We start from the raw sequence: 72089 nt of genomic DNA, 5'->3' as shown, positions 1-72089 counted from the left end.
TCAACATCTCACTGTTGTTACATGCATGAAACTGTTTTTCGAGAATGGTCGCCAATTTGGCGACTCGCCTCACCGACATGCATGTTTTTCCATTTTCTGAATATGTTATTCACCATTTGCATGCATGATCATTCACTTATGCTTACACTCAATATCAGCATGCATTCACATTCACATTTGCGTTCAGTTCCCCGTCGGTGATTCTGGCCAACCTTGCCTTGGACTCTGCGTCACTAGACAAAATTGCGGAATCCTGAGAGGGGAGGCTCTGCCTTCCTCTCCAGAAATGTGCATTTCTTCCTAGAAACTATTCCCCATACCTGCTTTGCACATTCTCAAGGGACAGTGATTGCTGACCAAAAAAATTGCGCAATGCAGTCATTGAACCTGCAGCGATTTCTCATTTAGATTGCGCATTGTGCAATTCTAGCAGTCAACAGCCAGACTGGATTGTTCATTGTGAAATTCCAACAATCAGTCAATCTCCCAACAGCCCAGACTGTGCCTCGTGCAGTCTTAGCAGTCAGTTTCCTGACCTCCCGGCCGAAATTGCGCAACCTTCATGATCAGTCACACAGGTTTGTTGCAAGTGAGTTCTCAAGTTTAGTTTGGTTTTCAACTGATAGATTGCTTGCCATGAGCATTTGCATGTCCCCAGGTATTGCAAGTGTTCATCTGCCTCTCAGGAGTGCAAGTACAATGGTTTCCAAGAGGGCAGAGTCGAAGACACCATTCCGAGCATGCCTGGATATGCAGTCGCTCAAATGTCTATGAGCTTGCCTACTTGCGAAGGTATCAAGCTGTTCGTAGACAAGAACATCAAGATATCATAGCAAGCAACATCATGAACAACAATTGAAGGTATCATACTGAACGCAATGAATATAGTTAACACAACAAATGCACTGAATGCAGTGAATACAATGAACACCATGAATGCAGCGAACGCAACGAATGTAGCAAACGCAGTGAATGCAAAGAATGCAAGAAGAAGGTTGTTGAAAACATAGAGGTGGAACTAAGTTTCAAGATCAATTAGATCTATTGATAATGAAAGCAACTTTTGAGACTTAGGCTATGAGGTGATGACGCGACATGAATATCATGCAAAGACAGAGAATGGAACAAAGAAGGAGTTGCATGTGCTGAAGTAGCAACTCAAGGAAGAACGTGGAGTTGCACAGACAGACGAATGAGTTGCTGTATGAACAAGAATAGTAGTGGGCGCAACATGAACTCATGGATGAAACTATGCTTGTACAAGTTAAAGATCCATCCAAACAACTGGCACAGAGTAGGTGTGGTAAGTAGTTTTGTTGATCACATGCAAGGGATTCAGCAACATGCATGTCATTGTGCATACACATGCAATCCAACCCATTCAGCACACTCACCAAGGCAAAGACAAGAAGCAAGTCCAACTAGAGCTGAACATGTATTTCGGCAAGTTGATGCACATGACCACTAGCACACACTTGAATATCAACACGGACATTATGCATCAATGTGTTTCCATTCAGCCACACCAAAGAAGACCATGTGCATGTTAGCAGACGAGTTGGATGATGTAGCCGAAACAATGCACAGGTTGCAACAGGGGCAAAAGTTCACTTCAACAAGATGTCACCATGAGATGCATGCACACCATCACGGACGACCAAACTTGGGATCAGCTCACCACCTTCGCCATCACAAGCATGCCAAAGAGTTGGTCTCATCACAATGGACCAAGTGTAAGTGATGTCTTGCATGGCTTGCTCAAGTCATGTTGTCTCACATGAGTACATGTGCATTGTAATGTAATTTCATGTCAAGTGTAATTCAAGTGTCAATAGCTGGTTGTAACATTCATAGAGTAGATGAAGAGCCATGAGGGTAGATGAACTGTCACAAAGAGGAATGTCAAGGGTCACCCCACCCTTTGCTATAAATAGTCCCTCATAACTCATTGTAGTGACTTTTAGTCAGCCAAGCTTTTGATAAGACTATCTTGGAGAAAGCTTGGATAGTATTGTAATGCGCCTTGGATTCTCCACTGCATGGAGCTAGTTCATCTCTTTGGAGGAGCAGGTTGATGTGGCTGTAACCTTCTAGTATTAGGGCTAGTAGGTTCACAAGGATGTATTATATGATTGGGACTTACACTTCTTTATATAATAAGAGCCAACACATTTGATTTTCAACTTATAGATTTCTTGCCATGAGCGTTTCCATGTCCCCAGATATTGCATGTGTTCATCTGCCTCTCAGCATTGTAGGTACAATGGTTTCCAAGAGGGTAGAGTCGAAGACGTCGTTCATGTTGTGTTGTGTTATATTCTTTCCATGACTAGCCCACGTAGTTAACCGAGGGGTTAGAGGGGGGGCAGAGCCCCCCCTTTGTTGCACCGATTGTATAGTGGGGGGGTCATAGGGGGTTTGAGGGATGTAGGTAACCCCACTTTATGGGGTTTGTAAAATTTTGCTTTTGGAACCTATGTTAGGTTGGGCAAACCCACCTATGGTTTTGTGCATGATTTTCGCACATGTGTTTTTGGACGTGATGGTTTTCGGTCCATGGTATTAGATGCTTCGGCATGTATAAATATGTGTTATAAAATTGAAAGGATAATAATGAAAAATCAAGCTGGTAGTCCCAGTTTTGGGATCCAGGGGAAAATCTCTGTGTATATGTGTTTTATGTGTTATGCTCTCACATTGTTTATTTTATGTGTTTTAGAATTCGTATGTACATAATTTCTGTACAGGGTTAAAACCCACATTTGGTATCAGAGTTGTTTTGGCATCAAGGGGATGCCTTTTTTGCTGAGGGGTTTCACTCGGGCCTGTGGTAGACCCTATTAAGTGGGAGATCTGCAAGATCGGTTTTAGTGGTGAAAGAAGATGGCAAGCAGTGGACAGATAGAGATCAAGAAATTTAATGGTCAGAGTTTTGAGTTGTGGAAACTCAAGATGGAGGATCTGTTGGTGGATAAAGATCAGTGGATTGTGGTAGATCCAGGTACTAAACCAACGGGAGTATTCGATGAAATATGGAAGAAGTTGGATTTGAAGGAAAAGAGCACAATACGATTGTGTGTCTCCAATTCAGTATTGTTGAATGTATCAGGGGAAGCTACGGTGAAGGCTTTGTGGGACAAGTTACGGAATTTGTACCAATCTTAATCTCTGGTGAATAAACTGTTCCTATGGAAAAAACTGTATAACCTGAGGATGAAAGATGGAGACTCAGTGATAGAGCATCTGAACGCATTTAATACTGTGGTAAGTCAGTTAGCATCTGTTGATATTAAAATTTCAAATGAAGATAAGTGCATCAGTTTGTTGTGTTCTCTACCAGATTCGTGGGATAGTCTGGTTATTGCAATAGGTAGCAATGTAGCTACCTTGCAGTTTGATGAAATAGTCTCATCCTTGCTGATGGAGGAGATGAGACAGAAAAATATGGAGAACTAGAATGGTGATGCCTTTTCTCTATGAGGATGGTCCCAGAACAGAAACAAAAATAAGTCATCAAGTGTGAGGTCTAAATCTAGAGGGAGATCTAAATATCTAAGAAAACCTGTAAAGGTGGTGTGCTGGAAATGCGGGAAAGAAGGGCACTACAAAAGGGACTGTAAATCTAAAGCTCCTGATAAAGGAAAGGGATCTAATGATGCTCCTTCTGTAGAGGCGAAAACCACCTTAGATGAAGGTGGGGATGTGTACTTGGCTTCTTCAAGTACACATGTAGATCATGAGGCATGGTTGATTGACTCAGGTGCATCCTTTCACTTCACTCCCCATAGAGAGTGGTTCTGTGAGTATGAGAAATACGATGGTGGTGATGTCTTCTTTGGAGATAATTGGAAGGTTAGAATCGTTGGTCCTGGAAAAGTAAAGTTGAAGTTGCAAGGTGGAAGGGTTAGAACACTTCCGAGTGTTTTGCATATTCCTACATTAGCTAGAAATCTGATCTCTATAAGCATGCTGGATGATGTAAGTATAAAAACAATGTTCGAGAAGGATACATGCAAGATGGTTTAGAGGGCACTGGTATTGATGTGGGGAAATTTGAACTCTGTACAAGCTTCATGGTAGCACTATTGTTAATGGGTGCAGTAGTTCCATGGTTCCTGAAAGTGGAGCAAAAAATCTAGTGGTCGCTAGAGAGAAGACCATGTTGTGGCATAAAAGGCTTAGACATATTAGAGAGAAGGGCCTTCAAATACTTCATGGTAAAGGTATGGTAGAAGGTATGAGTAATAGCTCTCTGGATTTTGATTTCTATGAAAATTGTGTATATGGGAAGCAGAATCGGGTGAGTTTCCCCTCTAGCAGTAAGAGAGTGAAACATATATTAGAGCTTGTGCATAGTGATGTGTTTGGACCTGTGAAGCTTCCATCATTGAGTAAGTCTGTGTACTATGTATCATATATATTTCCTTAAGAAGAAATCTGAAGTATTTGATAGGTTTAAAGAATTCAAGGCTCTCGTGGAAAACCAGACAGAGAAGAAGATAAAGGTGCTGAGGACAGATAACAGTGGAGAGTTTTGCAGTAAGGAATTTGAAGAATTCTGTAAGAAGTGTGGTATAGCACGACAGAAGACTACTCCATATACACCTCAACAAAATGGAGTTGTAGAAAGAATGAACAGGACGTTGATGGAAAGGGCAAGAAGCATGCCCAGTGGTGCTGGGTTAGGATAGGAATTCTAGGTAGAGGTGGTGGAGACATGTTACTTGGTCAATAGATCACCTTAATCAGCGTTGGAGGATAAAACTCCACAAGAGGTATGGACTGGTAAGAAACCCTCTCTTTCACATCTGAGGGTATTTGAATGTGATGCATATGTACATGTTCCAAAGGACAAACGAACCAAATTAGATAGTAAATTTGAAAAGTGCATCTTTATTGGGTATAAGGATGGTTTAAAGGGTTATAAGCTTTGGAACCCAGTAACAAGGAAGGTTGTGTACAACTGATATGTGGTGTTTAGAGAGGTAAAAGATTTTATTAAACATGAAATCCAACCAAAGGAACCTGAGAAGATAGAGTTTGAGCTAAAGGAGGAAGAATCATACTCTACAGCAGAGGAGGAATCAGAAGATGAAGAGCCACAAACTCCAAGTGTGAGAATATTAGTTCGAGAAAGAAGGCAGCTAGAAAGGTATAGTCCATCTGCTTTCTGTTCAAATTTTGCTTTATCTATTACTGATGATAATCCCAGAACAGTGAAGGAAGTAGTCGATTTAGAGGATGGAAAACTCTGAAAAGAGGCCATGGTTGATGAAATGGCATCTTTGCACAAAAATGAGGCTTGGGATCTGGTGGAGTTGCCAGCTGGAAGGAAACCCATTGGCAGCAAATGGGTGTTCAAGAAGAAGAAAAATGAAGAAGGAAAGGTGGAGAAATACAAAGCTTAGTTGGTAGCAAAAGGTTATTCCCAGGTGCCAGGAATTGATTTTGGTGATATTTTTTCTCTTGTTGCCAAGGTAACCTCTATTAGATTACTTTTATCTGTTGCTGCTACTTTTGATTTTGAGGTAGAATAGATGGATGTGAAGACAACATTTCTTCACGGGGATCTGGAAGAGGAGATCTACATGAAACAACCTGAAGGCTTTGCGGTGAAGGATAAGAAAGAACTGGTATGCAAGTTGAAGAAGTCTCTGTATGGGTTAAAACAATCACCAAGGATGTGGTATCAGAAATTTGATACATTTATACAGGGACTTGGCTTCACCAAAAGAAAAGCAGATCACTGTGTGTATTTTAAATTAATTGATGACCGTGTTACTTATTTGGTCTTGTATGTGGATGATACGTTGCTGGTTGGAAATGACAAAGAAATTATCCAGGATTTGAAGACCCAATTATCCTCCAAATTCGGCATGAAAGATATTGGTGCTACAAACTATATTTTGGGCATGGAAATTAAAAGAGATTGGGCAAAGAAGAAGCTCTGGTTAAATTAGAGGAAGTATGTGGAGACAATATTGCAGAGATTTAATATGCAGGATATTAAATTGGTGAAGGTTCCTATTCCTGTAGGTGTAAATTTATCTATTGAACAATGTCCCAAGACACAACAAGAGGAAGAGGACATGTCCTATGTTCCATATGCAAGTATAGTCGGTAGCCTGATATATGCGATGGTCTGTACTAGACTAGACATTACACATCTAGTGGGAGTATTGAGCAGGTTTATGTCAAAACTAGGGAAGGAACACTAGACAGCAGTGAAGCAGGTTTTCAGGTATTTGCGTGGCACTAGTGATTATGGTTTGTGCTACCAAGGAAGACCAGGATTGGACAGAGTGTTGGATATTCGTAGCTTTATTGATGCACTAGAAAAGGAGACTGGGCTTGATTTGGAGCACACAAAAGAAACATTTATGGAAGCAAAGAAAAGCTTCACTGAGGCCTCTACCTCAAGATATCAGGAGAAACCAGTTGAAGAAATGGACCCATCCATGATTACCATGTTGTTAGAGACCTGCATGAAAATGCTTCATGATACTAATGTTGTGAAGGGACTGCAGGAACTGATCAATCGGTGCGCTGGAAAGGAAAATGCTATTGGCGAACCACGCGTAGTCAAAAAGCTTGGTAAACACAAGGAAAGGACTAGACGTGAGATGAGACTCACCGCACAGATAGGGGAATACGAAATGGACCAAGTTATCTTGGATGTGGGGTCTGACGTGAATGTTTTTCCAAAAAAGACATGGGAAAGAATGGATGAGGCCTATGCTTCAGTGGTCCTCGATCCAGTTAAGTATGGCGAATCAACAAAAAATCATCCCAATGGGGATGTTGGGTTGTGTTATATTCTTTCCATGACTAGCTGATGTAGTGAACTAAGGAGTTAGAGGGGGGGCCAGAGCCCCCCATTCATTGCACCGATTGCATAACGGGGGGTTCACAGGGGGGCACGGAAGCCCCCCTATCCGGGGGGTTTGAGGGGGGTGGGTAGCCCCCCTCTATGGGGTCTGGGGCAGCGCCCCGGGTAATTTTTTTTGGACCCTATATGAGGTTGGGCGAACCTACCTATGGTTTTTGGTCCATGGTATTGGATGCTTTAGCCTGTATAAATATGTATTATAACATTGAAAGGATAATAATGAAAAATCAAGCTGGTAGTCCTGGTTTTGGTATCCAGGGGAAATCTCTATGTATATGTGTTTTATGTGATATGCTCTTGCATTGTTTATTTTTCGTGTTTTAGAATTTGTATGGAGGTAATTTCTGTACAGGGTTAAAACCTACAGTTCAAAGCATGCCTGGATATGCAATCGATCAAATATCTATGAGCTTGCCCACTCACAAAGATATCAAGCTGTTCGTAGACAAGAACATAAAGATATCACAGCAAGTAGCATCATGAACAGTAGCTGAAGGCAACACCTCCACTGCACGAAGCTAGTTCATCTCTTTGGAGGAGCAGGCAGATGTGGTTGTAACGTTCCACTATTAGGGCTAGCAGGTTTACATGGATGTATTGTATGATTGGGACTTACACTTCTTTATATAATAAAAGCCAACACATTTTCATGCATATGTTATTATTGTAGTTGGACTTCTCCAGTTTCCTAACAATATATGTTGTTTAACTTACGTAGTTGTGTATGAAATGCTTCATATGCGATTATATGAATCTTATTGCAGATGCGTTGTTGGTTTAACCACCACTTTGCATTTCCTACTGATCTGCTTTCTAGCTTGTGATGCATCTTCACTCGTGTGTTCCCTTCTCAGCTGAGTACTGCTACAGGTTGCCAAGGGGCACACTCATCTAACCCCCTATGTGATAGAAACTCTCATTCACCTTCCTTGATTCACTGCAGTGGTCACATGCTTGCTACTGACAGAGTTATCTTACTTTCCTTTGTGCGACATCGCAGTCAAGGCATTGCTTTACGATCCGTTGCTAGGAATCCTACACTAAATGGTCTAAGGTCTAATTGGGACTTCTTCCCGGGGAGATCCCTTGACATGTTGGCTGGTCCAACACCGTCAACATTTCTGGTGATAGAAGGAGGGCCAGATGAAAAGCTATGTCCTCTCATCTAGTTTTGAACCTCTGCATACCTTTCATGGATTCTTGCACTCTTCTCCCTCCACGATGTTTTTTGAATCATCAAGATGTCTCCATCATGGGGTATTTTTTCGATCTCTTGTCCACTTTCATGTATGATGGTGAAGGAAAAGTGGCTTGGCCTGAGTACTTACATGAATTTCTTTCCATGCTTCATGAGGAAGATGGGTGTTTTGACGAACAGGCTAGCTTGTTGCTTGCACACACACTTTGCGAATCTCCACTTCGTTGCTTGCTCAGCCTACCGGCTGACAGCATGCACTCACTTGAGCATTTTTGTGATCTTACTAAAGACACTTTCTATCATTTTGATCCAGATCATCCTGATCGAAAACTGTTGCAACAATGGAAGGCTCTGCTTGAATCAGTTATTGATTTTTGGCAACGCTTCTGTGACTTGCACTTTCAACCTTCAAGGAGCTAGTTGAAATTTTCTTATCTTTGGGACCAGTTTGAGTATTTCCTTAAGAAATCTTCCCATCCCAAGAATAAGCTTGAGATCAAGCCTCGCTCAACATTCTTCACTGATGGAGCTGCGCAATCTCATGGGGATGCAGTCACTGTCTCGACTGACTTGTTAACACCCAGGTTGTTCCCTATGACTCCCAAGGGAATACGGCCGGGGTAACCACTAACCAATCTTTGGATCACAGTTTCTAGCCAAACTGTAATCAGAGAGGGCTCTCTCTTTATGATTTATCTATGTTTTGATAGTGTTTTTAGGCTAGTTTTTATGCTCAGGTTTTGGTTTATGTTTTGGTTGAAGGACTTCTTTCAGTGCTTAAGATGTAGTGTTCAGAGAGTAGTATATCATTGGGCAATGGAGTCTAGAGCTGTGAAATGCTTTGAAATGCTGGAGTGATGATGTTCAGACTGCAGGGCCTATTGTGTATCTCAAACAAACAAATTTAAACCTAAGTGGTGATGCATGGTCAGCCAACAGAGAGCAATTAAGAATTCTCTATTAGGCTGGTGATGTGAAAGTGAAACATGTTGCACAGGAGCAAACTTGAATTCCTGAAGCAAAGGTCACTGTGAAAGATATATTCTGAAAGTGCAGCAATTAAGAATTACACTTATCAAGATTATAGCTGAAGAAAAACATTCATTAACAACGCAGATTGAACTCAGGGTATTGCATGAATAAGTCCTGAAAGTTATTCTTTTTCTTTGTTGTCAAACACTTAAAGATTAGAAACATATATGGATTTTAATAGATCGAAAATACATAACAAAGAGAGTTACGGAAACTTATTGTATTGTGAAATACACAGGAATCCAGCAGTTTTCAACAGACACCAGAACGCATTCAACACTTCAGAACTCCGAGAAATTCCATCACTTTCTTTATTGAACTCTGAAAGGATTACAGCTTAAGAAATTCTTCAAGAGAAATCAACAACAACCCCCCAAGCTTGTGCGAGGGGCGAATATATACAAACAGTATTACAAAATATCTCAGGCATTGAGTCATCTGAGAAATGAAATATCTTCACCAACTTTTCAAGATATTTAGATAAGAAAGTTATTACATCATTGAATACGAAGTAAATGCATCTTTATGCTTGTCAGAAGATATTTTGGCCTTTAGAGGCCACTGAGTCGGTTGGAGTGATCTGCATAAATGCTGTGAAATGCGCTTTTGGAGCTGCTCTGCTGTAGCTTCTCAGCCTGGACACCTGTAGCTTCCTACTTTGCTTCGTTGGCCGAAATTTCTGCTGAGTTGGCTCAGCTTTAATCTTTAATGCATGCTGATTCCTTTTAAACTGTCCTGTGTATGACAATTTTGCCTTTTCGATGATCAAAATTTGTTGAATGGCTTCCTGTTTATAAATTTTTTTGTATGGCCTTAGTCCACCAGTCTAGTGTAGGTAGTTGATGCCTGAGAATTGCATCCATAGTCTCCTCTGCCTCTGTATACTTATAAAAATTGGGAGGTGCCTCAAACAGGTGTTTGATTTCATCCATTATAAAAAATAAAATTTCTACTATGTTGTAGAGAGTCTGTCCTGTGGCTGGCCCTGTTTCCTCTGAGGTGCTGGGCTTCTCATTGATCTGACTTGTGGCAAATGCATTCACCCTTTTGGCATACTGTTCATGTGTGAATAGTCTCCCTGAGCTGTTTAGTAAGCTAGGAAGCCCTCTGTTTTGTAGCACCTGAAACTTCTCCATAAACCTGTTCACCTCAGTCTGCATGTCCTGGGTTCTTCTTTCCAATGTCTGCACTAAGTTTCTCAGTGTGAGAACCCTCTTGATTAACTGAATGTGCTCAGTTCTGTTTGAGATCCCCATGGCAGCCAACTGGGTACTTGTTCTATTGTTAAGCACATTAATCATCCTGGTGGCTATTTCAGGCATGTTGCTTAGGGCAGCTCTTGATCTTTGAATCTCAGTCTGTGCTTTTGGAATGAGCTCTAACTGCTCATGGATTGTTTCAATATACTGCCATTGCTCATTTATAGATTGGCCAATGTTAGCCCACAACACTATTTTAAGCTCAGCCACCACCTTATCTAATTTGAGCTCATTTTCTAGCTCTTTGATTCTATCTTTAAGGGCTTTTATCTCCCTGCCCTTTTCTTCCACAGACTGCTTGGATTTGTCATATCTGTCATTCACTTTGGCCAATTTATCCCTGGTCTCATTCAGCTCTGTCATTTGAGCTTCCAGGGCCTGGATCTCATTCCTCAGCTTTTGCTTGTCCAGGCTTGGGGCCTGCTCTGTTGCTGGTGGTGCTGATGAAGTAGATGTTGCTGCCTGTTCTGCTTGTTGAGGAGGAGGAACAGTGATTGGAGCAGTTTCCTCAAGGTTTATTACTTCAGGAGGAGGCTGGGAGGTTTGACCTTCTTCTCTTTGCTTCAAAGCTTCCTGTAGTGCTGCCTGTGCAGCCTCTGATTCTCCCAGCTTTTCTTGTGCCTGGATAAGCTGCTTGTAGAGAGACACCAACAAATCTGTGGCTTCTTTATCATGCCTCTGCTGGGCAACCTCATATGTTTGAGGGTGAATTGTGGCTGGCATTTTTATCTTTTTCTTCAAAGCAGCCATGTCTGCATCCCTTAACTTCAATATCTCCTGGATGCCCTTGATATCTTTGGGATCATGCCCAATCTCAATAATTATATCTTCTAAGGACCTAATTCTGTTGTCCTTAGCCTGTGATGATGCCCTTTCCAACTCAAGTTGGGCAGCTGTATTATTAAGGCTATTTTCCAGCCTATAATTGTCCAATGTTTTGTCAGCCAAGGAGGCATAGACCATCTCACCTGTTTGCTTATGCAAGTCAATTTTATCCATTGGATGGATGTCTTTGGCAAGGACCTCAAGATTGGTCCTTATATAATCTGCATGAGTTTGGGGCTGTGCTACAGCTGGTAAGAAATGACTCATGATCATCTTGCCTTCACTGACATCAAAAGCAGACATCAGTCTTTGCTGGTTAGTGGGAGCCATCTTCAGCAAATGATTATAGAGTTGTATTTTTATGGGCTCACATCTTTTCTTTATGTCTATGAACTGCTGTTTGATGCTCAGTTCACCCTCCCTCTGCTGGCTAGAGGAGCTGACCTCTCCTCCCACAGTTCTGTTCTGTTCCTCTTGGAAGGAACTTGCAGATGCTTCCCTGCTAGGTGGGCCCATGCCCAGAGACTGCCCTGTTGGCATTTCCTCATCAGAGAAAGGGTTCAATCTCTGTCTTTTCTCACCATGACTTTCTGATGTGGTCAAGGGAGTCTCTCTGTCCATTTTTCTGCTAGTATCCTCCTTTTGTGGAGTTTGGAGGATTGATGCATCAACTGATGTTTCTTGCCTAGGAGGCACCGTATTTTGTGCCTGTTGTTCTGTGGAAATTGGGGCCTCAACTGCCCCTTCTTGCTGTGGGGGCTGCTCTTTACTATGCTGCCCTTCTTCTTGTTGCAATTCCTGTTGTTGTTGTTGTTGTACCTGTTGCTGCTGTTGCTGCACCTTCTCATGCGCTGGCTGTTCAGTATCCATCTCTTTTTCCTTGCCCTTGCTAGATATATCTTCAGTGGCTTTGGGTGCTTGCTTATTTACAGTCGAGGAGGATGCAATTGCTCCCACTTGTGTGCTTGGCAGTGAAAACACCTGTGAACAAAGTTCAAGGTCAGCCATCTTTGTAAGATTCCTCACCGCTCTTTGATTCAGCTCTTCTTGTGTAACTGGCTCTTCTAGGGTTCCTCTCCTCCATTTTGCTTGGTTTGCATGTTTTCCAATGTGAGGGATCTTTACATGATCATAGCCAGAGAGCCTATATCTGAGCCTTCTCAAAGTGATGAAGTGGTTGGGGTCATAAGGTTTCCAGAGGAAACTGGTTTGAAGGCCAAGGGACTCAAGCATCCTGTCTGCTTCTCTCCAACCTTCCTCCCTTTGGTTATAGACAAAGTGGCCAAGTTGGTTCCTGACTTTTAACTGTGCTTTCTTGCCTTTGCCTGAAAAGTGAAGCACATCAACATTGCCAAACTGCCTGAAGTATTCTAGGGCAAATAACCTCATAGGCACATATCTGGGTAGTTTGTAGGGAGGCAGTTCACACCCATACATCCTGATGACGGTGTGGTGCTGGTTAAAGTACCAGTCCCCAATGCTGTATGATTTGGATAACTGCAGGATCCTTTGCATTTCATCTGTGAGCCTCGGAGGAGGTGAGCCCATCATCATTGACATAGCTGGGTGGATGAACTGATCTATGAACTCACAATAAGTATAAGGAGTTTCAAATCTACAGTGGAAAACAGATGACCAATAGACCACTGATCTTGGATTGCCTTGGGCATCCTCTCTTTTGATTGGGAAAGAGAATTTCTGATGTTGATGATATAAGATCAAGTGGTAAATGTAGGAGGTATACCTGAACACTCTTTCTCTTGCCAGGTTCATTAGTTGCTCATGTATTTTGTCTGCTATATAGGTGGCATAGTCATAGCAGATAGGAGACTTGCCAGGAGCAAACATGAGCATGATTACCAGCACAGTTTGATCAACAAACTCAATGGAGTTGTAGCCCAAAATGGGACTAATCATGTCTGCCAGATCTCTGCCTAGTTGGTTGAGGTACACTTGATTGATAGGAGGATACTTCACAGAGTCAGAGCCAATGTATAGCTGGTTTAGTTTGGTGACCTGAGCATCTGTCATTCTGGCTCCTTGATTTATCAGGTCTACAAGTGATAGAGGGACCAGTTTCTTCTCAGTCCTGAAGCAGAGCATATCCTTGATAGCTTCTGGGGTGACATAAAACACAGCTGATCCTGAAGGGTCAAGAACTGCCCTCTGAGTGGGGTCATAGTTTTCAGCACACAGATGGATCAAATCAGGGAATTGGTGAACTTGAGGGAGCTTAAAAATAGGGAGGAATGAGTCCCATATGCCCAGCACATCTGTTCCAACCTCATGCTTGGCCTTCAATTCATTGAGCAGATGGATGTGGAACTTGGTACCCATCAGCATTTCCTCTGAAATCTGATAGTCCATGTTTGCCAGAGACTGCCATTCCAATTGTCTCTGAGGGGCATTTAATGGAGCAATGTTCAATGCTATTGGAGCCACTGGTGGGTCCATGATTTCACCTAAGATTATGGATGGAGTTGCTATGCAGAGCAGCACAAAGAGTTTTCTTCAACGAAAAATGTGAATTGTATGGCACAGAGGGTGAGTGAGACAGCTGCAGCAATTGAAATACTGCTTGAAGTGCCAATAAGACCAATGTATGGTCTCAGTCTGTCCTTTTTAACAGGTAGGTACAGTTTGAGTAAGCTGCTTCGCGATTGCGCGAACAAAGTACAGTTTTTTGTGAAAATATGGGCAAACAAGGCTCAGCTGGTGTTTTTCGAGCTCACAGTTGTAAATGGGGGCTAGGCACCAAGATTTCGCCGGTGAATTTTGCAAGTTTTTTGTCGTTTAAGCTCTTTTGAGGGAATTCACAGACAAAGTAGGCATATGAAGAATTTGTAATGGAGAATACCTGGTAAAGAGCGAGCAATGGTCACGGATGACTGTGGAAATAGCGCGCTGGACGTCTCCGAGTCGATTTCAGCAAAGGTGGTATAATTTGGACATAAACTCATGTAGAGAAAGCAATAGCTCTTGCGGCAAAAAGTATGAAAAAACACGAAAATTGGCCTAAATATGGATTTTTGGCATATTGGCGCATTTTTTTGGATGACGTCAGCATGACGTCATCAGGTGGGGTCAAGGTCGGATGACGTCAACATGACGTCATCGGGTGAGGTGGCAGGCTCTGATTGGTCCACGGATATGATGAGGTGACGGACATATCAGCGCGGGGGCGGACGCGACGGCGGGGTGGCACTGACGTGGGTATGACGTGGTGGTGACGCTGGCTGGGCGGATTGACCAAAACCGGAAATGGTTAGCGGTTTCTCATCACACCGCTTATGCTACGGATGGGGGATTTGTCAGGCGTACCTTCGATGAGCTGTGGGGACGACGGGTGGCGGAGGCCTGACGTCACCTTCTGACAGATATCGGAAGGTATCTGTTGGACGTCGGGGCCGGTCCGATATGGATTAGGGCCGTCCGATCAAAAGCACCTGATCGGACGGTTGACGGGTCGCTGAGTTGATCGGACGATACGGACGGGGATGAGGATTAAAATAATATATTTTTGGGGCGCGTGCTCAGCGGAAACTTTCGGGATATAGCGTTTGTAATGTTTTCCAATGAAAAATAATGCGGCCCCGACACTTTGGATAATTGGCAAAAGTGGGTTTTTTGTTTATTTTTGCAAATTAAAGCGGGTATAGGTAGAACAAGGTTTTTTATAAGGTTTTCTTTGACAAATGAGGGTTTTTAAGGGGCCAAATGGATTCAGAGGAGGGGAGGGGGTTAGACTTAGGTTCAACAAAGTGACCAGATGCCAATTTGATCCCTGACAGAGGATTTATTGGCTATAATGCCAAGGGGAGGGATATTTATACAATGATTGGGGTTTATACACCATGGTGTTATAATACTAGGGGAAAGGGAATCATAGGGGAATTATATAATAGAGTTAGGGTTAAAATGGATGAAAGGAGTGGATGAGGGGAGATAACACTAAGTTTATTTGAAAATAACTTAGCTTAAGGAGTAGATCAAAATGAAAAGAGTTTTAGACAAGAAATGTGGCTTCTAATAGGACTAAGAACCACTAAAAACCACCAATTCTTTCATGAATATCAACTGATGAGGGGATGTCAGTAATGAATGGAGAGGGGAAAATTGGGAAGTTAGACATGCTTCTTTGCTTGCTGCAACCTGATGGAGAAGAAAGACTTCCCAATCCATTGACTTTGCTTTGTGAAATAGGTTAGCATACCTTCAATTGTAAGGAATGATACTTCTGCAACCCCAACTGCCTACCCATCTACTTGCCTAGCATTTTTTGTTTCTTCTTGGAGGGTGCACTTAGGCTTGCAGACCCTTACTTGCCTTTTCTTTTCTTTGGCTTTTTCTTTTGTTTTTCTATCTACTTCTACCCTTATTTCTTCCAAGGTCCCAGATTAAGCTGTTGGGAGCCTTTCTTCTCTACCTAAACTACTTGTCTGCCAAGATTAAACAGTTTGGACAGACTTCTTTCTCTATTCTACAACTGAAAATTCAAAACATGGCATGATCCAGATTAGGCTGTTGGACCATCCATCAAAATTTGAGTCCACATCAAGCTATAAGCACAAATTATATTCTCTTGGAAATATGTGATCTTTGCATCATCAAAGCAGAGCATATTTGGATCTTTTCAATGCCAATCATGAAATATGAAACCTATTGGTATAGGTAGCTAACAGTGGCTCCACATGGGGATGGTTTTTCATTTGAAAGACCAAGAACAACAGGTCAGATTGCCTTGCCCCTTGACTGCTCTTGCCAATCTTGAAGTTTGCTGCTTTGAAATGCCAAAATTGTGTGCTTCTCTTCTTGGTAGACCTCTGATTCTATTTACCTTTTGCTGGCAGTTTAAGAAAACTTTGAGAAATTGCATCTTTACATGTTGACAGAAAATAATATATACATCTGGATATGTACAAGGGAAAACTCAGGTTGCACTTATGGGTGATATTCAAAAATAGTGCTTCAGCATCCTGCCATTCACAGGACCTTCATCCAAATCAGTTTCATTAAGACCTTTAAGGAAATAAGTGTTGTTTCCTTGTACTGCTTGGACAACAAATGGTCCTCTCCAAAGGGAATCAAATTTTCCATGTTTTCCCTTATCCTCTCTTCTTGAATCCCACTTGAGGACTTTGTCACCAATGTTGAAATCTTCTGCCTTAGTTCTCCTATCAAGGCCTTCTTTAATTTTTCTTGTAGAACTTGAACTCTGCTGAAAACTTGGTCTCTAGTTTGTTGTAAACATATGATTTGATTGATTCTTCTTTGCATATCATTTGGTTCAGCTTGGCTTTCTTGAAGAAGTTTCATAACAGGTACCCCTAGTGATGAGGGAAATTTGGCTTCCAATCCATAAACCAACTCATATGGGCTGGTCCCAATTGATCTCTTGGTTGTTAGTCTATCTGCCCATAGAGCATTCACAAGCTTCTTATGCCAATTCTTTTTTTTCTCTTCTAGCACTTTCTTTATGATGTTTACCAGGCTTTTGTTTGATGACTCAGCAAGGCCATTACCTTGGGGATAGTATGCAGTAGAATGGCCTAAGGTAATGTGAAATTTGTGGCAGAAATTCACCATTTTCTTGGATCTGAAAGCAGCAGCATTGTCTGTTATTATTTTATCAGGACAGCCAAATCTAGCCAATATGTTGTTCTCCAAGAACTGAATGATAGTGGAATCATTTGCTTGTCTGCATGGAACAGCTTCAATCCACTTGGTGAAGTAGTCTGTGGCTGTTAAGATCCATCTATGTTGGCCTGAAGATGAGGGATGAATTTCCCAATGAAATCCAAGCCCCATTGTTGAAAAGGTCTCTCTGTTGCAATAGGCCTTAAGGGAAGTGGCAGCAACTGTCTCTTTCCCTCAAACACTTGACATTTATGACATGAGGTTGTGAATTTCTTGACATCAGAGAACATGGTGGGCCAGTAGTAACCAGCCCTTAGTATTTTATCCACAGTGGACTTCCAGTACAAGTGTCCACCACAGTCACCTGCATGAAATTCCTTTATGATATTGTCAGTTTCATTCTCAATTAGGCAGTTTAGCAATATTCCTTCATGGTTTTTCCACAATAAATTTCCATCCATAACACAGAATTTAGAAGCTTTCATTTTTAAGAACCTACATTTAGTTCTGGACAATCCTGGGGGAGCACACAGGTTTTGCAATACATAACATATATCAGAGTACCAAGGGGATTGTTCAAAGGCTACATTGATCTTTGGAGTCACCAGCTCCGGTTCACTGTCCAGCTGGTTGATGTTTAAGGCTTGGAAATTTGCTTCTGTCATTAGTTTGGCCAAACCTTGCCCTTTTATTAGTTTTGTAGTTTTTATCTCAATATCAAATTCCAAGATGTTGGCAATCCACTTTCCTCTTCTGCCCTCTAAATTTTCTTGGGTGAGAATGTCTTTGACAATAGGACTTGGCACATATGCTATAACATGGGAATAAAGGATATAAATCCTAAAGTCTTTAATGGCTTTGACCAAAGCATAAGCTTGCTTTTCCATGATTTGATACTTCAAAGGCGCATCTCTAAGAGCTCTGCTAAAGAAAGCAATTGGCTTCTCATTTCCTTGGTCATCTTTCTGTAACAAAACAGCAGCAATTGTATGCTGGGAGGCAAAAGAGAAGATGATAAATTCTCTGTCAAATTGAGGATTGGTCAAGACTGGGGTTTGGGTAAGGGCCAACTTTATACCTTCAAAGGCTTGATTGGCTTCAACAGTCCATTTTACTTTTGAATCCTTCTTTAGCATGTTATTTAATAATCTTATTAGTTCTGCTAAGTTGGGGATAAACCTTCTCAAGAAATTGATTTTTCCCAAGAATCCTTGCAATTCTTTGATATTTCTTGGGTGGGGCATTTGTAGGATAGCTTGTATCCTATCTGGGTCAATCCTAATGCCATCCTTTGAAATGATGTGTCCTAACAGCTTACCTTCTTCCAAACCAAATAGAGACTTCTTGGGATTCAAGGAAATTCCATATTTTCTGCATTTTAGGAAGATCTGTCTCAAATGTTTTATATGTTCTTGGTCTGATTTTGAAAAAGGTGTGAGGTCATCTAAGTAAATGACCAAAAAGTCATGAATCTCCTTGGCAAAAGCAATATCCATTGCTCTTTGGAAAGTGGCCCCTGCATTTTTCAATCCAAAAGGCATTTTTACATATTTGAAAGCTCCCCATGGGGTTGTGAATGCTGTTTTGTCTTGATCATCAGGGTGCACCAGGATTTGCTTGAAGCCTGAAAATCCATCCAGTAATGAAATCCTTGAGGCCCCTACCACTTTTTGGAGAATGTGATCCATCTTAGGTAAGGGATAGTTGTCTTTGAGGGATACTTGGTTCAGATTTCTTAAGTCCACACACAGCCTTATTTCACCAGTTTTCTTTCTTGTAGGGACTAAGTTGGAGATCCATTCAGAGAATCTGATTGGTGCTATGATGCCTGCCTTGAACATTTTCTGTACCTCTTGTTCCATTGCTGGGAGAAGCATTGGATTGATTCTCCTCAGTTTTTGTTTAAAGGGTTTTTGATCCGGCTTGAGAGGGATAGTATGCTGGATTACAGAGGTATCATAGGACTTTAGCTCCTCATAACTCCATGCAAAAACATCCTGGAACTCTTTAAAGAGGTCAATGTATTTAGGTTTTTGGTCAGGAGGTAGTGAAGCAGACAATTTAATTATTTTGGGCTTGTCAATGGTACCAATGTTGCATTCTTCAATGGCTGCATTTAAGGGCTGCATTTTTGGTTTTCTGGGAATATCATTTGAATCAAAGATGTCCTCTAGTGGAGTTAGGCCTGTTGGTAGAAAATTGTCTTTCAGTTCTATGATGTCAGTTTCAGCATTGGCCACTTCTTCACAACTGATTGGTTGAATTTGCTGAATGTTTTCCTTGTTGAAAATAGTTGGATTTAGCATTTGTTTTGCTGTTCTAGGTGATATTGGGTGAGTAATCTTTTGAAACTGTATTTGTGATTGACTTGCTTTGTCAAGTATTTGTGATTGACTTGCTTTTTCAAGTATTTGTGATTGACTTGCTTTGTCAATGTCAATATTTAATCCTGCAAACTCTTGTTGCAGCGTTAAAAAATTGTTTATTTGCACATCATCCTCAAATACTTGCCAGTCTATAACATTATTTGGAATGGAGGGTCTGTGTTTTATCTCAGCTGTGAGGCAATTGTTAGGTTCCAATGGTAATTTGCAAGTACTAGCAAATGTGGCCAAACTATGAGCATGTAGATTATGGGTTCTAGGAATTTTAGTGATTTGGAATTCAGAGAACAAGTTTAGTACTTCAGCAACAGCAGACCTATAAGACCTTAGTCTTTTGTCATTTGTGACAAAATTTCCCTTCACTTGTTGAATAACTAAATCTGAATCACCCATGATTGAAACCCTGGCAGCTTGTAAGAACTTTACTAACTTGAGGCCTAGCAAAAGGGCTTCATACTCTGCCATGTTATTAGTACATCTGAAGTTTAATCTATAGGCTCTGCCTTCTGCATGACTGTTTTCTTTATTGTGTACCCAAACTCCAGCTCCTGCCCCTAATTTGTTGACTGAGCCATCAAATTCAAGGAACCATAGAATATCTTGTTGTGAAGGAGATTTAATGAACTGTTCATGGGCTGGCAATGTAAGTTGAAGTTGTGGTTTTTCATCTGGCTTGTCTTTTAGGACAGTCTCATCATTTAATTGGATATGTTTGACAACTAGGGCAGCAGCAGTGTCTAGTGTTTGATTGACCATTGTTTCATGGGTGGTAATTCTTTCATTAGAGTCTTCCTCCTGCATGAGTATTTTGGTTTCAACATCATTTTTTGAGAGAATTGTGCTGTTATTGAAGAGAATGTATGAGTCTATGTCTGAATGGACAGCATATATGGGAAATTTTTGAGGCTTTTCTTCACTGCTGACCATGTATTTCATGAGTGTTTCTCTGTACAGTCTTTTTGGTTGCCCAAAAACAGAGATGGTGGCATATGACATGTCTAATTGTAGGGAACCTTGGAGTTTAGCTCCCCATGATCTTGATAACAGCATCCCATACTTAGGTGGGATATCAGCAACTACCACATCCATTAGGATTGTTTTGTTTGGGTACTAAACCAGAGACACACATAAATCTTTTATGAGACCTAAGCACTTGACTTGGCTGGAATCAAAGGAAAACAGGTCCTTGTATGGTCTTGTTATATCTAGATTTAATCTCTCCATGATTGCTTTTGGCATGAGATTGTGAGAGGCACCTGAGCCAAACATTGCATTATGTAATATTTTATCATGAATATGTAAGCTGACATAGAAAGGTAATACCCCTGTGACTACTGTTTTTCCATCCACTTCTGGGCCAAACAGTAATTCTGGGGTATCATCCAACACATTAACATCATCTTTGTTTTCAGTGAGTTGAAGGGACTTCTTGATCTGTAGTTTATAAATGTCATGCTTGGCTAGTTCTGAGAGAGGAATTGCTATCTTTAGTTTGCCAATTTCGGTTTCTAAGTCAAAGGGTTTTTCAGATTGGGTCTTAGGGCTGTGGATTACAGTTCTTTCCTTGTTCACTAGATCTTCTTCTTGATTTTAGAACTTGTCCTTTTTACTCATCTCTTGAGGAGTAACATTTAAATTAGGTTGAGAGGATGAAGTGGCTATAGGCTGCTGTTTTAAGGACAGTGGTTCAGTGATTTCTTCAATAATCACTTCTTTTGCAGGTGAATTTGTTTTGTCATTAGGCTCTGTGGCTATGACTCTTTTAGGCTGCTGATTATCCTTTATCTTTTCAGGCTGATTTACATTCACAGTTCTGCTCCTCAGCTTGTATTGTTTATGGACTTCATAGACAGCAGTGTCATAGCCTTGTTTAAAGTCAAAGGATTCACCTGATTTGGTTTGGAACAGTTTGATTTCCTCATCCTCATGGTCTTCTTGTGTTAAGAAAACTTGACTTTCACCATCTAGACCCATTAAATTAATCTCGGGATCTTCATTGGGTTCAGTTGATGTGGAAGTTTCTGCATAATTTTCTTGGAAAGGGGGTCTTATGTCTTGATCAGCACTGGCTTTGCCAATGCCTGGGTTTTGAGTTCTCCTAAAATTTGGATTCCTAGGAGGGTTGTTTTGTGGTGCTTCCCATGATGATTTTCTTTCAACCGATTCCACTCTATCACCCAATCTTTTCATTCCATTGAGTATTGCATCCAGCTTTTGATCAAAGGCAGAGGGTTCCTCTTTGAAAACAGTCCTCTTTTCCAACCTTGCTCTGTTTCTTTTGGCAATCAGGTTGGCTTCCACTGTGACAGCAACCCTTTGGGCCTCTGCAAGGGATTGAGGATCTCTTTCCTTTAACTGATAGGCCATGTCAGGGTCAAAACCATCAGGGAATTTGTACAAAGCTAGATCAGGAGGGGGTCTTAAATTTTGTGGGATTGCGTTATATACATTGTTAAATCTTGCACAATACTCCAAAACAGTCTCTTGGGGACCTCTTTTGATAGTGTCATATTCCCCAAGTATGTGCAGAGGATCCTTCTTCTTCTCCCATCTGCTAGTAAAGGCTTGATAAAGCTCATCAGGAGTTGTGATGGAGTTTGCATTCAGGGATCTAAACCAAGTTCTAACATCCCCAGTTAGGCTTTGAACAAACATCCTCATTCTGACACTGTCATCATCTATTTCATAGGTCTCAAAATGGTCTTGCATCCTCTTAGCATGCTGGACAGCTGTCAGAGGGCCATTGGAGTCAAAGTATGAGATTTTGGTTTGGTAATCTTGCGGTAGAGCTGCAGCATTAGCTGGTATTTGCAAGGGTGCATATCTGTTAGCCATATTTACAGGGTTTAGAGGATTAACAGGGGTAGCTGAGATAATAGGAACAGTGGGTACCACAGGGGTAATAGGTAAGGGTGAACCTAGAGTGTTGGTCAAGGGGATATGTGCAGTAGATGAAGGTGTGAGAGGAGGACTTTGAGATGTGGATGGTGAACTAGGGGAAGTAGGGGTGGACCGGAAAAGGACCTTGCATGGGGTAGAGATAAGGCTGGGATGATCTGAATCTGAGGTTGGATCAGCAGGCTGCTCCTGCCTTTGCTGCCTCCTTATGTTTCTAGGGATGGTATTTGGATTATAAACAATGATGGGTGGATTAGGGTCAGGATTTGCCCTAGTATGCCGTGGATTTTTCTTGGGAGCCAGCTTCTAACTGTTTTTTAGGATTTTATAGGAAGTTTATATATCTGCAAGGACTGGATAAAGATTTTGGAATGGCTATATATATTTCAAAGCTGAGATGAAGACTTACTAAAAAAGCTCTTCCCTAAAGCTGTCAATGTGACACAGAAATAGCTTTGAGGCCTCCTCACTGAATTCAGGCTTGATTTGCAGTTTTGAGAGATGTATAGAAATTAGAAAATCCTAAGAAGTCCCCAGTGGAGTCGCCATTTATGTTAACACCCAGGTTGTTCCCTATGACTCCCAAGGGAATACGGCCGGGGTAACCACTAACCAATCTTTGGATCATAGTTTCTAGCCAAACTGTAATAACAGAGGGCTCTCTCTTTATGATTTATCTCTGTTTTGATAGTGTTTTTAGGCTAGTTATTATGCTCAGGTTTTGGTTTATGTTTTGGTTGAAGGAATTCTTTCAGTGCTTAAGATGTAGTGTTCAGAGAGTAGTATATCATTGGGCAATGGAGTCTAGAGCTATGAAATGCTGGAGTGATGATGTTCAGACTGCAGGGCCTATTGTGTATCTCAAACAAACAAATTTAAACTTAAGTGGTGATGCATGGTCAGCCAACAGAGAGCAATTAAGAATTCTCTATTAGGCTGGTGATGTGAAAGTGAAACATGTTGCACAGGAGCAAACTTGAATTCCTGAAGCAAAGGTCACTGTGAAAGATATATTCTGAAAGTGCAGCAATTAAGAATTACACTTATCAAGATTATAGCTGAAGAAAAACATTCATTAACAACGCAGATTGAACTCAGGGTATTGCATGAATAAGTCCTGAAAGTTATTCTTTTTCTTTGTTGTCAAACACTTAAAGATTAGAAACATATATGGATTTTAATAGATCGAAAATACATAACAAAGAGAGTTACGGAAACTTATTGTATTGTGAAATACACAGGAATCCAGCAGTTTTCAACAGACACCAGAACGCATTCAACACTTCAGAACTCCGAGAAATTCCATCACTTTCTTTATTGAACTCTGAAAGGATTACAGCTTAAGAAATTCTTCAAGAGAAATCAACAACAACCCCCCAAGCTTGTGCGAGGGGCGAATATATACAAACAGTATTACAAAATATCTCAGGCGTTGAGTCATCTGAGAAATGAAATATCTTCACCAACTTTTCAAGATATTTAGATAAGAAAGTTATTACATCATTGAATACGAAGTAAATGCATCTTTATGCTTGTCAGAAGATATTTTGGCCTTTAGAGGCCACTGAGTCGGTTGGAGTGATCTGCATAAATGCTGTGAAATGCGCTTTTGGAGCTGCTCTGCTGTAGCTTCTCGGCCTGGACACCTGTAGCTTCCTACTTTTCTTCGTTCGCCGAAATTTCTGCTGAGTTGGCTCAGCTTTAATCTTTAATGCATGCTGATTCCTTTTAAACTGTCCTGTGTATGACAATTTTGCCTTTTCGATGATCAAAATTTGTTGAATGGCTTCCTGTTTATAAAATTTTCTGTATGGCCTTAGTCCACCAGTCTAGTGTAGGTAGTTGATGCCTGAGAATTGCATCCATAGTCTCCCTGCCTCTGTATACTTATAAAAATTGGGAGGTGCCTCAAACAGGTGTTTGATTTCATCCATTATAAAAAATAAATTTTCTACTCTGTTGTAGAGAGTCTGTCCTGTGGCTGGCCCTGTTTCCTCTGAGGTGCTGGGCTTCTCATTGGTCTGACTTGTGGCAAATGCATTCACCCTTTTGGCATACTGTTCATGTGTGAATATTCTCCCTGAGCTGTTCAGTAAGCTAGGAAGCCCTCTGTTTTGCAGCACCTGAAACTTCTCCATAAACCTGTTCACCTCAGTCTGCATGTCCTGGGTTCTTCTTTCCAATGTTTGCACTAAGTTTCTCAGTGTGAGAACCCTCTTGATTAACTGAATGTGCTCAGTTCTGTTTGAGATCCCCATGGCAGCCAACTGAGTACTTGTTCTATTGTTAAGGACATTAATCATCCTGGTGGCTATTTCAGGCATGTTGCTTAGGGCAGCTCTTGATCTTTGAATCTCAGTCTGTGCTTTTGGAATGAGCTCTAACTGCTCATGGATTGTTTCAATATACTGCCATTGCTCATTTATAGATTGGCCAATGTTAGCCCACAGCACTATTTTAAGCTCAGCCACCACGTTATCTAATTTGTGCTCATTTTCTAGCTCTTTGATTCTATCTTTAAGGGCTTTTATCTCCCTGCCCTTTTCTGCCACAGACTGCTTGGATTTGTCATATCTGTCATTCACTTTGGCCAATTTATCCCTAGTCTCATTCAGCTCTGTCATTTGAGCTTCCAGGGCCTGGATCTCATTCCTCAGCTTTTGCATGTCCAGGCTTGGGGCCTGCTCTGTTGCTGGTGGTGCTGCTGAAGTGGATGTTGCTGCCTGTTCTGCTTGTTGAGGAGGAGGAACAGTGATTGGAGCAGTTTCCTCAAGGTTTATTACTTCAGGAGGAGGCTGGGAGGTTTGACCTTCTTCTCTTTGCTTCAAAGCTGCCTGTAGTGCTGCCTGTGCAGCCTCTGATTCTCCCAGCTTTTCTTGTGTCTGGATAAGCTGCTTGTAGAGAGACACCAGCAAATCTGTGGCTTCTTTATCATGCCTCTGCTGGGCAACCTCATCTATTTGAGGGTGAATTGTGGCTGGCATTTTTATCTTTTTCTTCAAAGCAGCCATGTCTGCATCCCTTAACTTCAATATCTCCTGGATGCCCTTGATATCTTTGGGATCATGCCCAATCTCAATAATTATATCTTCTAAGGACCTAATTCTGTTGTCCTTAGCCTGTGATGATGCCCTTTCCAACTCAAGTTGGGCAGCTGTATTATTAAGGCTATTTTCCAGCCTATAATTGTCCAATGTTTTGTCAGCCAAGGAGGCATAGACCATCTCACCTGTTTGCTTATGCAACTCAATTTTATCCATTGGGTGGATGTCTTTGGCAAGGACCTCAAGATTGGTCCTTATATAATCTGCATGAGTTTGGGGCTGTGCTACAGCTGGTAAGAAATGACTCATGATCATCTTGCCTTCACTGACATCAAAAGCAGACATCAGTCTTTGCTGGTTAGTGGGAGCCATCTTCAGCAAATGATTATAGAGCTGTATTTTTATGGGCTCACTTCTTTTCTTTATGTCTATGAACTGCTGTTTGATGCTCAGTTCACCCTCCCTCTGCTGGCTAGAGGAGCTGACCTCTCCTCCCACAGTTCTGTTCTGTTCCTCTTGGAAGGAACTTGCAGATGCTTCCCTGCTAGGTGGGCCCATGCCCAGAGACTGCCCTGTTGGCATTTCCTCATCAGAGAAAGGGTTCAATCTCTGTCTTTTCTCACCATGACTTTCTGATGTGGTCAAGGGAGTCTCTCTGTCCCTTTTTCTGCTAGTATCCTCCTTTTGTGGAGTTTGGAGGATTGATGCATCAACTGATGTTTCTTGCCTAGGAGGCACCGTATTTTGTGCCTGCTGTTCTGTGGAAATTGGGGCCTCAACTGCCCCTTCTTGCTGTGGGGGCTGCTCTTTACTATGCTGCCCTTCTTCTTGCTGCAATTCCTGTTGTTGTTGTTGTTGTTGTTGTACCTGTTGCTACTGTTGCTGCACCATCTCATGCGGTGGCTGTTCAGTATCCATCTCTTTTTCCTTGCCCTTGCTAGATATATCTTCAGTGGCTTTGGGTGCTTGCTGATTTACAGTCAAGGAGGATGCAACTGCTCCCACTTGTGTGCTTGGCAGTGAAAACACCTGTGAACAAAGTTCAAGGTCAACCATCTTTTTAAGATTCCTCACCGCTCTTTGATTCAGCTCTTCTTGTGTAACCGACTCTTCTAGGGTTCCTCTCCTCCATTTTGCTTGGTTTGCATGTTTTTCAATGTGAGGGATCTTTACATGATCATAGCCAGAGAGCCTATATCTGAGCCTTCTCAAAGTGATGAAGTGGTTGGGGTCATAAGGTTTCCAGAGGAAACTGGTTTGAAGGCCAAGGGACTCAAGCATCCTGTCTACTTCTCTCCAACCTTCCTCCCTTTGGTTATAGACAAAGTGGCCAAGTTGGTTCCTGACTTTTAACTGTGCTTTCTTGCCTTTGCCTGAAAAGTGAAGCACATCAACATTGCCAAACTGCCTGAAGTATTCTAGGGCAAATAACCTCATAGGCACATATCTGGGTAGTCTGTAGGGAGGTAGTTCACACCCATACATCCTGATGATGGTGTGGTGCTGGTTAAAGTACCAGTCCCCAATGCTGTATGATTTGGATAACTGCAGGATCCTTTGCATTTCATCTGTGAGCCTCAGAGGAGGTGAGCCCATCATCATTGACATAGCTGGGTGGATGAACTGATCTATGAACTCACAATAAGTATAAGGAGTTTCAAATCTACAGTGGAAAACAGATGACCAATAGACCACTGATCTTGGATTGCCTTGGGCATCCTCTCTTTTGATTGGGAAAGAGAATTTCTGATGTTGATGATATAAGATCAAGTGGTAGATGTAGGAGGTATACCTGAACACTCTTTCTCTTGCCAGGTTCATTAGTTGCTCATGTATTTTGTCTGCTATATAGGTGGCATAGTCATAGCGGATAGGAGACTTGCCAGGAGCAAACATGAGCATGATTACCAGCACAGTTTGATCAACAAACTCAATGGAGTTGTAGCCCAAAATGGGACTAATCATGTCTGCCAGATCTCTGCCCAGTTGGTTGAGGTACACTTGATTGATAGGAGTATACTTCACAGAGTCAGAGCCAATGTATAGCTGGTTTAGTTTGGTGACCTGAGCATCTGTCATTCTGGCTCCTTGATTTATCAGGTCTACAAGTGATAGAGGGACCAGTTTCTTCTCAGTCCTGAAGCAGAGCATATCCTTGATAGCTTCTGGGGTGACATAAAACACAGCTGATCCTGAAGGGTCAAGAACTGCCCTCTGAGTGGGGTCATAGTTTTCAGCACACAGATGGATCAAATCAGGGAATTGGTGAACTTGAGGGAGCTTAAAAATAGGGAGGAATGAGTCCCATATGCCCAGCACATCTGTTCCAGCCTCATGCTTGGCCTTCAATTCATTGAGCAGATGGATGTGGAACTTGGTACCCATCAGCATTTCCTCTGAAATCTGATAGTCCATGTCTGCCAGAGACTGCCATTCCAATTGTCTTTGAGGGGCATTTAATGGAGCAATGTTCAATGCTATTGGAGCTACTGGTGGGTCCATGATTTCACCTAAGATTATGGATGGAGTTGCTATGCAGAGCAGCACAAAGAGTTTTCTTCAACGAAAAATGTGAATTCTATGGCACAGAGGGTGAGTGAGACAGCTGAAGTAATTGAAATACTGCTTGAAGTGCCAATAAGACCAATGTATGGTCTCAGCATGTCCTTTTTAATAGGTAGGTACAGTTTGAGTAAGTTGCTTCGCGATTGCGCGAACAAAGTACAATTTTTTGTGAAAATATGGGCAAACAAGGCTCAGCTGGTGTTTTTCGAGCTCACAGTTGTAAATGGGGGCTAGGCACCAAGATTTCGCCGGTGAATTTTGCAAGTTTTTTGTCGTTTAAGCTCTTTTGAGGGAATTCACAGACAAAGTAGGCATATGAAGAATTTGTAATGGAGAATACCTGGTAAAGAGTGAGCAATGGTCACTGATGACTGTGGAAATAGCGCGCTGGACGTCTCCGAGTCGATTTCAGCAAAGGTGGTATAATTTGGACGTAAACTCATGCAGAGAAAGCAACAGCTCTTGCGGCAAAAAGTATGAAAAAACGTGAAAATTGGCCTAAATATGGATTTTTGGCATATTGGCGCGTTTTTTTGGATGACGTCATCAGGTGGGGTCAAGGTCGGATGACGTCAGCATGATGTCATCGGGTGAGGTGGCAGGCTCTGATTGGTCCACAGATATGATGAGGTGGCGGACATATCAGCGCGGGGGTGGACGCGACGGCGGGGTGGCACTGACGTGGGTATGACGTGGTGGTGACGCTGGCTGGGCGGATTGACCAAAACCAGAAACGGTTAGCGGTTTCTCATCGCACCGCTTATGCTACGGATGGGGGATTTGTCAGGCGTACCTCCGATGAGCTGTGGGGATGACGGGTGGCGGAGGCCTGACGTCACCTTCTGACAGATATCGGAAGGTATCTGTCGGACGTCGGGGCCGGTCCGATATGGATTAGGGCTGTCCAATCAAAAGCGCCCGATCGGACGGTTGACGGGTCGCTGAGTTGATCGGACGATACAGACGGGGATGAGGATTAGAATAATATATTTTTGGGGCACGTGCTCAGCGGAAACTTTCGGGATATAGCGTTTGTAATGTTTTCCAATGAAAAATAATGCGGCCCCGACACTTTGGATAATTGGCAAAAGTGGGTTTTTTGTTTATTTTTGCAAATTAAAGCGGGTATAGGTAGAACAAGGTTTTTTATAAGGTTTTCTTTGACAAATGAGGGTTTTTAAGGGGCCAAGTGGATTCAGAAGAGGGGAGGGGGTTAGACTTAGGTTCAACAAAGTGACCAGATGCCAATTTGATCCCTGACAGAGGATTTATTGGCTATAATGCCAAGGGGGGGGATATTTATACAATGCTTGGGGTTTATACACCATGGTGTTATAATACTAGGGGAAAGGGAATCATAGGGGAATTATATAATAGAGTTAGGGTTAAAATGGATGAAAGGAGTGGATGAGGGGAGATAACACTAAGTTTATTTGAAAATAACTTAGCTTAAGGAGTAGATCAAAATGAAAAGAGTTTTAGACAAGAAATGTGGCTTCTAATAGGACTAAGAACCACTAAAAACCACCAATTCTTTCATGAATATCAACTGATGAGGGGATGTCAGTAATGAATGGAGAGGGGAAAATTGGGAAGTTAGACATGCTTCTTTGCTTGCTGCAACCTGATGGAGAAGAAAGACTTCCCAATCCATTGAATTTGCTTTTTGAAATAGGTTAGCATACCTTCAATTGTAAGGAATGATACTTCTGCAACCCCAACTGCCTACCCATCTACTTGCCTAGCATTTTTTGTTTCTTCTTGGAGGGTGCACTTAGGCTTGCAGACCCTTACTTTCCTTTTCTTTTCTTTGGCTTTTTCTTTTGTTTTTCTATCTACTTCTACCCTTATTTCTTCCAAGGTCCCAGATTAAGCTGTTGGGAGCCTTTCTTCTCTACCTAAACTACTTGTCTGCCAAGATTAAACAGTTTGGACAGACTTCTTTCTCTATTCTACAACTGAAAATTCAAAACATGGCATGATCCAGATTAGGCTGTTGGACCATCCATCAAAATTTGAGTCCACATCAAGCTATAAGCACAGATTATATTCTCTTGGAAATATGTGATCTTTGCATCATCAAAGCAGAGCATATTTGGATCTTTTCAATGCCAATCATGAAATATGAAACCTATTGGTATAGGTAGCTAACATGAATATCGACCTTCCTTTCATTCAATAGCCCCACCGTTGCCTAGTGATGTTGAAGATTATGCTCACACGCCTGATCAGTTTCCACATACTCCCAACATCACTTCACTCAATTTTCCCACAAATTTGTTTGTCAATACTTCAAGTTCTCATATGCATTATGTTCTATGACCTTCGTCTTCGCACTCCGATGTTGTTCCAGATGATGTTGTCTTGTGTTCATCCACTCCAAACTCTTCACTTGTTGTGAATGAGGAACAACCCATTGACGGAGTTGGTGTTGCACAACCAACATGTGCTATCATTCACGAAGAATATGAGTGGGAGCTTGAACATCAGCACTTAGCAAAGGATGACTCCCTTCCGTCCGAGTTCCCTCCTTTATTTCCTAACCTCTTTGGTGAACCTGCCATCCATGATTTTGCATGTGTGTCTTCATCCACCGATGCATCCATTGTTGATCACTCGCAGGACTCACCAGATGTTGGTCCATCATTCAACAATGGAGAGGATAAGCTATGCATTGAAAATCCACTTGATCTTTCATCTTTCTTTTCTGGAAACATGGAGGATGAGTTTGCTTGCTTTTTATCTACCCCTATGTTTGACTCATATAATCATGAGGATGCCGATGAAATCATTGAGTTTTCTGATCATGGCGGTCGTGATCCATTCGTTTCCATATTTGATCACGATCATGACTCTATCACAGTTGATCTTTTGAAGCCATTCATTGATGATGATCTACATGATGATGAAGTTGAAACATCCAAGAATGTTGAGGCACTTCAGCCCAAGCTAATGGTTATGTCAGGTCCTCACTCTCTTGGGGTTAGTTTCACTTCCGATCATGAAACTTTTCAATCACCCAAGGCTCCTCATCACTCCTCTGTGTGCATTGAAGATCCATCTCACACACAGATCACACTTCCTCCACTCAAATTGCATGATCCAATTGCTCATTCATTGGAGGAATCTTACACTGCAAGCACTCATTCACGACACAAGTTATCTTTATTTCTTTCATTTGCTTGCATGTCATAGTCAAGAGTGTGCTTATGCTTCAAAGTTTCACACAGTGACCCAAAACACTATGATAAGTCCACGGACTGCTCGTCATGCACTGGTACTCACTTATGTCCCATGGGCACTATCAAACACGAAGTGTGGTTGTCTTCATTGTTATATCTTTCTTGCTTGCTAGTTCGCACAACTGGGTAACTCATGGACCAAGCCTTCACTGACATGGGTCAACCAATGCGCCAGTGGTTGCATTGTAAATATCACTTCACATGATCAGGCCCATGCACCTTCAGTGTAGGAGTAGGAGTAGTTTTTGCTTTCAATGAGTTTGCTTGCATGCTTGTTTTCTTACTCTGTTTATTTGTTTGTTTTTCTACTTGCTTGTTTTCTTACATGATTTTCTTTCACTTTTGTTTCTTCTCTTGCTTTTCTTTGTTGTTTGTTAGTTTTCTTGTTTCGTATAGTTCGCTTGTTTCATTTGTACGTTAGTTTCGCATGAAACCATGTATGACTCTTGAAATGAGCTGGGTGAAGTACAAGAGTGCGTGTACAACTATCACTACTTGGTTACCTATCATATTACCTCTATATGAAGAGCTTGTTACTTTTAGTCCATGATACATCGAAGGAAAATATGTACTGTTCGAAGTGAAGCTTGGTGAAAACACAACGCTTGCATGCTAATTAGTGTCATCTTCTCTAGTCAGTTGTTTTTTGGTTAACCCTTGTCAGCTCAGTCAAGAAGAGTACGGTGAGGGGGAAAACCTTAACAGGCACGTTAGAGATACAATAAGCTACTTCTCTACTGGAACAAACTCTTCTGCTCTCAGTAATTTAGGATCCCTCTTCCGCCTCTGAAATGAATAAGTGCCATGCGCAGTTGAAAAAATGAAAAATGAAAAAATGAATACTCAAAAAATTCAAAATGAAAAATGAATAAGGTGAAAGAAGAGAAAGGCTTCCTGTGCAGGGAGGTGATGTAAGTAACTCAGCTGGGGTATCGACCAGGCTCACTGGCAACAGAGCCATGCTTGTGTTCCTATGTGACTCCATCGAGGTACTGTCCAGACCTGCTGGTAGCATAGCAACACCAGAGATGAAACAAAGACTCTTTCAATGTCTTGGCCTCCTACAGCTTAGCTAACCTCTACATGATGATGACAGTGCGCGTTGTCCCTTTGAATTCGTCGTAGCGTTGTTGTAGCTCTTGTGCTTTTATTTCCATCCGCTGTACTATAGGATCTTCTTGCAGGCAGGTGACTACCTCGAGCGACTGCTCGAAGAGCATGGTACAATCTTTCACTGCTCTTTCTACTGCTGCTACAATGCCTTTCACAGTGATCTCGCACTACTCTTTGATCTCTGGTGGAGTCAAAGGCTGGGCCTTCAACTACAACTCTACAATTTTGAGATTCAGCTCCAGCTGAACCTTTGCCAATTCAGTTCATGCATTGCGCACTCCATCAATGAGCTTCCAAACCCTCACATTTATCGGCTCAACCTTGGGAATGCCCAACTCTAGGACAGTCCTGCATGCCTCAGTCATGACAGTGGTAATGCGTTGGTTCTTATCTGTGATGTCTTTGACAAGGTTAAGGGCAGAGTCTCTTTGCATAGTTAGCTAGGCATTATTAACCTTTTGTTCGTTGACCACCTATAATGCACATTGTTCACGGACTCGAAGTTCCACAATCACTTCATCTTGCAAAAGGTAAAGTGCCTCGTTCGGAAGCATGGCCAGGTTGAGTCCAACTCTCTTGAGTGTACTGATAGTAGGTCTATCAGCTTCAGTCTCTATTGTTTTTGCTCCATCTCACAGCACTATTCCTTGGGGATCCCTTTCGTGCAACATCCCTACGGCTTCTGAGGTCTCGGGCGCTAAGCTGGTTGACCGTGTGCTGGTCTGTATTTGTCATGCGTTGATCTGTAGCTCGTGCAGACCCGTCTGTATACCACCTAATGCCTGTTGCTATTGCTGCTTAAACCGCTGCAACAGTTCCACGCTGACATCCGCATCGTATCACCTATATCATTTAAGTCCCCCTCTGTCACGATGATCGGGTCTAGAGACATCTTGCTACCTTTGGACTTCTTTTGTGGCCCTAAATTCTCTTGATCTTTGGTGTGCTTGGTGCGGAACAGAGTCATCTCCAGGTTCGCTCCTCCCTACTTCATTTGATCATCTTCTTCCTCGGTCTCTGGGGAAGGTGACTTCTGACTCCAGTCAGAGCAGTGCTCCTCTTTGCCTTCCTGTCGACCCGACTCCTACGCAGCAACACGCTCTACCTTCTCCTTGGCATTAGCCTCCTTTTTCCTCTTCATGGCTAGCTGTTCCATATTCATCTTGGCTTCTTCCTTCTTTCACTGCGTGATGGTCTTGCTAGATCCTATTGTTGATTCTATGGCATTGCGCCAATCTGTCGGCTAACAATTGAGGAATACTACAATTGCATCATCTATGGCAAAGTATGGTAGGTCGTTCCATTTCTACTCAGGGTCCTTCCGTGCTCATATTGAGACATGGTAGAAGTCAGCCTTGAATTCAACGTATTCCTGCAACTTCTCAAAATTTGTAGGTGTCAGCCGTGACTTGCAGTTAATAGCCATATGTATGCTCATTTCCATCAAGATCCAGAAGATCTTGTTATCCTTTATCCATTGAGGATCCTTCGTCACCCACAGCGAAGTGAACTTCGTTGCCTCTAGTAGGTCTGGCACAACCGAAGGGAACTGGCTATCTTCATGTAGCTCCCACGCAACCAGCACTATGGACAACAATAGCCATGCATAGTGAAAAGTCTTACTATGATCTTGTGCCTCGTGGCAGTTCACAAGGAACTCACTGTAGAGGTAGTGCACCTAGTTAAATTGGACTCCTTTCATGCACTGGGCCGCCAAAGCTATCACTGGTGCTGACACTTCATCTGCGTGACACTTCTACATGACCTTCCCAGTTAAGATTTGTGTCACCACTTTGACCGTAGGGTCATAGATACTCGAAATAGCATAGCCGCGTTGTTTCTTTACCAACTTGAATTTTTCCTTCATCGCCTCAGCAAGTGCATGCTCACCGCTTTTCCGCCAAACGTCATGGCCAGATTTTCTCTTGTGTATTGTAGTCGTTTGATCCTATGGATCAGCATGTCTATGATGGGTATTGGCTCCTCCAGCCATAGACACCCGTCGTACACCAAGCACATCAGCTGCTTGATCACTACCAGCATGATAGGTGCATGGTCGTAATGTGGCACCGATAGCAGGTTTAGTAGGCCTACCTTGTCCACATCTTTCAGCCACTTTCTTGGCTCCAATGCAGTCACTCCAGTATTTTTGTGGAAGACCTCATTTGGTCTATCGCTAAATGAGGGACGCACTCCATATTAGCTAAGTTGTAGTCCTCTAACTTCAAAAGGAGGACATGCCCCAAGCGCAATCCCTCAAAGACGATTTGGTCTAGCAGGAGGGGTGTATGCAGGATGACCTTACTCTCATCAATATCTTTGGGCACCTTCATCTTGCCCCTACGCAGAGGAATGTATTCAGGAAACTTAGATATGGGGTCTGACACCTCAATTTCAACGGCCTCTGTTTCCACTGCAGTATCCTCATCATCCATGGGGATTTCTTTGACCTCTTCTTCCAGCTCTAGGTCAATCATTTTGGCATTTTCTTGTGCGGTGGGTTTTCCCAACTGTTGGTGCTTCCTAGGTGATGCACGCACTGGAGGCTGCATTTTCTGCTTATCCTTATTTGGTTTTGGCCCCTCCTCGGTTGGCGTAGGCCTTGGTGAGGGTCTCCTGGGGGATTTAGGTACTTCCGCCGGTACTTCTACAGGCGCAAATTCTGGGGCAGCTTGCTCTGTTGCCATAGCTACCTCTGGAATATCTCCCTCAGTTGTCACTGCTTCAGCAGTCATAGCTTCTACAGGTTTCGACATGATGCCATGTAACAACTCCTATGTCTCCTGTGGCATTGTCTCAAATACCGAAATTTCTAGCAGAACTTCAAAGGTTTCACGGTTCATGTGTGCCTGAGAGCTCAACAACTCAATTCTCAAAATTCCAAGTGTTTTTCACTGGGTAGCCACCTGTAATTTATAGGCACTTTCAAGTTCAAATCTGACCGTTCCCCATAAAATCCGTTCATTAATGCTAGATTGGCAGTAGATTTTCAAAGATCTGGTCCCTAAATCCCGACTTAAATGCAGCCCCCCTGCTCCCTTTGGCCATTTTTTCATCGTCAAATCATGAACAATGACTTTAATGGTCACTTTCCAACTATCCTGCATAGTTTTTCCGTTGGTAGCACAATTCCCTACATGCTTCTATGGGTTTTGTGACATATCTTTGTTCCGTACAGTTCCCCAATCAGGAAACTCTATATCTTGGGTAGTGTAGTTTATAGTCCCACTCTTCTTTTCAACTGCCTGGAGCACTAAGACTATGCTTCCCTCATATAATCACCTAGTTGGATCACTGATGTATGACTTCAATCGACTACCATTCACCGTCCCTGGGAAGGGTTCTCCATTCAATTTAACCAGTTGAACTGCTTCACCATCATTAATCTCTTTGATGACATATGGCCCTAGCCAGTGCATCCTAAATTTCCCTAGAAATTTATCAAATTTATTGTCATATAACAAGACTAGATCATTTTCCTTGAAGGTGTTCAGATTGATGTGCTAATCGTTCAATGCCTTTCTGCACTCCTTCTGAGCTTCTTGATGAAATCCAGCTAGAAATTAGTCCTCCTCGAGATTTTCTAGCTACGCGAGCCTCTCTTCTAGGTCTCCACGATCCGCCATTCCTATGAGTGCTGCTATTCGCAGACTAGGTACAATTTATTCCATTGGCATCATAGCTTCTACAACATAAATGAGTTTGAAAAGCATTTTCCCAGTCAGCTTCTTGGAAGTCGTTTTGTAGGCCCATAGCACCACGGGTAAGCGCACATCCCAGTCATTTCTTTGAGCTTTACAAACCTTCGTCAGCATTCTCTCTAGTAGCTTATTAAATGCTTCCACTGTCCCATTAGCTTATAGATGGTAAGGTGTACTTTTCTGATGATACACCTGGAATTCTTCTGTCAACACGCTGATTATTTCTTTAAGAAAGTGTGTACCATGATCACTCATCAAGATCTTTGGACAGCCAAATCTTGTCAACATATATTCAAAAATAAAATTTGTAGTTGTCGCATCCGTACAGTCCTTCACAGCCTGCGCCTCTACCCACCTTGTCAAGTACTCAGTTGTGGTGATGATGTACCGTGCACCCGTCTTCTTCCCTTGAGGATGAATTAGACCCACAAAGTCAATCGCCCATTTCTCAAATGGTTGTAACATCACATATGGCATCAGAGGCAGCTCATCCCTTCGCGATGGCCTGCTAGTCATTTGACATGCATCACATTCCCTACAATATGCTTTCGAATCCTTATGCATGGTTGGCCACCACAACCCAGCGCATAGAACCTTTTGCACTATTTCTTTCTCTGCATAATGTCCTCTTGTAGCTCCTCCGTGAGCCTTAGTGAGGATACTAGTTCATTCAAAGTTGGGCACATAATGTCACAATATTTCGTCTAACCCAATTTTGTATAAGTGCCCTGTAATGATAGAATAGTCTTCCGTGTGCACTACCAGTTCCTTCTTCTGTTGACTTGTATAACCTTCCAGAATTGATCCTGTCGTCAGGAAGTGGATAATATCTTCAAAGTGACTATCTACGATGCGCACCATAAAGAGCTACGCGTCATCCATCCCTTGCTCCAAATTAGTAGGTTCCTCTCTAGTTTCAATGTGTGACAGATGATCAGGTCCTGCGTTTAGTCGTCCTGGCTTCAGAATAACTTCAAAGTTGTACTCCTGGAACAAAAACAACCACCTACATATTCCCCCGCCCCCAAACACAATCTTGTTGACCAGGTACTTTAATGCGGAATTATCCATATACATCTTAAAGTGTCCGACCAACAAATAGTGCCTGAAATTTTGGAGCGTTTACACCATAGCCAATCCTTCGCACTCTGTCATGGAATTATTTTTCTCTGCTTTAGAAAATTTCCTACTTGCGAACGGTATAGGGTGATCCAGTTCTCCCTCACTAGCCTGTGTCAGCACAACCCCCAACACAATACATGATGTGTCCACGTGCACATGAAATTCCTTCTTCTAGTCTGGGAAGACTAGGATCGACGTAGTGACCATTTTATTTTTTAGCACATCCAAGCTCTTCTGACATTCATCATTCCAACAAAACATAACTGTTAGACTCTCTCATAAAACAATAATAAATCCAAAATAAATTAATTAATTAAAAATTCCAAGTTAGGAATTTGTGCCTAACTCTTGGGTTGTTCCTCTAAGATAGGAGTTAGTTTAGGCAACTCCTATATTGGTGTGTCTGGTGAGAAATTATCTCAACCAAAGGAGAAATTATCTCAACCAAAGGTGTCTAAGATAGCACGCACTATCTTGAGAACACTGTCTCTCATCTATTTATTTGTAACACTATATTCAATTATTTGGTGTAAGAATGAGAATGAGAGAGAATACATGAGGCTTCAGCCTTTTTCCGTCAATAGTTTGTGTCTGATTTTTATATGTGTTTTTCTGTAATGTGTTTGAGTTAATTTCTCTTTTCAATATGTGGTATCAGAGCCTATCGAGCGAATTTAAACGTGCACTGGCTTTAAAAACGGAGTAGGGCATTTTGCAGCGAATGAAATTCCTGGCGGGTTACAACCTTCAAACACAGTGCCGAGGACGAACCCGATGAAAGAGGAGTTAGTGGCGAAAGGCTTCTGGCACAAAGTCCGTGTCAAGACAAACCTCCAGAACAGTAAATAATAGTAATGGATCTAGCTGTGTCTGCTGTAGTTCGTACCGACATTCTCAAATGCCCCGTCAAGGTCAAAACGGAAACTGCCTGGTATTGTCGCGTGTAAAGTTATCCCGTATCGATAAATATTTAAAGAGAAGGACACAATTTGCAGAAGCCACAGTTGATAGGTTTTGAAAGAATTTTCTACGTGATTCTCTTTTTTGCTTCTTTTCTCTGGCATATCTTCAGCTTCTTCTGTCACTGCAGTGTTTTCAATATTCATAGTACCGGCAAAATTACTACCATTTTTTGTCACCTCAGCTTCATTTTTGTACGCATCATAGACACTGTTCACTAATGCTTTGAACTGTTGCACTTGAAAGCTCCAGTACTTCAACCTCCTGTATATTGAGTGAAAATTGTTGGTTAGATGCATCCACAGCCTCCTGCAACTGATAGTCAAATTCGCCATCCGATTGAGAAAAATCGGTGTGAGCAAATATTCTCTCCTCCTGGGATCGTGCAGAAATGGTGACCAGAGCCATTCTTTCTACTTCTGACAAGCAAGCTCCTGTTAAATATGAGAACAATTTTTTTTTATCAAAGGTCATTCTGAATTCCCCTTGTTCCACGCATTTGCAAGCCATTCCCATCAAAATTTATAATGTTGTTGCTGAGATTTTTATTGGTTATATTCATTATCCCCATCTGTGGATCAGAGATGGGTACAACCACATCCATTTCATTTTATTGAATCAAACCATTTGTATCTGCAAAAATTAGTCGACGGCATGTGTAGGGAGTGTATGCTATCTGATGCCGAGAGGATCCTGAATGCGATGCTTCGAAACGGAGTTGTTCCAAACAGCATAACATACAACACGCTTCTTCATGGGTATTGCAAGAGAGGTAATGTTGAACGAGCTAATCAATTGCTTGGTGAAATGTTGATCAAAGGCTGTTTTGCTAATACGGTTACTTACAACATTTTGTTTTAAAAAGTGTCTTACATTTTTGAAGGAGACACGTTCTCTTTTAAAGTGACTCACTTCACATTTTAATTCACCCTTTTAAAAGAATTTCATAAAATTCTATTCAATGGGAGTTTAACAGAAATTATTGGAGTGATAAGGTGTGTTTTTTTATTTTGAGGGATAAGTGAGTGGAATGTGAGAGAATGAGTGGAGAATAATGTAAATTTTAAGAAAGGTAAATGAGTGAGAGTGGATTTACGTGAATTCACCTTTCATAAAGTGATTTTATAAAATCCATAAAATTGTTTTTTAATGGAAGAAAGGTAAATGAGTGAGAGTGGATTTATTTGACATGAAATTGGAGATGCATTTTTTATGCATGAGAGTGGTGAGATTGTGAGTTGAAAGGTTGGTATTTCGCTCTTTGAAATTGAAGAAATAAGGAGTGTTTCTATTTGTATTTGGAGTGATAAGGTATATTACATTTTCTAAATCTGAAGAATATTTTGTGGAGATATAAGTGTCTTATTTTGTATTTGGAGTGATAAGGGAAAGTTGTTGTAATTCAAAGTATTGTTTTACTTTGAGAGGGATCATGTCACTATCCATTCAGATTTTGAAGGCGAGTTGTTTCAAAGGGTTGTCAGCTTGGCATTATCATTGCTTCAAATGTACTCAGTGATTAATAAAGATATCATATTTTTTGTGGTGATTGTGTCCTAGATCCGCCCGAAATTGAATAAGGGGATCTTAGGTACACCATGTGTATTTGTGATGGCGAGTGTTTTTATGGCTTCATGTTGTTGCTTATGATTTGTGTCTAGTTTTGACACATAAATGATCGCATTTACCACACACATAAAGTTCAATGCAAGCAAGCACAACACTTGTAAAAGAATAGCGTCAAGGAAGGACAATTGAACTCAACACTTGCATCTGTGCAAATACAACTCATAATCCTAGATTGTCAACATCAGCATTCTACATCAACAAGCAAATTCACTTAATCAAGTTAAAGCATTTCAAAGCAAAGTCTTCATCGACATTCTTGCAAACAAATTTAAGAACTTGTAAATCAAATTCCAATCACATTGAATTGTAAAGGGTGCATTCTCGGTTGAAACCGACACCCAAGCCTTGAATTGAGTCATTGTAGTGAATCATTGAAATCACTGTAAGCTTTTTTGGGTGCATTTTCGACAGTGTTCGACACCCTTCCTTTAAAGCAAAATCAAGTGAGTCCATGAGTTTTAACTCCTTGAAACAACCATCAGAGCAACCACAACAAGTTCAACTCTAACACCAATCAAGCAAGTTGAGATCAACAACTCAAGCGAGCCTGTCATCCAAGTAACAAAATCAAGTGCAACAGTGCAAAACACGACATCTTCGACAAGAGAGCCTGACTTCAAGTGAGCAAGTTCAGATGGCGCAACATATTCAGTTGTTCAACATTCTTCACAGTTTGATCATCTCCAGTGACGAAGACATGGTGCACATCAACAAAGAAACTCTTGCTGATATTTCACGGCATCTACAGCAAACGCATGAAACCATTGAGTTTCTTCAGCTTGAGTCCCAACTTCAAAGGAATGAATTGCAAGAAAAGTCTTTGAATGATCCAGATGATAAGTCATTCATCCCAACAACTTCAAGTGTCGAAGTTGTTCATGATCAAAATCAAATTTCTTCCAAACCCATCATCAAGCCCTGGGAAGAAATTCAAAATAACAAGAATAGACGTGGCTTAGGATATGTCCCTGATGACACCAACTTACAAATCCCAGATTATTCCAAGCCAATTAAGTTTGTGAGTGCAGGATTTCTTGAACCACTCACCTCAGTAGGTTCTGAGAAAGTTGTAGATAAACGAAATTGCATGCAACCTGAAGTTCATGTTCAACCGAAATGCTCTCATTGTCAAAGAGCCGGTCATTTGGAAGATCAGTGTTTTGATCTCCATCCGTGTTGCCATTGTGGCAAGCTCAATCATTCCTCAGCAAAATGTCGCAATCACCACAAATCAAGCAGATTGAAGATACAATATGAATGGATTGATCCTTGGGAATGGTCATCCACATTCAAACGGTTGTCTCAGTTCTACAATCGACTACATTCACACATAGTGCGGCCAGGAGTGAATCGATGATGGTACTCTCCTACAGCTGAACGAGGGAGTACAACAGTGAAACTCTCCTACACCTGAAAGGGGGGAGTTCAGACTGAAAGTCTCGACAACATCAGCGAAGCAGCCAGTGGGCATCTTCATCAGCCAGTGGGCATCTTTATCAGCAGCCAGTGGGCATCTTCAATCAGCCAGTGGGCATCAGCAAATTCGCCAGTGGGCGATCGACAGCCAAAGCAGCAGTGAGCAGCTTTCATCATAGCAAAAGCAACATTGAGTTGTTTTTCGACATCTTCAGCCAGTGGGCAATCATCATCAAATTGTGTCAGTGGACACCAGATGCTGTTTTCAAGCAAAGGACAGTTGGATCCTTTTGCTGCTTGGCACATGATGGAGTTGTCAAGCGTCCTTCAGAGATGAATCAAGCATGCAGCTGATTCATGTTCTCTTCAGATTTGAGTTTTTTCTAGCATCCAGTTTTGGCGGTTTTTTTAGGCAATGTTTTTGAGGATCAACATGAGAACTTGGAAGATGGTTCTCATTTTTGGATTTATCATTGAGGGGGGGAATGTTAGACTCTCTCATAAAACAATAATAAATCCAAAATAAATTAATTAATTAAAAATTCCAAGTTAGGAATTTGTGCCTAACTCTTGGGTTGTTCCTCTAAGATAGGAGTTAGTTTAGGCAACTCCTATATTGGTGTGTCTGGTGAGAAATTATCTCAACCAAAGGAGAAATTATCTCAACCAAAGGTGTCTAAGATAGCACGCACTATCTTGAGAACACTGTCTCTCATCTATTTATTTGTAACACTATATTCAATTATTTGGTGTAAGAATGAGAATGAGAGAGAATACATGAGGCTTCAGCCTTTTTCTGTCAATAGTTTGTGTCTGATTTTTATATGTGTTTTTCTGTAATTTGTGTGAGTTAATCTCTTTTTCATCAATAACATCCTTTTTCAATAATTTCTGCATATGCGCGGTGATGTGGGCATAGCTCTTAATGAACTTCCTATAGTATCTAATGTTCCCTAGAGTTGTGTGCAGCTGTTTAACATTCCTCGGTACCTCTAAGTTGATTATCACTGTGATATTCATGGGGTCTACCATCAATCCTTGTCTGCATACCACATGATCCAGCAGGATCTAAAAAGGGACACAAAACATACACTTCTTTAGATTGATCACGATCTGTTATCTCCTACATGTATCTAGCATCAAGTGCAGACTCGCCACATGGCGCTTGACCAACCCAAACACTATCCAATTGTCAAAGTATACCTCCAGAAATTTATGAATAAAGTCTTTGAATGCCCAAAATGCATTACGATGTACTAAAAACATGCCCATTTAGTCACAAAGGTCGTCTTTCTTCTATCCTCTGCGCGATTTTGATATGATGGTACCCAGAGAACCCATCACTGAAAGAGTATGCTTCTTAGCCACCTACATTATCTAGGACCTCATTAGTGAATGGGGTTGGGAAATGATCATGCACACAAGCGTCATTCAATTTCTGGAGATCTACGCATATCCTTATTTCTTCTTCCTATTTCTTTTCCTGAACCACTATTAGGCTTACCCAATTAGATTCTTCCACCATCTCAATAATACCTGCCATAAGCATCTTATCTAACTCAGCGTGGACCCTTTCCTTATACTTCGGTTTAAGGTGGTAAGGTCTTTTTTTCACAGGTTTCGCATCTGGTTTTAAGGTGATCTTCATAACACCCAGGTCTCCTATTATTCCCTTCAGATTAGAAACATTTATGGGGAACAAATCTTTATATTCGTGGAGGAGCTCGGCGACCTTATCTACTATCGCATCATCCCAATAGTCCCCAATCTTCAGTAATTTTGGCTCCACTTTTGTGCCAATGTTGATCTGTCTAGTTTTTAGTGGTGCAGTTATGTATGGATCCTCTATCTGCGGTTCTTCAACCTCGCAGTGACCCTCAATTTCTAGAATATTAATCTTTCTGGGATCCTTGTCTTCTTCTTCAATGATCACGTTATATCATTCCAGTGCATGGCTCAGTTGGGTAGTCCAATTAGGTTGAATCAGGTCCAAAGGATCGCGTGATAACCTAAAGATCGTTGCTTTAACCTCTTGTAGCACTATGTCAATACAATCAAACCCATCCTCAAAGCTGAACATCATTATAAATCCATGGTGCAGGATGTCCCTTTCTTCAGTGCCATGGCGGATCATCCCTTCCATCATACTTGTCTGTCCTTCATACTTTCTTCTATCCAAAACATATTCTCATCATCCTCCTATATTCACGCCAATCAATGAAATTATCCTTGTGTGTACCCCACCATCTTGCGGGTGTAGCAAGCAGTGCCCAACCCAAGGCCTGGAAGTGATGCTTCTATGGTACTTCTCTTTCAAATGCATCCAAAAAGCGATCAACGTCAGTTATCCCATCATAGTAAGGTAGATTCCTTACCTTTGATGATATGCAGCGCAATGACTCAGTCATCATATTACAATGCAATGTAGATACTTCATGCCGTCAGTTTTGCCAGTGCTTTAGTTCTTCATCTGAATCTGATGTGCAGGAGCTCTCGCGGTCCCATACAATACGTCCGTCTGCTATCAGATTTACCCAATCGTGGTCTCGTGCCGTTATCTTTTAAATCTGGTCCAAATCGTCATCACTTTCATAATTGCGGATTGGTCCTGTGTAGCACGGTCCTTTTGTAGGATCTAGTGGCACCACTATGCGGAGCGATTTCTTTTCAAATATCATATTTCACTTCTTCAGGTTGATTACCGCATTCATGTCAATGGCCCAATCAATTCCAAGGAGTGCAGGGTACGGATTGCTATCATCCACAATCTCTATTAATTCAAAATTCACTAGCGCGCTCACGCCTTAGATGTCAACTACTACCCCCTGCAGCCTCCCAATTGGGATAATTTTCTATTGATTCACCATCCTTAATTGGATCTAAGACCACTGGAGCGTAGGTCTCCCAATTCTTTCCCAAGTTTGTTTGGAAAAACATTCATGTCGGACCCCAGATCCAAGATAACTTGGTCCATTTCGTATTCCCCTATATACGCGATGAGTCTCATCTCACATCCAGCACTTGCCTTATGCTTTCCAAGCTTTCTAACTACGCGCAGTTCACCAGTAGTGTTATCCTTGCCATCGCATCGATTGATCAGTTCCTGCAGTCCTTTCATAGCCTTAATATCGCGGAGCAGTTTCATGGAGGTCTCTAAGAACGTGGTAGTCATGGTTGGGTACATTTCATCAACTAGTTTCTCTTGACTTCCTGAGGTAGAGGCCTCAGCGAAGCTTTTCTTTGCTTCCATAAATGTTTCTTTTGTGCACTCCAGATCAAACCCAATCTCTTTTTCTAGTGATTTGAGAATCCACTCAACTTCCGCAGGCTACTTCCCTTTATCCTTACCAGTCATCATTCCACTTTGTAGCATAATGTTTACCTCAGGGTCCTCCTCGCAAGGCTCATCCTTCATCATCCGGAGGTTCTACATTGGCTACAGAGGCTGTGCCCCCTTTTCGCGAATCTTAGCCAACAATATAGGGCAATCCTTAGTCGCATGGTCAAACTGAGTACAGTAGCAGCATGATAATCATCACAGATTCAGACAGTCTCTTATGTAGTGTCTTGGTCATCCATAATTGTAACAAATAAGTTGCCCTCGGCCTCCACCAGGCCTCCCTCCACCTCGGCCTCGGTCGCGCCCCTGATACTCACCTCGCGCTCCCCTAGCACCTTGCTCCAGAGGCCCTATTTATGCCTGCACCCTGTATGCAGGTGTCCTGTCCATCATTAATTTGTAACTATGACAATTACACTCGTCATGACCTACTATTTGATAAAAATTGCATAATATTTGTTTTGGTGTTTGTAGAAATTTCTGCAGCAAATGCCATTTGTCGGTCGCATGTTTCCCAGCTACTTGGCATATGGCACACCATAGCGCGGGCCCTGTAATTAGCCCTGCCATAGCCTCCGGCGTTAGAGGCATTGGTCCCCCTGCTGTAACATAGTTCGCAAACATTGGACAATGATCCTTTCCATGCCCCTGACCTTTGCATTTAGGGCACCAAACTTCTTCGCATACCTCTTACCGAGTTGTTCTATCTTTCTTCAGACTTTGTATTTCAAGGCAAAGGTTCTGCAACTGTGCATGAATCTGCTGAACCTCCAAATTAGCATCCTACATTGATGTCTCATGCAATCCCATCGCAATTTCCATTCGCAATATTTCCCATCAGTTAGGTTCATGTTGGATTCATATATCGTACACTTCAATCTTTTATCCAAATCCCAGGGCATCTCCCTAGGCTTCATCATGATCTCCTTGAACCCCATAATTTATTGCACTTGAGACTTAGGTCTAGTAAATTCTCTATTCAGCGCAGTTTGGATATCTGCCAATGCGAACGTTGGGTTATCAGTACTATACTTAATCTACCACATTATGCGCAGTCCTACAAAGCACTAACCAACACGGCTTTCTTCATTTGGTCATCCATAATACCCTGAGCTTCTCATACAGCCTTCATGATGAACCAAAACTGGTCCGGATCTTCATTTCCTATGCCCTTGAATATAGGTAGCTTTATGGAGTTCGCTATATTGAACAGTGGTGGAGGTGGCGGTGGTGTGGGAAATTGGGTGAGTGGTGGAGGTGAGGATGGAGGTGGTGTGATAGATGGGATGAGGATGGAGGTGGTGTAGGTATTCTTGGGAACCCTTGTCTTATCAACTAAACAATTCTCAGTGGAGAAGACTGCACTGCTCCTTCGTCATCACTCAAAGGAGGTTTAATCAGCGAGCTATACTCAGGACCTTTTCTTCCTCCATCCCTGAAAGACCTTCCACTTCGCGTAGCTCCAAACATCAAGGTAACTGCATGACTTGCTTTTCACACAAGAGCATCTTAATCCAAGTATTTAGTGATTTCAAATACTTACCTCGCGGTCCTTTGAAGAAGCGGTGCTCTGCTTCACTGTAACTGACAGAAGTATCGACCGCGAACTCTGTCACAAATCCTCATATGATGCGGTCGAGCCAATGGTCGACAATGTGCATGATCTTATCTTCAGAGGCTTCTAATCTCTGCATTAACTCTAGTGTCCAAACAATCGGATTGTCAAGCCTCCACCTCCCTTGGCCATCTGCCAACTTAGTGATCCACTCGTATAACTCAACCAAGAAGGAATAGAAGAAGATTTCATTTATTTCTATGTACAAATATCTGTCCAACCTCTGTTCTTTTGTGAATTGCGGATTCTTGTTCTCTTGCGCCGTGAATTCGTGGATCTTTCTATCCAACTAGACTTCAATCTATTTCTTAGTTGGATTCCAATGATGTGACATCACACATCTCGTTATGTAGATCCCGATCCTGACAATGGAACCATTTGTTGGTTTGATGGGCCTTGACCCAGGTTCAGCATTAAGCAGCCAAGCAAATCCCTAGACTACTGGCCCTTTCGGCATCAATCCATGGAGCGCAGATTGAAGTCTCACCTGAAGTAGTATGGGGGGATGGAGGAACCAAGTTTCTGAACCCTGAGATGGTTGTGATGTCAATTTGTAGACTTTCACTTTGCCTTCTCGTAGATTAATAAGCCCTTTAGGGTTTATCAATATACTTCTCTTATTCATCCTTGGAGCCTCTGTGAAAGTCTTCGATCATCCTTTGTGGAGCCTAAATAGATACGTCAGGGGCTTACGCACCTCTATAATTATCCTTACTTCTGTGTCTACCCAGATTAGCTTAAGTATATAACATTTATCTTTGCGTAAAAATATATTCTTACTTGCATTCATATGACAAAGTAAAATACATAGATTTGCTCATCAATATAGCATTAATTCATAACCCCAATATTCAACATAGCATAATCACGACATTCATAGCAGAATTAAAATAATGCACACACAGATGAAACGTACACAGTAATTCTAGAATACTTCTCTTTATTGATGATTCAGATTCTCAATACAGACTCTATCTTCCCTACGCACACAGCTGTAGGGATCCGCGCACTCAGCTGCGGACTTCTATCCTAGGCCTTTGCACACTCAGCTGCGGAGCCTCTTCCTATGCTAAGACTCTCGCTCTTAGCTCTTTAAAAACTCATCAAGTATTTCTACTTCACTGACTGACTCCCTTAGACTCCTCCAAGACCTTCTTTTACATTTCTTTATACAAACTTTGGGCCTTCTGCCTCAAAACTTGGGTTTTTAACCCCAAAATTGACCCCCAGGGGACCTGTTCCGAACAAAGTGTCTGGAGGTTCAAAATTTTATTTAAATATGAGTTTATGAAAGTTGTAGCAAGAAGATTTCAGATATCAAAGGATGTGGATATCTAGATCTAACTATTTAAATTAATTGGAATTTCAATTTTTTTTAAATATCTATATCTTTAGAGGTTTAATACAATACTAAGATTATAATGTGCTACCATAGTTAATCGCAACGTATCCAACAAGAATGAAGATATTGTTTTTGGATTAGAAAGGGGTCTACGAATATCTACTTCATCAGGTTTCTCAAATATCCAAATTCACGAATATTCTCAGTTGGTTATTAGGACAACTTCCAAGATTATTCAAGGTACTTCTGTTGACAAACCATCAAAGAGATGGAGGTTTATCAACTTGATTTCCTAAGTTAGAACTTTGCTTCTTTCCTTCAATTATATTATCACCACATACACTTTGAGAATAGGTAATCAAGGATCATACTCTTTATCTAATTTGGTGTGCGATCCTAGATGCCTTAACTTTGTGTTAGGATGACTTCCACATACTCAGTATGATTCACAAGAGAAATTACAACTTATCCTAAGAGGAGACAAAAGTAACCTAGAGCGAGAGGCTACAAGTGAACAACAAACTCCCTCGATGCAGGTGAATCTCGAGATGTGAAGGAGAATAGGGGTCATGTCTGTCACCCTATAAATGTGAGGAGAATTAATGTGAAGGGTGACGTGGCCACCCCCTCATATGCATAAGCATGCCAATTAAATTCCTTTCCATAATCATGTTTTGTGACCACGCATAGAAGACATGAGGTGGGGATGCTTGGCTTGGCCACTCGAATCATCAGTGGGTTGTGTCATTAGGCCATGAGAGAACATAGGGAGTAAATTTTTCCAGGAGCCGAAAAACTAGTTTTTAGTCCTGGTACAAAGTGAAAGTATTGATGTTATTTGTTGTAAGGTGCAATGAAGCCATTGTTTTGTGGTTTTCATGGAGGAATAACTGTGGGAAGTCGTTGGAGTAAATAACATAAGGTGTAGATAGAGGGGGATGCGGAGTGCCTCTCGGCATGGTTGACCTCAAGGTACTATACACGTATATACCATCCTAGAGTGTTATTCTTCCCCCAACTTGCAATGAAAGTGTACCTCTCCACCCTTATTGGGTATGCCTTAATCTTTAGAATAACTCTTTGAATTTTATCCGTTACATCTTTAAAAACATGTTTACATGCCCAAAATTTCAGTGTAATTTCTACTGTGGTGTAAATAGACCTTGGAGACTTAGTTGTGAAGTCGTGTATGAGCTAATTGAGACTGTCTATGCACCTTAGAGTGTTGCTTCTCACAGTTGTATGTTGAACTAGGCTTGTGACACTCTAGGTCTACACGTTTTTCTACTATTTTGGGTCTATTGGTTTATCATGGTCTATGTTTATGTGACTTTACTATTGACTTCCCCTTGAACTATTGTCGACAACTGACTTTGTTTGGACATTTTCTGTGGGTAGGGTTATTTCCTCCTCTTGTGGTTTTTTCCTCTTTCTAGACCACATTGGTTCTCCATTGGTTGGTCTATTTTTAGTGTTTTAAAATTTAACAGGTTCCATAGTTGTTTTTCCCTTTGAATTGGTGCTAAGTCCTATGAGTGTCAATATAATAGCTCACTACTACGAGCAGAAAATGGAGCACTAAAGAATGCGCAACAGGTGTGGGGGAGGGGGGCATGGTCCCTAAGACTATAATAGAGGTAACCAATAGGCCCAAGAAGATACTAAGAACTATCAAGCAGTGGTTCTCCCTAATACCCATAATGAAATCCATAATTTAGAGTCTCAAGTTGTTCAAGAAAGGTAGTCTTCTCAGATTCTATGATCTTGGAAGATGTAGTGACTTGGATTCTCTACATGAGGCACACCCAGGGATGGATGAAGCACTATTTGGGATCATTAACCTTATATTGGAAGATTAAGACTCTGCTAGGTAGAATTTTGATGGAGAAGCAGGCTGAGAGATACAACATCTTTGTTGGTTTGCAGGATTTCAAAAGGTAATAGGGAAACTAGAATTATCGTCTAGGCATGATTGCAGAAAGGATTGCACACACATGATCCTCAAAGATCAAGTGCTAGAGATACAGTCCCAATCACTTCTTAAGACACCTAAGTTTACATGTTTATGACTAGTTTTTGTTTTCACCATGTACTCATAGATAGCCTAGTCATGTTTGTAATGTTGTTACTTCTTGAATTTTGGACTAATTATTCTATAGGTACGTGGTAAAAAATATTTGGTTTCTCGTTGAGTAGATTAAGACCACCTACCTAGTAATAGAAATGATGATGATGCCTAACAGATGTACACGTTTTACTTCATTTTCTAAGGTAATACAATACAAACTTACAAAAGATAATCTAGATATACAAAGGGTTGACTATTTGACAGATTGCTTTATTCAAATCTAGATGAATCCATAAATACAAGAAAGACCATAGGGTAAAAAGCTTGGATCTAGATATGACATTGCCTAATGAGGTGTGAGGCTTGCGGACATGGCCCAATACAATGTTGACACATGATAAAACTTGTGACATGGTATCCACATGTCAACACAACATTGAACTATGCAATGTTGACACATTGGAGAAGGACTACCATTTGTCAATGGTATGGACATTGGTGTGGCATTAAGAAGGATAAATTGTCTAAGTACCACAACTTTGTTTCTATAGGCCAAGTTTTTAGAGCTCAAAATTTGATGGAATTTGTTGGAAATATTTCAATAAGAAGAAAACAATGATCATCTCAAAAAGGAAGTTTAAGGTGATTTAGGTAAAAAGAATTTTGTTAACCCCATCTCCTTAAGATAAACTAAAAAGTTGAGATTCAAACAAAACAATGAAACTATAGCAATGAAATTATGTTTCAAATTTTGTATATTATCATTTTTATCTTAAATTTAAAGATATTTATAAATTTAAATTTTTAATAAATATGATGTGTCACAATTTTAATAATGAGACCATTAAAATTAATTAATATATATATATATATATATATATATATATATATATATATATATATATATATATATATATATATATATATATATAACAAATTTATTTAATAAAAATAAATATAATATATAATTTAAAATTAAATAATAAAAAATGTACACACTAAAAAATCGATTTTTTTTAAATTCATAATATTTTATATAATACTTAACATAATATACATGGCCAAATAAATTATATACAGAAGCTTAAAAAAAATTCACATTTAAAATAAAACTAAATTGATATTAAAATAGTGAAAAATATAGAGTTCAAAACATTAATTTTTAAAGTTTGTCTAATCAGTACTTTGAAATGAATAATTAAACGGTAACACGATTTAATTTAATTTACCTGATATAGTTGTTTGAATGTTGCATTACTTCACAATCTTATCTATTTGTTTATAATTATCCTTTATCTCCTTGTTATAATTCTACGGTTTTTGAGAAACAAGGCCCGAACATGATGTCAGTCAGTTAGACTTGGCTTGCTTTATGGCTGGAAATTTGTTCACTTTGAATGGTAGTACAATCAAAGTCATTAGCTATCCACACCACAGATTTAAATTTACATCACAGGCAGGACGATCATAATCTTTATCACCACCACAAATTTCTTGAAGATGGAGACAATATAGATATACAGACAGCCAATATTCCGAAGACAAAACTCTCTTCTTCAATCAGCAACAATCGTGATGAGCCTCGGCTCGGTGCATATGGAATCCTATTTATTTGACATTATTTTATCTTCATTCGTGAATAATCTCATAATCATATACCATAATAACATAATTATGGGTCTAACACGAAAACCCAATGCCAAACAGTGATTATTTTGGAAAACAACAGATTCTCAACAAATGGAATTGAGATTTTTTTTTCCACTTTCGATTAAAAGTTCAAAAAATACTAGATTGTTTATTTTTTTATTAGTCTCTTTTTTCTCCGGGAGCAGTTGGCTTGGAGCAGTTGTGTTGAATTAAATTTTGAGAGTTTAAACTTGTAAAATCCAAACCTCGATCACAACTATTAGAACACTTTATCCATCACAGACTCTCTCCCCACAATTCAGTTGAATGTTCTGACTTTAACTTTTAGCAGAATATGTGCTAATGGTATTTCATTCGAAGAGCTGCTCAGACGCAATGACCTGTAATACAATCTCACACATGAGTACCCACCATTTTTGGTTTGTTGCGTAAAGTGTGAATTTTCGTTGAAAATAACTGGCTTGCCAATGAAAAGTAAATATAAGTTATATAGCGTAAATATAAGTTTTGGTTAAACATAACTGACACGCCAATGGGCAGTAAATTTGCCCAATGATTTATTGCTGTAAGTTTTTCTTGGTCGCGCGACCAATGGTGATAATTAAGGGACATTAATTTCAATGGTGATGATTGCACGCTGTGATATAATATTTGATTTGAGAAGTACAAAGTAAAAATTGATATAAAGAATTGTACGTCATACATATACATATGTTGTATGTCGTTGTGCAGGTTTACTTTTTTTTGTATGAGGCAGCTCCCTTGATATTGGGAGTGTCATGCCTCCAGGCAGGCGGAACCGCTCTTGGCGAGGTGCGCACCATCGAACACTTTCTTTTGACCAATACTTATGTTCATGGACTACGCCTAACTACTTGTCCTACTTAGTTTGTGTTTCTCAACCAAGTATTATTATGTTTCCTTTATACCAATGAACACCCATACACATTCATTATCATCAGCAATTATACAAAAGAACATAATTGCACGGTATAAAGGGAGGGCAACTCCCTGAACAATGAGTCTGCCCGAATACAATATATTATACAATCTTTCAATGTTACAAAGTTTTACAAGTATAGTTGGAAACACTAAGTTTCATACTTAGCTAATTTTACATCAAGGTCACACCTTCGTGTGCCAACCAAGTTCCTTGCCCGAGTTGGGCAGGCACGCCCTCACACCGGACCGCCAACCGCACTCCTCAACCAAACTGCGTTCACCTTGTATCTTTGTGCACGACGGGCAACTCACATGAGTCACTCGTTCACCAAAAAAACGACGCTTTCACCCACGAGTTACCCATGTTCACCAACCGAACATTGGGCGCTCTCGTCCAAGTTACACCCGTGTCATTTGCCTTTGCCCGGTGGGCTGTTATGAAACCAGCTCAAGAAAAAGATAGAAAAGATAGATCAACGCCTTAAAATTCAACTTCTTCGAGGGGGAAACCTCCTTTACATTACATAAATGAACAATTCTTTGATGATTCAAATGGCACAATCTCCTTTTTATATATAGGAGTCTAAGGAGTCACAATATAACCTAGTCGACCTAACAATAATAATATAAAGCCACAAAGATAACAATAGAGGGATTCTATGGGGCACAATAATAACAATATGGGGACAATAGGGGCACAACAATATTAATAAGGGGTATAACTACAATAGTAATGGGGTAATCACTAGTATTATAGGGACCCAACATGCCCCTCTCCTTAAAAAAAGTGTTGTCCTCAACGCTTAAGTAGTTATGGATGCTTCTGTATAAAATTCTCAACCTCCCATGTGGAATCTTCAGCAGATAAGTTCGTCCACTTGATAAGATACTCTGAAATTGATCGATTTCGCAGCTGTCGAGTTCTTGTTTCTGTGACTGCTTCTAGTTCTAATATAATTTTTTCTTCCTCGTCAAGTTCTGGCAATATTGTTTGAACTAGGAGCTAATCACCTATAACCTTCTTTAAACATGAAACATGGAAAACAGGGTGCAATCGAGAAGCTGCAGGAAGCTCCAATTTGTATTCCATAGTACCAATCTTTTGCAACACCTTGTACGGACCATAATACTTTGGTGATAATTTATTATCATTCTTAGCTTGCTTGAGGGACATTTGCTTATATGGTTGTAGCCGTAGGAATACCCAATCACCTACATCAAAACTTCTTTCGCTGCGATGTTGATCTGCCTATTGTTTCATTCTATTCTGTGCCAACACGAGGTTATCCTTTAAGAGTTGGAGGACTTGTTGTTGATGTTCGATGTGATGTTCCACTGCTTGAACCTTAGAATTTTCTCTTAAATATGATGTGATAGATGGTGGCTGATACCCATAAAGTGCCATAAATGGGGTCATTTTTGTTGTTGTATGGAAGGAAGTGTTATACCACCATTCAGCCAGAGGCAACCATTTGACCCATTATGTCTGTTTATCAGATACAAAGCAACGAAGATATCACTCCAAACATTTGTTTACTATCTCAGTTTGCCCATCAGATTGAGGATGATAAGATGAGCTATGAGCTAAGTGAGTACCAAGACAAGAAAATAATTCTGTCAAAAAATTTCTAGCGAAAATGGGATCTCTGTCACTTACAATAATCTTTAGGTTTCCATGTAGTTTTTGAATTGTTTCCATAAATGCAGTAGAAACTGTATTGGCTTTAAATGGATGTGATAATACACAAAAGTGTGCATACTTGGTAAGTCTATCAACTACCACCATGATGACACTCTTTCCCTCAGACTTGGGTTAACCTGTGAAAAAATCCATTGAAACCTCCTCCCAACATTGGCTTGGAATGGATAAAGGTTGTAATAGACCCGGTGTCTTAATTATTTCAACTTTATTTTGTTGGCAAACCAAACATTCTAACAAAAACTTTTGAATATCTGATTTAAGGTCATCCCAAAAAGATTCCTTCTTAACCCTGTGGTAAGTTTTTAAAAATCCTGAGTGCCCTCGTAAGGGAGAAGTATGCAATTCCATAAGAATCTTTTGTTTTAGCTGGGAATTCTTACAAAGTTATAAGCAATCTTTATACCATAACGAATCATTTTTCCAGCTAAATGTATCCGACGTACTGGAATCTTGTTGTAACTTTTGAATAAGTTCCCACACTTCTTCATCATTCTTCCATTCCTCCCTTGCTTCGTTTATCCAATCTGGTTGGATAATAGAAATGACGCACAACAATGCTTCCACATCCTCATCCTTTATTGAGAGTGCATCTGCGACAACATTTTGCTTCCCTTTTTTGTAGATGATTTCAAAATCATAACCCAACATCTTTGTGACCCACTTTTGTTGCTCTTCAGAGGATAATCTTTGTTCTAAAAAGTATTTAAGGCTATTATGATCCGTTTTTACCTTGAAGTGTCTTCCCATTAGGTAGGGTCGCCATTTCTTAAGTGCATGGAGTATTTCCAACATTTCCTTCTCATAAATAGCTTTATGTAAAAACTTTCCCTTGATTGGACGACTTTCAAAAGCAATGGGGTTTTCATCTTGCATTAAAACAACACCAATTTCATTTCCAGAAGCATCACATTCCACAATAAAGGTTTTTGTAAAGTCCGGTGTAGCTAAGACAGGTGTTTGGCACATTGCCTCTTTAAGATGTTCAAAGGCCTTTGTTGCTTCTAGAGTCCATGAAAATGCATCTTTCTTCAATAGTGTTGTTAGAGGTGCTGCTATTCTCCCATAATTCTTAACAAACTTGCGATAATACCCTGTCAACTCGAGAAATCCTCGTAGATGCTTTATGGATGTGGGGATTTTCCATTCCTTAATGGCTTTAATTTTTCTAGGGTCTACCTTAACTCCTTCATGAGATACAATATGACCCAGATATTCCACCTCTTGTACTCCAAATAAACATTTGGATATTTTTGCATATAATTGTTTCTCCTCTAGTAGCTGTAGCACCCTGTCAACATGTTCAACATGATCCTTCAAAGCCTTGTTGTAGATTAGTATATCATCAAAAAATACTAACACAAATTTTCTAAGGAATGGTTTGAAAATTGAATTCATCAAACCTTGAAATGTTGAGGGTGTATTGGTAAGGCCAAAAGGCATGACCAAAAATTCATAATGACCCTCATGAGTTCTAAATGTTGTTTTCGGAATGTCTTCAGTCTTCATTCTGATTTGATGATATCCTGAACGAAGATCCAACTTGGTGAAGTAAATTGATCCATGAAATTCATCCAATAATTCATCAATGACAGGAATGGGAAACTTATCTTTAATGGTGAGCTTGTTAAGCTCCCTATAATCCGGACACGTGCCATGATCCATCCTTCTTGTGCACCAATACTACTGGAGTAGAGAAAGAACTTTGACTCGGTGTTGTGGGGAAAAATGCCTATGCAGGACGATCCTATCCACCTAAGGTGTGACACTGCCTTAGCAACAAACAGAGACAGCTATTCTAGTATTCTTCCTTTATGAATTAAGAATGAAGAGAGATGGATGGACTAACCGGTGTCTTCCGTTTGTCCCTCGATCCAGTTTCTCTTCTCTTTGAGAGTTCCCAGCTACTTGCCTTCTCGCTCGCCCAGCTTCAACAGGTCTCTGCAAGATCACAAGAAGAGAACACTACACAAAGACATAGATTCATATTCATAACTATTTCAGGATTAGAAATAAACTAAACATACTAATGCAATCATACATCAAAGATACACCAGTATATAGGAGAAACCAAGATAGCTTTATTGATGAATAACAAGGTTCAGGAAGAGATACAACCCAGAGGGCTCCAATCCAGCATCTCCTTCCCAGCAAATGGAATTCCTATCTTCACCCCCTTCAAAGCATTAAGCACCCAATGATTCCAATCTCAAACCAACAGCAATTCTTTGCAATAACAAAATTCCAGCCTCTAGATCTCATGGAGGAGAGATCCATATATAGATGTTTGGAGAGAGGATGAGTCAGCTTGAGATCTGACTAGTGTCCTCTCCCTCTGTCAGTTCTTGATTCCACTTGGAGGTTCTTGCTTCCACTTGGAGATTGGGAACCTCTTACTCATCACTAGTCGAATTCACTGAGGCAAGTGTCATTGAGGAAGATTCTGGAAGCTTCCTGGGTCTTGACACCTCTTGGAATGAACTTGCCATTTGTCAACTCTCGCTCAGCGCACCCTGGTAGTGCGTCTACCTGCGTTGTAGTGCAGGTAGCCAGTGTTGACTTTGCATTTCAGCGCAGACAGCTAGTGGAGCCACTGAATTGATCCTGAATTGACTTGTTTTTGAGCAGTTTCTGGTGGAGAACTTCTGTGAATTGCTGTGGTATGTTAGCCTTGTTCCTCTAGGGGTAGGAACAACATGTTTAGGGACTTTGGATCCCTTAGATTATGGACATTTCATGCTTATAGTTGTAAGGCACAAAAATGTGTATAACAGTTGCCCCCTAAAGTATGAGGCCGTTTATTGGGTGAAATGCTTTATCAGGAGGATCCGAAGTTCATTCATTGCTGGGAGGAGACCTGTAATACAATACAATACAATACATTATTTTTCATACTGCTTTCATGATCTAGCTGAGGCGGGCATTCCCATGCTCAGCTTTATAAATTCATTTTTCTGTACATAGAAAAGACAATCGTCTGATGGTAGATTGATAATTTTGATGAAATTATCATCCTTTGGGTAGGATGATTATCTGCTGCAATGATGTACATGTCAATGTCTTTATCTTTTCTGAATATATATCGCAGCCTGGATGGATGAAACTAGATCCGGGGTCTTCAAACTCATTCGATCTTCACTCTAAGTACAAGTCGATCCATGTGAGAAATGTTCTGAAGTCGAACATGGAAAGACATCGCTTGATTACCGGTCAATGAGGTAAACCGTTAACAAGCGCGAGAGGAATCACCGATAATGATAATGACCCTCAAGGTACTGCAGCACAATTCACGTGGTGTGAATAAAGGACTTGGCGTCGAACACCATGCGAAATCGTTCGGTCGAAGGTCATTGATGTATACCTGTCGTCGGAAGTGAGAAACTTGCCATTGAGGCATGCAAGCTTCAAAGTACTGAAGGGGTTGTTCCTAGATCAACTTCTTGGATAATGAGTTGATGTCGACAAGAAGCGATCCGTCAAAGGAGGGCCTTAATGAATCCCACACCAATGACACGGAACAGAGCTAATGATTTTGATGGAGGTGAAAACGATCTGTGACATATGACTCAGGGTGGCGGTCATGAAAGGATGAAGGATAATGTACGGCAGTGGATGGGACACGGTTGACTTTTCTGAATGACTTCTCTTGAACATATGGCGACACTGATGCGATGGATCGGTAGCATTACCCCAAATATGGATGGTATGGCGAGACCATGGTGATGTGACCGGTGAATGAAACAACCCAACCCGATTGTGGTACGGAGGAAAAGTGTCATGTTCAAGAGCGACTTGCTACCATCAAAGTTTTCTTGAGTTTCTCCAAATTTTTCCCCAGTCATTGCTGACCAGTACCTCTTTATTTTTGTCAAGCTTGAGGAGGATAACATATGCTTGTTCTATAACCTGCCCTTCAGGCAAGCCCATCGCTATGTTTTAACGAGCCTAGCGATAGTGAAACTCGTTCTCGTCTAAAGACAAGTTTGTCGCTATTTAATGATTTTAACGAGTCTAACGACAAAGATAACTCGGTCCTTTTCATTTTTAGAGAGTCTGAAAAGGTACATAAAGTTAACTCCAAAAGTCCTTTTTCGTCATCTAATCCCTTAGGTCTGAAAAAGTATAAAACAATACAGAAGGGATGAGTTTTCGATAGTTTTAACGAGCCGAATAAAACAAGCACTCGATCTTTTTGTGCAATAATCCCTCAGGTCCAAAAAGATTAAAATCTAGAGGAGGGATAGCACTTCCTGTCCCTTTAACGAGCTGGAAGGCCAAGGACTTGGCAATCTTTTCATATTTTACGAGTCAGATGAAAAGAGCTTAAAGAAGACTCGTCTTTTGAGGAACGAGTGATGAAACAGGTTAGCAGCTGATTCCAGGTACAGGTTGGAATTTTCCAATCACGGCAGTGTCACAAGGATGGCTAGTGAAATCACTCTTCGCAGCTGTTCCTCAAAATGGGTAAACAAACATATGGAGGTGAACGATCGGCCAATGGAAAAGTGGAGGTGACGGTGCAAACACGACCAAGGCTTTAATGGCTGATGATATTACATTCACTGTGGTTATTTACCGGGATAGTTCATTTTTTAACGAGCTTAAACGCGGGTGGAAACATTTGCTCGATCTTATGTTTATTTTTTAATGAGCATGAACTATGCACTAAAACTGCTCGGATCTTGCATTTATTTTTTAACGAGCATGAACTGTGTGCTAAAACTGCTCGATTAATCCAGTCATATGATAAGAATGTCTCATTAAGATTCTATTTTTTATGGAGCTTCATCTCACAAAGCTATGCCCCGCATCCTTTCGTTATGCAAGTTCGGAAATGGCTAATCCTACGAGTTTAAAGTGTTAGACCTACAGGTTTAAAGGGAGGACCTAAAATTTTAAAAATAAATAGTCGCCCCTTGCTTGAACTCCGAAAGGTTTGCATGCCCCCAGGTATAAAACAGAGTTTCAAGGTTACCCCTACTTTAGTCCGGCAAAACAATTGTTTTACCGAGAGAGGCCTACCTCTTTCAGGTTACCAAAGATTTCTCCATTCGCGGCCACGAATAAAACACTTCTTCGGCGATGTCTACCGAAATAGACAAAGGTGAGCGACGATGCCCGCCAACTCACATAACTTTGACAAAAGAATCTTATTCTAGAACAACCCCTCTTCCAATCACAGATGGGGTATGGATTAGTCATATTCTCCCGCGGAAACCTACCTTATACCCAAAGTTTTCTTGCCGAAGCAGACCAGGACGCATGCCCCCTGCGTTCCAGTCATATCCTCCCGGATTACTCGCGCTCATCAGGAGGACGGACCGTGGGTTGAGACATTTCTTGCGTGAAGAGACCATTTAGGGATGGTATATGACTATTTGCGATGCGTGATCCGGGAAATGAAAGCTGGTCCACAAGCTTGACCATTCTTCCTTCGTGCGGAAAACACATTACTCTAAAGAGTGAGGAGACGATGGCTCCCATGCAATATATATAGTCTCGTCCAAGGAGTAGGTTATAATCCAAGGGTCCTTGAATGACCATCACGTTCATTTGAACGGTCTTCCCTTTCAATGTTATGGGCACATTGGGGAGGATCCCTAAAGGTCGACTGGTTCCTTTATCAAAGCCTATCAGATTTCTCATTTCAGGCAAAAGCGTTGGCGAACAAAGCACTTTCCAAGCAATAGAGGAAAGGATACTCACAGATGCCCCCCCATCAATAATGGTGCCAGCCATTACCATTCTGTATATTTGAACGATAATTCTGAATGGTATGTTTGCTGGCAAACGGGGTCTGCCTAGTTGGTTCCAGTCGAACGAGACAACTAGGTTGCTTGGTGGTGGGACCGAATAGACGGCCGGGTATGACTTTGACGAAGTTCCTTCCTGTGATAAAGGAATGGGCAAATTGCCCCCTTGTTCGTTGGAGTCTGTGTTGATGAAGAGAATTTGGGCAGTGTCGTCTTTATTCTCCTCTGTGACGGTATCATTCGAAGATAGAGCTTCTGAAGGCAAAACCGGGTCAACTGTCGCCTCAACCTTTTGACTTTCGTCAGGTATGGATTCAGACGGTTCATCCTCAATGATAGGTGCTTCGGCTGACCACATGAGCGGGCCAGCCGGGTTCTCAACTAGTGAAGGACTTGGCAGGAGTTTTTGATATCCAGGAGGAATTTGCACTGGTAAAACCGGGCGATCTTCCAAAACTCTTTTAGCCTCGTCTAAGAAGGGACAACGGTGGATGGCATGGTCGCCTTCACACAGTTTGCATGGAAATCTAGCTTTCCCTCTCTGTCCTGTGACTTCACTTTCACTAGTTGACGGTGAGCTGTCAACATGGCTATCAGAGGTTGACGCCACCGAATTGTGCAAATGGGGAGACCAGTCCCTTAGTATCCGAGTGATACAGGGACAATCTCTGTGGAAGTGGTCTCCCTTGCATATGACACATGGCGATTTAGGCCTAGTCAGTGTTGTGTGTGGATTTTTGTCAGACGCCACTTGTTTGCCCCCAGTCGCTTTTGGCTCCTTCTTCTTCTTCTCTTTCTTCTTCTTTTCCTTCTTCTCCTTAGGAACTTGGTTTTTTGTTTTACCAGTTCCGTCAAGCGAAGAGGAAGGAGGAGAGGGAGAATTAGATGAAGTAGAAGGCTGGTGGGTAACTCTGGTCTGGTCTGACTGTTGATTCGACTGTTCAGGAATAGTGGTGTTCTGAACGACATTGGTTGAGAAGAGCCAGACCGGCAGGCCAATTGTCAGTCCTGGAAGCGACAATGTGGCCATATGGGGCGCACCAACATCTCCCCAAGAGGAGAAGGGACTAGGATTTCCACCAAGGGGAATTCCTTGGTTGGTGTGCTCCATTTTCTCAACCTAAAGATCAATGCAGGAATAGGGATGATTGTTCCGTTTAAAATAAATTTTAACGACGCTTTAGACACAACTTGCTTTTTCAATTTTAAAGAGTCGAGAAAAAGCTAAAGATGACTCTAGTCTCCTTCGATGTTTTAACGAGCTCGAAGTGACAAATGCTCGGATGGACTTTTTTCGTTATAGAGTCTGAAAAAGGCCAAAAGGAACTGCTCTGGAGATCTAGGTAGAGGGTGTGCCAAACTTTTCGCAAAACCGCAGAATACTTTTTAAGGTACGGGCGGTCGATCTTCCTGAATGTTGTGTTCAGTGCATTGCGATCAGTAGGGCGGCCGACACGGCTTCCTAAGGATAAAGGTTTTATGCCTATAGGGGTCTCCCAATATATATGCGACGATACGTGAGAGCACAATCCGTACTGGCGCTATCGTCCCTCAGGAGGAATCACCCACCATCAACGAGATCGACAGTCACCAGGCTTTACGACGCTGGAACACGTCTCTAGCCTAGACCTCTATGTTGTGCGTTATGTTGCAAAGCGTTGTTAAGTTCATTCAATTTATTTTAGGTTGATCTTTTTAGAAGTTTGCCTTTTGAGGTTCACCACGAGATGTATGATACAATTCCTAAATGCAGTCTAAAGATGATAAGCAAGCTTTATATCTTTTCAACTTATGAAAATCCTAGCTACAAAGGGAAAAGAAAGACACCATCTTTTCTCAAAGAGCAATCAGCACACTCTAATGCACTTTTCCTAAATCAAGCACACAAACTATCAAGATGCAAATGCACAATGCAGGTGTTTGTTTTCCGCTTTCTTAGTATTGATGCCTACAAAGAAAGCTTTTTGTACAACTTTGAATTTGCTTTTAAATGACCAATACAAACAAGTTTACTTTTTCGAAATCAGAGAGGGTAGAAGAGATTACAACACTTAACGATTTCCGAAATGAATACTTGTTTTGACACTTAAAAGAGACAAACTCAAACCAATAAGCAAGATTAAATGTATAATCAACTGTAAACAGCCAATGAACTCTCTCCTAAGATCACAATCAACAGATCTGAATCAAGGGCTACAGGATGACTATTCCACTCTTGCAAAGGAAAACTGTAAATGACGCCACAAACACATAAAAACACTCACAGTCTTTTTGTACAAAAGGAGACGGAATTTAAGCAGAGAAAAGGAGTTATCAGACTGGTACCTATGCTGGTTACAGGCTACAAAAATCAGAGATCAAAACAAGGCAAAACAGAGTAGAGAACCCCAGCTGCACAAGGCCTAACTGGATCAGCGCAACCTCAACACAGGGGTTTTGACATTCAGTGCAGGTAGCCTTCATGGGACCTGCGTTGAAATGCAGAACCTCTTCACAGGGTCTGCGCTGAAGGAGAAACGAGAGTTTCTCACTGGGTTTTGGGTCACATTTTGCTGATTAATCTACGGTTTCAGGCCAAATAAAAGCAACAAGCAAGGTACAATCAAGGGGATGCTTTGAGGGAGTACTAAGATCTATCACAAAGGATCATCAAATCATTTGTGAGTCCATATTTCAGATCATAGACAAATCCAGTGATTGGATCAAAGCAGCAGCTCTCTACTTTGCATCTGAGAATAGCAGATGCAGTTCGATTGTTGCTGTTGAGTCTATGAAACAAACAATGATAGAAACACAAATAAAATGACTAAACAAATTTCCCCAGCGGAGTCGCCAATTTGTTGTGGGGAAAAATACCTATGCAGGACGATCCTATCCACCTAAGGTGTGACAGTGCCTTAGCAACAAACGGAGACAACTATTCTAGTATTCTTCCTTTATGAATTAAGAATGAAGAGAGATGGATGGACTAACCGGTGTCTTCCGTTTGTCCCTCGATCCGGTTTCTCTTCTCTTTGAGAGTTCCCAGCTACTTGCCTTCTCGCTCGCCCAGCTTCAACATGTCTCTACAAGATCACAAGAAGAGAACACTACATAAAGACATAGATTCATATTCATAACTAGTTCAGGATTAGAAATAAACTAAACATACTAATGCAATCATACATCAAAGATACACCAGTATATAGGAGAAACCAAGATAGCTGTATTGATGAATAACAAGGTTCAGGAGAGATACAACCCAGAGGGCTCCAATCCAGCATCTCCTTCCCAGCAAATGGAATTCCTACCTTCACCCCCTTCAAAGCATTAAGCACCCAATGATTCCAGTCTCAAACCAACAGCAATTCTTTGCAATAACAAAATTCCAGCCTCTAGATCTCATGGAGGAGAGATCCATATATAGATGTTTGGAGAGAGGATGAGTCAGCTTGAGATCTGACTAGTGTCCTCTCCCTCTATCAGTTCTTGATTCCACTTGGAGGTTCTTGCTTCCACTTGGAGATTGGGAACCTCTTACTCATCACTAGTCGAATTCACTGAGGCAAGTGTCATTGAGGAAGATTCTGGAAGCTTCCTGGGTCTTGACACCTCTTGGAATGAACTTGCCATTTGTCAACTCTCGCTTAGCGCACCCTGGTATTGCTTCTACCTACGTTGCAGTGCAGGTAGCCAGTGTTGACTTTGCATTTCAGCGCAGACAGCTAGTGGAGCCACTGAATTGATCCTGAATTGACTTGTTTTTGAGCAGTTTCTGGTGGAGAACTTCTGTGAATTGCTGTGGTTTGTTAGCCTTGTTCCTCTAGGGGTAGGAACAACATGTTTAGGGGCTTTGGATCCCTTAGATTATGGACATTTCATGCTTATAGCTGTAAGGCACAAAAATGTCTATAACACTCGGTTGAATTATACCAGCCTCTAGCATTTCTACAACCATACGTTCAATTTCACTCTTTTGGGCATAGGGATATCTGTACAGCCTGATGTTTGGAGGAACACTTCCTGGAATCAGATGAATATCATGATCATGATCACGAATAGGTGGGAGACCTTTGGGAGTCTCAAATACCTTGGAATGTTTGTCCAAGACTTTTTGGAGATCTGGAGAAATAGATGATTCCAATGTGGAAACATCTAGCGAACATAATTGTGCAATTACACCTTTTTGTTCCATTTTTTGAAGCTTTGTCATACCGTTAGAGATGATTATCTTTCTCGGTTTCCCTGCAACACCTCTTAATTCAACTTCCTTTCCTTCCACAGAAAATTTCATGAAAAGTTCTTGAAAATTAAAAGCTATTGTACCCAAGGATTGTAGCCATTGGACTTCTAATACAACATCAGCACCTCCCATTGGAATGGAAAGCATTGTGCTAGTCAATACATATTCTCCCATGGATAGCTTGATATTATGGCACTTTCCAGAGAAATTTATTGTTCCTCCATTTGCAACCATCACTTGACACTCTAGTGTTGGATATAAGAAGCAATTCAATTCTTTTGCTACCTTACAATGAATAAAATTGTGGGTACTTCCTTAATCAATCAACACTATTACCTTTTTCTTCTTGATTTGTCCTTCTATCTTGATGGCTTGAGGAGTGGTAATTTCCACCAATGCATTACAAGATATGGTCGAATTCATTTGTTCTTCATCTAGGCTTTGTTCCTGGAGTATATCCTCTTCTTTTGACCTTTCTTGCTCCTTTTCTTCTTCCTCTTCACAATCTATGTAGAATAATTTCTTCTCAGCACACTTATGACCTTTAGTGTATTTGCTATCACAACTGTAACAAAGCCCTTTTTCTCTTTTTTCTTCCAATTTTTGTGGTGTCAACTTGATAGGTTGTGGAAAACTAGCGGCAACAACACTTCCGTTTTTATAGTTGTGAGTGGTATGCTTCCTGGTTGCCATAATTTTGCTTTCCATTTTTCTTTCTAACCTGAATGCCTTCTCTAATGAATCAGGTTCCCAAAGGCGAACATCATGTTGGATATTATCCTTTAAAGACCCTATGAACACATCAATCCTATGTTCCTCTGGAATATTTTTTACCCTTATGTTCAATTTTTGGAACTCCTCAATGTGCTCCATTATTGAACGCTTTTGTTTGAGACTTATCAATTGGCTAAAAAAAGTGTTGCTTTTTGTATCTTCATAATGTGCTATCAATTCTTCCATAAAAATTTCCCAAATGATAAATTGTTTACGAGAGCAAAGCCATTGATACCATACAAACTGATTTGGTTCCAAATATAAAGTTGCAATACGTACCTTTTGTGTGTTTTACACATTATTGAGATTGAAAAATTGCTCCACGTGTAATATCCATGTTGCGGGATCCTTGCCATCAAACTTCCTCATATCCATTTTTGAAATATGGTGCGTCTTCGATCCAACATTAGAGTCTATGAAATCATGATTAACATTTCCTTTGTTTGCATCATGAGTTTCCTTTCCTCCCCTTTCACCATTAGTAAGTATTTCTTGTAGAAACTTTGTCAAATATGCCTTCAAATCTATCTTCAAATCATCAATCTTGGCTTTCACGCCCTTTATCTTAGATTCCACTCCATTTATCTTAGCTTCTGTTAGCTTTTGTGAGAGTGAAATTTGTTGCACTTGGTCTTGTAATTTTGATATATCATGTAGCATTTCTTCCTCTTTTTCATGAGTCATGCTAGAGCTTTTAGATTGCTTACTAGGTGTTTGCATTTTCTTTCCTCGGGGCATCAGTTACCGATACTAATGCTCCACTATGCTCTTTGAATTCCTTCAAAATAATTTTTCAAACCAAGCTTAAGCAAAAATTTTAAAAATCTACACACATTTTTTCACTTTGTAGGAGCTCGATATTACCTTTGATGTATCTCTGTAATTTTGGATCATCCAATTCTGAAATTGCAATCTGTGGTATCCCTTTGTGTCCTCTTTCCAATGCCACCAGTCTGACCCCAATTGGATTCTCCAATGAAGAGTTATACCAAATCTCCCACAGTGACATGATTATAGACTAATTTAGTAGAGCGAACTTGTACGACGTGCTACGTGTCCTTATTTTGACCTTTGGCTCTGAAAAATATATACAAGAAACTACAGCCTGTCCTCTTTCTATACCTTCTTACAAAATTTCAATTTGATGCTCAGAGAGAAATTTAGGATGATTTTCCACAAGTCACCTATTTGGAATGTAATTTAGGAGTCTGCAAAAAGACCAACTTCCTCAGATCATATCTCCGCAAATATAGTGCGAAAAACTCTGAAATTCAGACCCAAGCTTCAGCGCGATGTCTTCTCAAATGGGTTTTTTTTTTAGCTTCTGAAACGTCGCAGAAAAAGCTATAGTGAAAATGGCACGATGACCTATTTGGAGTAGCGAAACCCTAGAATCCAAAGCTCTGATACCAAATGCTATGAAACCAGCTCAAGGAAAAGATAGAAAAGATAGATCAACGCCTTAAAATTCAGCCTCTTCGAGGGGGCAACCTCCTTTAAATTACATAAATGAACAATTATTAGATGATTCAAATGACACAACCTCCTTTCTATATATAGGAGTCTAAGGAGTCACAATATAACCCAGTCGACTTAACAATAATAATATAAAGCCACAAAAATAACAATATATGGATTCTATGGAGCACAGTAATAATAATATGGGGACAATAGGGGTACAACAATATTAATAAGGGGTATAACTACAATAGTAATGGGGTAATCACTAGTATTATAGGGACCCAACACTAGCGCCCTCACCCAAGGCTTACGCGCGCTCTTCCGAACGATGGGTGCTCCTCGCCGACGCCTTCACCCAACACCCAAGTCCTTTGTGCGAGCTATCATGTAGTCCTGCCCGTGAGCGGGTGCATAGACCTGTGCCTCCGCTCAACTTCCTAACACCTTTGCGCACTTCTACTTGTGATGTAGAGCGAATGATTCATGTTTGAATGATCCTTCAAAGCTCCAACAACGTGCCAATATATACGCATTGTAGTGTGTCATGCCATCACTTGGCCGACCTCCGTTTACCTTCAACCGATGCCCCTTTCCTTGGTTCTTTACACGGTTGGCTCACCCGCCAACGCTCTCAACCAACACTTCATCATCGTCGGCTCATTCAAGTGAACGCCCACGCTATCCACCATATAAACACATGACTTGCTCCTCACTTGTACGCACGCACACTCCCAAGTGTTCGCTCTGTCCTGTTTTGTTAAATCGTGCGCACACCAAGTCGCACTTCAACCTTCGCACTCCACGGTGGTCTCAGTAAGAACCGCAGGTACTTACATCCTCCTCCACCAGAAGTTTTTGTCGTCCTCGACAACATCCCATCCTGATAGCCATCCACAAAGATCAACAACTGTCTCATCCATGATATCAACTCCTCCACATATTGCAAACACCCCTGCGACATATGTAGAGCTACCATCTCCATCATGTCTCGTCTCGGCAACCATCTGTCACCAAGATCGCCATACCAAGGTATACACCCCATCGGTATGTCATACATCGGATGATCATCTCAATCCATGACCATCAACCACCCTGTCACAATCTCTACATGCTGCTCTCCATCGTGGAAGGCTGGTCCCTCCATCTCAAGCTACATGCTTCCTGCAACATCTCGTGCCGACCTCATCATGTGTCGTCCTCGCGTGAACTGCTGCCATGATACTCCAACACAATACTAACACATCTTTGTACATTGAGCTCCCTCATGTTTTAACTAGTTGGGTAGCTAATCCAACTGTCATGCTCAAACCATGAGAATGCACATCCTCATGCCACCATCAGTCGTTTCTCAGAACATCCCGTCACATCATCAACTCGATCGAGAATCCATATCCATACAAGTATAAGCCATGCTCAGGTCCATGAAGTAGTCTCCATCTCATCTGCAACATGCTCTCCATGATGTTTGGTACCAATGTGCTGCATAAAATTAGCAGCATCTATCCCAACATCATCCATCTGTAAAACATCCATCTCCTCAAAGTGAAGAGATCATCTTCGACTCTCAATGTGTCACATCCAGGTCCATGAAGCAACCTCCATCATGTCTATATGTGCCATCCCTCAAGTATGCCATAGAAACAAGTATACACCTGTCTCATCTATCCATGTGCTGCCCATGATCATAGATCAATCAACTCCCATGTGTCAAAAGTGGTTAAGTCTCGGCTCAACCCATGCCCAGGTGTTGCCACCAAGGAATTGTCATCGTTATAACTCCATCACTCCAAAGTGTCTCATATCAATCCTCCACATCAAGTCACTCTTTCAAGCCACACCCATACATGAACTTGAAAGTATGCATCTCATCCTGCATCAAAGTCACTGACCTCAGTTCCTCAATGCATCAGATCCTCCAAGTCCACCATATATGAAGTCCCTAAAAGTCACAACAATCTCATGTCATCATGAGCTCCATGTGTCATCTCCAACCAACACTCTAGCAAGCATAAAAGTCTCTTCCCAAAGGTCTCTGCAAGATGCCTCAGCTCTCCATGTAGTAGGAATGCTCCATAGTCTGCTCACAACTCCATTCAAGTTCATGGCCTTGTTGTACAAGAGTGCACAACCTCTCCATCGGCTCATAAGTAAAGCATCTCCATGTCACACCAGTAAATCCACCTGCACAACATCCCTGCCTTGGCACTCCTCATTTAATGCCCATAAGTGACGTCTCTACAAGTGCTCCTGCATAATGTCCCTGCATGAGACTTCCATGCTCCATGTCTCCAACTTGCTGTCCATGACTCAAGTTGCCCATGTAGTCCAACCAAGTAGACCCATCACACTCAGTCATTCTCATCCAAGTCTGTAATCTTCGGTCTAGTGAATTCGATCACCCAACCATATCATCATCATCACGAGTCCCTTCCATCATAGCTCCCCCACTAAAGGTTCCACCAAGACTTTCTCTTAGTCTCGGCCATGAAAAGTCCACCCAAGTATCATCATACCTAAGTGTGTGCCCTCCTCCAATCTGTTCATGAGTCATACCGGGCACTTAGCCAATTCTCCATGTGGCTAAAGCATGACCCAATTCCTCTGCAATGATCATCATGTTCCTCCCTTGTCACGGACCTTTGTACCTTCTATCATAAGGTCACAAACAACCCCAACAAGTCCTGCAACAATCAACAATCCTTGCTTCTTCATACAAGGTCTCATCATAGACATCCATGGTAAAATGTTCCCTTGCATCGGCAAACTGACCTTGCCCTTCCCTGCATACAGTTCATATACCAAATGATCAAGTGAAACACAAGTATTAATAGTACTTACATCATCATCATGAGGGTCCTCCATGTGAGTATCCTTATTCATCCATGTCTGCAAACTGCACGATCCTGGTCCAACTTGATCAATCTCAAGTTCATCTTCCATCGTTGTCACATCTGCAACATACTCAATCATCACAGCTTCCTCTTCCTTGTCAGCACAATCTACAACTTCATCCTACTCCATTGCCCAACCAAGTTGAAGAAGTTTGTCTTCAACATTATTTTCCAAGACTTCAAGCTTATCTCGAATTCGGGGATTCTCTTCTTTCATCCGCTTCAACCTGTATAAGATAAGCAAGAGCTTCCCTTCGCATTCTTCCAAACCTGCCATGCCTTGTCATTCAGCTTGGCCCAAGCACTAAGCTTCACCTTTGCTAAACCTGTTCCACCACTCACCAGCTTCACCAAGTCCCCTGCAATCATGAACCAACCCTTGTTCCACTTGTATGTGAAGCCAACTTCCTTCACCTGCAAGTACTTGCTTCCACTGTCATTAATTGTCAAGCGTCTTCAACCTTGAATCAGCTTCAATACCATATGCACTTCGTCACGAGCAACCTTGCTCTGATACCAACTGTCACGCCCCCAGGCCGATGGTAGTCTTCCAATAGCTCTTGGCGAGGTGCGGCACCACTGAACACTTTATTTTCACTAATACTTATGTTCATGGACTATGCCTAACCACTTGTCCTACTTAGTTTGTGTTTCTCAACCAAGTATTATTATGTTTCCTTTATACCAATGAACACCCATACACATTCGTTATCATCAGCAATTATACAAAAGAACACAATTTCACAGTATAAAGGGAGGGGCAACTCCCTGAACAATGAGTTTGCTCGAATACAATATATTATACAATCTTTCAATGTTACAAAGCTTTACAAGTATACTTGGAAACACCAAGTTTCATACTTAGCCAATTTTACATCAAGGCCACACCTTCGTGTGCCAACCAAGTTCCTTGCCCGAGTTGGGCAGGCACGCCCTCACACTGAACTGCCAACCACACTCCTCAACTGAACTTCGTTCACCTTGTATCTTCGTGCACGACAGGAAACTCACCTGAGTCAATCGTTCACCAAACAACCAGTGCCTTCACCCATGAGTTACCCATGTTCACCAACCAAACGTTGGGCGCTCTTGTCCAAGTTACACCCATGTCATTTGCCTTTGCCTGGCGAGCGCCCTCACTCCAGGCTTACCCATGCTCTTCCGAATGACGGGCGCTCCTCGCCCACACCTTCACCCAACACCCAAGTCCTTTGTGCGAGCTATCATGTAGTCCTGCCTGTGAGAGGGCGCATAGACTTGTGCCTCTGCTCGACTTCCTAACACCTTTGCGCACTTTTACCTGCGATGTAGAGCGAATGATTCATGTTTGAATGATCCTTCAAAGCTCCAACAACATGCCAATATATACGCATTGTAGTGTGTCGTGCCATCACTTGGTCGACCTTCGTTTACCTTCAACCGACACCCCTTTCCTTGGTTCTTTACACGGTCGGCTCACCCACCAATGCTCTCAGCCAACACTTCATCATCATCGGCTCATTCAAGTGAACGCCCATGCTGTCCACCATATAAACACATGTCTTGCTCCTCACTTGTGTGCACGCACACTCCCAAGTGTTCGCTCTGTCCTGTTTTGTTAAATAGTGTGCACACCAAGTCGCACTTCAACCTTCGCGCTCCATGGTGGTCTCGGTAAGAACTGCAGGTCCTTACAGGGAGGGACACCTTAGCGGCCATGTGGAGCTAGGGAGGTATAGCGCAGAATGTAATTTCAGGCTTGGTTTTGTGCCATTACATTAGGTGTATCTCGCAGAGTACCTCTGAGTACTGTCTGTACTAATGCTACAATTGTTTATATCAGAAAAATGTACTGTTGTATCCATTCAATGTTTAGATCAGAAAAATGTACTGTTGTTTCTATTTACCGCGAGACATTATTCAAGACACACTGAATTTTATTTGTCTGAATTTTGAGTTGATTTTCAGTCTTTCTGAACAGATGATTAAATTTTGGTTTGTGTGGGCATCGCAATATGAGAATTTTTTGCTTAAAAATTTAGGAATCTAAAGCAGGAGAAACAAATATCCAGAGCTAAAAATGATATTTAGGTTGGTAAACATGTTTATTTTGGAATAATTTTTTCATAGTTTTAATTTAATTATTAATAATTACTAAATGAATATTTGAAATTTATAATATTGTGAGTAATATATACAAATTAAAGATTAAGATTTATTTTCAAAGTAACTATGTTTTTTTTCTTTATAATTAGATTCATTACTTATATAAAAAATATCATATAATATAAACTGTAATTGTTTAAGCATTTGATATTAACAAGCCATAATATTGTAATAAAACCTATAAATAAATTAAGAATATCCATGATAACTTTTTGTGAATCTCATGATTATGAATCTTGTTCCATTTCATTTTTTTCAATTGTATATATGTTTAATTTATATATTAATTTATTTATTTTTTATCATTAATAACAATAATTATTTTAAATAAAATTATAATTAAGTTAATTTTGTCAAAAAAATTATTTATTTATTTTAGCAACTAAAGTAAGTGTTTCCATATTTCTCTTGAATTGATGCCTATCCATGTTTCAAAAACTCCTAATTTATATGGGTGTTGTAGTTTAAGTTCATTATGTTGATGGACATATTTATTTTGGAATAGGGTTTTTAAAATTTAAATTTAATTATCAATAATTAATACGTGAATGGTAGACATTAACCTCCATGGAATATTTTAGAATGTTTTTAATATAGATCAAAGGCTAAAATTTATCTCCAAAGTAATTATGTTTGAAAAAATAACTTCGGCGTAAATCACATGTAGACATACATTTGTCAACGCGTTTTGAACAAACTAGTGTAGTTCATCATCAGGACAAGTTGAAGAAACAGATCCAGCTTAGCATGATAAATAGTCTGCGCAGAGTCTCCAACGGCTAAATTGACTAACGGCTAATTTTGACCTTAGGACCCAGGTCAAATTCTTATTTATTAATTTATTATTATATTATTATTATTATTTTTCTTATGGAAATAAGTTAAATTAGGTAAAATGGTTGGTTTTAAAAGGGAATTTATTTATTTATTTAAATTAATATATATATATATATATATATATATATATATATATATATAATAATAATAATAATAATAATAATAGGTTATTTAGGTAAATGTTAGGATTAATAATTTCAATGGTTGGTTTGAAACGATAATTTATTTATTTATTCAAATTATTAAATAATTATTATTGGTATTATACATATATATATATTTTAATTAAAATCATAATATTAATTTATATATATATATATATATTTTAATAATAATTATTAAATAATTTAAATAAATAAATAAAATATCTGTTTAATCTAACCATTAATCCAAACTTTTACCTTAATAACCTAATATTATAACTTTAATTATATAT

This window comes from Pinus tabuliformis, chromosome 5_1 (assembly GCF_031772625.1).
Source record: "Pinus tabuliformis cultivar Carrire ecotype Pingquan chromosome 5_1, CPIR1, whole genome shotgun sequence".
Lineage (NCBI taxonomy): Eukaryota > Viridiplantae > Streptophyta > Pinopsida > Pinales > Pinaceae > Pinus > Pinus tabuliformis.
This window is presented reverse-complemented; position numbering follows the sequence as displayed.